Genomic DNA, 72,089 nt, shown 5'->3' with positions numbered 1-72,089 from the left:
TGTGTATGATTTTTTTTCTCATATCTACACAGCATAGAAGGCAAAAACAAAAAATGAAGACTATCCTTTTATTTTGGTTTCCCATTGAATTGTGTATACATGTAACATAAACAGAAGATAAAACCCTTCTTCCCCTAATTCTGCCCATCCCTGGTTCTCATGAATCCTTGCACTGTAAAGACAAATGAATCCATTACTGTCCAGCATGGCAGTGAATCAGGGAGCTGTGCACATAGATTTCACAGTGCTCAGCCTGTCAGTGTCACCTGGGAGCACAGAAAACTTTAGGATCCGATCTATAAATGTCATTTGTGTTTACAATATTATAGTCATTATTTCATTGTGTAATTGAATTCTTATCTTAGGGAGAAGTACATAGCTCAGCAGTCACACTATATATGCCTATAAAATAGAGGAACGATGTAAGATTTTACAGGTAATTAAACCCTTTTTTCCTCCTTCTTACCTTGTAACTGTCAGATGTTTTGTAAACAGAAGATTAATGCTGAGCAGGACTGGCTATAATGTGACCTCGGCTATTTTCTTAAATGTAATCGTTTGTTTGTTGTGTCTTCCAGCGTTTTAGATGTTCTCAGAATAATATACAGATGAAGCGATAGGGGAGCTTGACATTTCACATGTGCGACCAAAGTCTGCCTTTTCTGTGCTTCTCTTATGAAGCCATAGACCAGCCATACAGGGTGAAAAATAATAAATAGAATAATAAACATTGATTTATACTAACTCATCAACTAAGAACAGAAAAATAAAAGGAGAAAAAGGCTATATATAGTAAAAAAAAAAGAACAAAAAAGCACTATTGGCTTCATAGTTATGCAGTAAATCTGTCCTTTGACCTCCTTTAAGAAATATACTGGCTCTGACTCAATGGTATGAAATTAAAGGCGATTGTTCAGTGATAGGTTATGACTATTATTTTTATTAATATTATTACCATTATTATTTCCCCCCTAGCACTTCAATGTTGAACGGTGCAGTTCATTAGGTTATATAGGGTGGGCATTCTGGAGTTTCTATGATTCTCAGGGCAATATGTATATGGTTTATCATAATGATAAATGGCTTACACTATTATTATTATTATAACTCTTGGCCCTACATGAAATGAATTGTATTAAATGGTGCTGTTCTAAGTCATGTGGAGTGGGCTCAGGGTTGGGATTCTAGACGCTCAAATCAATATGTATATGGTTTATCATGATATTAAATTATGATTACTAGTAGTATTAATATTTGCACCCTTGGCTCTGCAATGATGATCAGTACTGGTCATCATTAGTTCATTTAAGGTGGGCAGTGTAGAGTTCCTATGAAGCTCAGGTCAGTATGTACAGTATATGGTTTATCATAATAATAATGGCTATTTTGTTGTTATTATTATTATTAATATTATTATTATTCCCACACTTGGAAATACAATGTTACACAGTGCTGCTCACTGGGTCAATGGAGTTGTCTCAGTGTAGAGTTTCTTGAAGCTAAAATCAATATGTATATGGTTTATAATATTAAATTATGATTACTAATATTTCTACCCTTGGCTCCACAATGATAATCAGTGCTGCTCATTAGTAGGTCACTTAAGATGGGCAGTGTAGCGTTTCTAAGAAGCTCAGGTCAATATGTACAATATGGTTTATCATAATAATATTATTAATAATAATAATCAGTATTTTGTATTATTTTTATTATTATTTTCATCCTTGGAAATACAATGTTAAACAGTGCTGCTCACTAGGTCAGGTGGAGTGGTCTCAAAATGCAGCTTCTAAAAGCTGTATATGGTTTATAATAATAATAATAATAATAATAAAAAAATTGGTATTATTTCTTCCCTTGGCTCTACAATGATGATCAGTTCTGCTCATTATTAGGTTATTAGTGGAGTTTCTTTGTAGCTCAGAACAATATGTACATTATATGGTTAATCATAATAATAAATGGCAATTATTATTAATACTATAATTCTGTATTTTATTATTCGCACCCTTGGCACTATAGTGGTGAGGGTTGCTGCTCATTAGGTCATGTAGGCTGAATTCACCATATGTACAATATATTATATTACAATATTTTCTATGGTTTAATAAAATAATAAATGGCTTCTATTATTGCCATGTATGTATTTCATACACTGCAGATCATCTCCAGTCCATGCCCTATATTATAGGACGTTATTCATGCATGTCAGACATTGTAGGACTGGCTAAGGTTGGCATACATGTAATAGCAGGTAGTATATTTCTGACTATGGTCACCCCATGTATTGGGGACACGTCTGCTGAGAGCTACAGGCAGATCTCCTGAGTCCCACTGACAGTGTAAAAAGTGTCTAGCGTGGGTTCAGCACGCACACACCAATGAAGTGGTCAGCAGCGACTGGCAGAGCTATTCTCTATCAGTCAGAGTGGAAGTCCTCAGCTATGACAATATTTGTGTATACTGGAGGCCATTTTAGTTCAGTACATACAGGGCTGATAGCTAGAAAGAGCAACAATCTCTGTATGCAAATATTAAATTAACACTTTCAGCAGAGCCTGAAAAGTGCTCTGTCTAAACCTATCTACCTTTCTTTCTTTCTTTCTTTCTTTCTTTCTTTCTTTCTTTCTTTCTTTCTTTCTTTCTTTCTTTCTTTCTTTCTTTCTTTCTTTCTCCCTTGTTGTATTCTATTAAACATACTCCTATATATAAAATATCTATCTATCTATCTATCTATCTATCTATCTATCTATCTAATTTATCTATCTATCTATTTGTCTGTCCTTCAACATGTATTTATTTTACCCCCTCTTTCTCTCTTACTTCATACATATGAATGGATTATATATATATATCTGTATATATATATATATATATATATATATATATATATATATATATATATATATATATATATATATATATATAGTGTGTGTGTGTGCATGTTGTCGATGAACCATCCATAAAATATATATACAAAATGACATGACAACTTCCAAGAATTAGATTATTGTTTTGCATTTTATTTTGGGAATGGCTGCTTATTGCTTTTTCTCTTTTTTTATCACTGCACTTACCTTGAATTGTATCAGCTACACAGCTATAAATGATACCAAAAACCTTAAAATAGAAATATTGTATATATATATATGTAAATACATTTGGAACTCTTAATACATCTTCTGTTTTTCTATGTATTGGAGTTTTGGGTGATCTCCATCGTCTGCTCTGCACCTGAAGGGTTAAGTTCCATGCTGGGTGTGTGCTGCCCTGACCTATTTGTTTGAGATATATATACATATATATATATATATATATATATATATATATATATATATATATATATATATATATATATATATATATATATATAAAACAGCTAGTTCAAATTTTGGAATGCAGCCATGTAGTACTGTTTTATTTTAATCCTCCTTTTTTGTATTACTTTGTCATTTAAAATATAGAAATCCGTTCACTTGTAAATATACAGTATGCACAACATCGTATTATATTATTACTATATTCTGTTACGTTAGTAATCTTTCATCAAATACAGATACAGATGTATTTATCTGCAGCAATCCGGAGCGTGTATCTGGTGATGTAAATTCCCGGTACCAATAATTTTTTTTTTCTCCCTTTATTCTGCTTGGAAGCAATACCGTGTGTGATCTTTAGGATTTGATATTGATGTGTGGTAGAGGAGAGCCCCCAGACCTTGCCATTTGTGGACTTCTCATTGTACAGTGACTAGCCATCCCACCATGCAGATTGTATTCTATTCCTGTGATCATCACATTGACAGTGTGCTGGCTGTGATCTAGCAGGGAGCACCGATGGGCCAGGCAGGCATTTCACATCCATTGGGGATGACAATGGGGAATACTATTATGTCAGCACAGAGCCATGAATCAGCTTCTATGGCTGCTGCTTTGACATGTAGCAGCTTCTCAGCTGATAATAACCAGCGATGTCCAATGAAGGAGCCGATTCATCTGCTGCACTCAGTTCTGAGCTCTGCCGCCGCTCTTTGCACGCAGGTTCCTCCCTGGACTTGGCCTGAGCTGACAATGCTATTATGGAGAGTTTAATATGATAAATAGGAACATTTAGCAATTCCCCTCATTGTTCTGCAGAGCTTATGGTAGGGCACTCTCATGACTCCTACTTCCCAAAATAGAGGAACTTCCCATGTACTCCCACATCTTTCACTGTCTTCTGCTTTCATTTCTTTGTGCACGTTTTACTCTGTTTTGGGAACTTCAATAAGCTCTTATCAGCCAGGGAACAGAGAAATCGAATAGTATCAAAAAGAGAACACAATTTTACATTTTTACTAAGAAGGTAAATCTGTGGTTAATTTAAGAATTTCAAAAGTAGAAAAACAGGAAATCTTCTTATGTAATATTCATGTATATAATAAGAATAAAGTAATCAATAATAATAATAATGATATTAATAATAATAATTTAGACAGACAATTTGCTTCCATTTAAAATTGACAAAAGCAATCTAATATATAGTAACTTTAATGGATAATGATGACATAATACATAATCTATCTATCTATCTATCTATCTATCTATCTATCTATCTATAAAATAAAATAACAATAATACTATAATAATAATAATAATTCTTCAGATAATTAATTGAATTGTTTGCATTTTCAAGCAAAAAAACAAAAACAAAACAACAGCAATAAGAATCCAAACAACTGAACTACTTGTACATTAAAGCAAACAAATAAAACAAATACAGTAATATGTAATCATCATGAACAGCATTAATAATGCTAATAATGTTGATCATGGCAAAATTAATAATTCAGACTACTGCATTGCTTGCATTTATAAATAACAAATGTAGCAATACAGTAAAATTTAAGCACCATGAATTATATAATATGAATAACAATAACAATAATAAAGTAAAACACAGAAATACAACAAAATGTAATTACCCTGAATAGTGATTATAATAGTAATATCATAACAACACAAATGACACTAATAATAATAATAATAATTCTAACAATAACAATTATTATTATTATTATGCTACAGGAGTTGATTATTTAAAGCAGTAGAGGCTGTTCACCTAGCAAAACAAATGTTCACTTTGCAAAGTGAATATCAATGAATAAGATGGAGCTTAATTCACTTTTAATAATACCCAATCAGGATTGATTTCATTTGGATGCATTTATTCTAGCTTATGATTTGGTTTTCGAAGCAAACACAGCTTCACCTCTTCACTTCACTTTGAAAAGTGAACATATATTTTCTAAGCCATGAACCCATTTAGTAAATCAGCCCCACTGTTTGCTTTTAAGTCTAACATAAGTACAGCACATTTGTAGAGCAGTGACTTCAGACATGTCACATGACTTGTGGTTAAAGTGTCCTGTGCTGAGGATTATGGCTGTCAGTGAAGGTAAAACACTTCTGGATAGAGGGATTACATTAAAAAGGAAACTGACATTTTCTAGTAATGTACACTCTACTGTGAATTTAAAAAAATATCACAAAGTTGAATGTTTTGCACTGGCAATCTGACTATGAATACAGTTCATAGGTATATGAATATGTATATTTAATAAATGCCTTCCATCTAAATTATTTTTTTTATAGTTTCTAGTGGCAAACATTTTAGGCTTCTAACTATAATAAATATATAATTTATGGGCATAGTTATCACAGGAAACTTTAGGCTTAATAATGTTATCTGGGTTTGCTAGAGCTTGCTGATGATTGCTGTTCATGACCCCCTCATAGTTATGAAGGCGGGCAGTTCCCAGTAATACTAAAATTTGAGTGTATTGGGAAACGTAAATAAAACATTTAGTGCTGTTAAATATTTATAATGCCTGTTTTGCAGACGCTAAATAAACCCAGTCATAATACAGAGTTTTGAATGAACAATTTTCAATAGGCACCTTCATTGCACCAAATAATCAGTAATATTTACTATTTAAAAATCTTTAATATTTAATAATATCTGTTCAATATTAAGTTTTATTATTATTTATTGACAGCCTGCATTATGTGTAGTCCTAACATTCTTATGGAATAATCTAACAGATGCATCCAGGCTATACTACTGGAATAGAAGGATCTCCTCCTGTGGCTATTGTATTCTGCCAGCTGCAGCTTGTGGCTGTCACATCTGATTGGATGCAGCTATTGTTCAGCCAACAAGGCCAACAATGCAACCCACATACTGAAAATCATACAGTGTGTACACAGCTTTAGTTTTTGTATCTGCAACTGGGACTACTGATAATATGCAAATCATATAAGCACCTAGGACCAGTTTACACTGGAACATGTGCGTTTCCTGCGGTCTGGTTTTTGCAGCCATTCAAATGAATGCACTAGAACATGGAAAAAGTAGTGCAAGCTCTGCTTTTTCAGAATATACTGCACCAAACAGCATGGTATGGCAGTATTTGGTGCCTGCAAGCATGCTATGAGATGCATTTGGGGGGGCCATTCCGAATTCATTGGAACCTGGATGCTCTCGCAAGGTCAGTGTGCTCACCTGAGGTGTGGGAAATTTGCATGGAACATGTATTTACAGTACTTTGGTGTGAAAAGACCCTTAAACCAAACACCTGGAATTTAAAGTTGTTTATACTAATTTGTCCAAATGAAATGTGCTGTATGTGCCTGTCTGGGTTTCCTCCAGGTACTCCAGTTTCCTCCCATGCTCTAAAGACATGCTGGTAGGTTAATCGGCTCCTGTTTAAATTGGCCCTAGTATGTGTATGTATGATAATAAGGTAGGGACCTTAGATTGTATGCTCCTTGAGGGTTAGTGTAAGGGATTTCTGGCAAGAGGAATCGCGATCTGGAATGCGCATGCGCGAAAGAGATCCTGCAGAAGAATTGCCGATTGTGCGCATGCGCTCAGGAATGCAGGATCGCGCACATGCACGCACATGTGCACGCGCACGGCGAACATTGGCGCCAGACGGGCTATTTAAGGAGGGCCTCTGCTCAAGTTCAGTGCTGACTGGTCTACAGCTCCCCCCTGTGTCCTGCTTGCTTCTATACGTTTCCTTTGTTGCTGACCCGGCTTGTTCCTGACCCGACTCCGATTACTCTCCTGCTCCTGGTTCCTGACTTCGGCTCTGCTCCTGACTTTGGCTTTTCCCTCTGATTCTGTACTGCGCTGCCCGACTGTTGATGACCCTGGCTTTCCTATGACCCTGCTCCTGTCCTGTGTCCTGGCTACCTACCTTGCTCTGCTGCACATCAGGCACTACACAGAACCGGCTCTGTCTGCTATTACGGTGCTCAAATCAGAGGATACTCTGCCTACCAAAGTCACCACCTGCAAGAGCCGCAAGCAAAAACCACTGACACTCTTGTCCCCCTGGTCCCTAGACTCCCTCTGTTCCAACTTCAGCGGGGTCAGGGCTAGTGACACAAGTGAGGCACAGTCTCCCATCATTGAGTTGGCACACCATTTTCAGCTATAACAGCTTCAACTGGCTGTCCACAAGGTTTAGGAGTGTGGCTATGAGAATGTTTGACCATTCTTCCAGAAGCACATTTGTGAGGTCAGGCACTAATGTTGGACGAGAAGGCCTGGCTTGCAGTCTCCACTCTAATTCATCCCGAAGATGTTCTCTCAGGTTGAGGTGCAGGCCAGTCAAGTTTCTCCACCTCAAACTCGCTCTTCCATGTCTTTATGGACCTTGCTTTGTGCACTGGTGCGCAGTCATGTTGGAACAGGAAGGAGTCATCCCCAAACTGTTCCCACAAAGTTGGAAGCATGAAATTGTTCAAAATGTCTTGGTATGCTGATGCCTTAAAAGTTCCCTTCACTGGAACTAAAGGGCCAAGCCCAACCCCTAAAAGACAACCCCACACCCTAACCCCCCCTCCACCAAACTTTACACTTGGTACAATGCAGTCAGGCAAGTATTGTTCTCCTGGCAACTGACAAACCCAGACATGTCCATCAGATTGCCAGACAGAGAAACGTGATTGGTTACTCCAGAGAATGCATCTCCACTGCTCTAGAGTCCAGTGGTGCCGTGCTTTACGCCACTGCATCCAACATTTTGCATTACAGTTGGTGATGTAAGCCTTGGATGCAGCTACTCAGCCATGGAAACCCATTTCATGAAGCTCTCTATGCACTGTTGTACTAATCTGAAGGTCAAACAAAGTTTTGAGGTCTTTAGCTATTAATTTTGCCGACAGTTGGCGACTTCTGCGTACTGTGCACTTCAGCATGTGCTGACCGCTCTGTCATTTTACATTGCCTACCAGTTTTTGGCTGAGTTGCTGTTGGTCCCAGTTGCTTCTACTTTGTTATAATACCATTAACAGTTGGCCGTGGAATATTTAGTAGCAAGGAAATTTCTCTTATTGCACAGGTGGCAACATATCACAGTAACATGCTTGAATTCACTGAGCTCCTGAGAGCGACCCATTGCTTGACTGTATACACCTGTGGTCATGGAGGTGATTGGAAAACCTGAACCCAATGATTTAGAGGGGTGTCCCAATACTTTTGGAAATATAGTGTGTATATATATATGTAAAGCACTGTGTAAATTAACAGTGCTATATAAGTACCTGTAATAAAAAAATAAATAATATCTATGCCTGCCTCCACTATTGACAATTACTAATTGCTAGGGTAGCACAGATTCATTTTAAAGCTTATCTCAACCTAATGCAATATATTGCAACTTACTAGATATGTGCGATTTGTTTTGTTTTGATTCTTTTTTTGGACAAAAATGTCATTTTTGTATATTCAGAAATGTTTTAATGAAATTAACAGATGCATTGGTTTAATTCATTTATATCAGATGACATCACATGATGCAATAGTTTTTCGGGCCTATGGGGAAATGAATTCAATTTTTGAATTTGTTCAATAATTCGAATTCAGAAAATGAATGGAATCGGATTTTGTTCTATTTGTTCATTCAGATGCACATGATGCCAGTCGATATTGTCCGATCAGCTCATGCCATTTCTCTTAGTGTCTGAAAATACTGAATCCTTCTGATTTGAATCCACCAAATTCGCTAATATATCAACTACATAACAATCTTCCAGAAAAACTGATACATTTTTCGAATCCATCTGGACCAACAAATATATGAAATGCCAAAGGTACGAAACAAATTCTGAAAATGAATGGATTCAATATAACGAATATGGCAAAATGAAATTCTTCTATGAACAAATGCATCTGAAATGAAATGAAACAAACATTTCCAGTCTGCACATGTCTGCAACTTACCAGTTTGTACATGTAGTGGCTCCATTAGTTTTCTTTTTGCAGGCTTTTTTCCCAGTATTTCCATCTGGAAATCCTGCAGACAACACACTCCCTGTCCCTGGGTGGCTGTGTTTACTTCTCTGTTGTATCTATAAACTGAGCCCTGGTTGTCACACAGGGGGCCCTCCCTCTTAGATTGTAAGCTCCAAGAAGCAGGGTCCTCCTAACCTTCTTGTATTGAACTGTTTCGTTGATGTATTGCCTTCCTTTAAATTGTAAAATGCTGAGCAAACTCTTGACGCTATATAAATCCTGTATTATAATAAGAATAATAACAGAGGGTTATTTACTAAAACTGGGGAATGCAAAATCTGATGCAGCTGTGCATAGAAACCAATCAGCTTCCAGATTTTATCAAAGCTTAATTGAACAAGTTAGAAGTTGACTGGCTACCATGCACAGCTGCACCAGTTTTAGGAAATCTCCCCCTACAGGCTGTACTAACAATGTGTCTGTCTTTGTTCATCTAAATTACATGGTGGCTGGTGAGCTTAGTAGTTCACATAAGAGAGATAACATTTTTGTTGCCTTCAAGTCAGCTCACAAGAAGGGACAAGGACACTATATTTTTGGTAAGAACAACAGGTATTTTCTGTATTTGCTGAAAAATTCTTAGGCTGAAAAGTTATTTAAAAATGATGTAGCCACCACATCAAAGGACTGATAGTCTGCAATTTGTTACATTTTTTGTTGGTGGGTTTAGTTATGCTTTAAAGCTGAGCTCCAGTAATTTTTTGCATTGCATACTTACATTGGCACAATGTAGGTTTGCATTAGTCATACCCAATGGACCACTGGAGTAGCTAGAAATCACTGTAGTACTCAACACTGCTACAGTGATACTTGTGATTTCTTTCAATGAATACAAAATATTCTCTGATTGGATGAGGTGGAGATTGTGGATTTAGGGCTCATGCATGTGGATGTATTTACAGACATATGGGTGTACAGTATAAAAAAGTCTGTATTTGAGCTGCCTGGGAGGGCCATGTTAATCTGCATGTTTGAACACCGGTACTCACATTTACAGGTGCAATTATAACATTGATACTAGTGCAAACGTGCTTATTACATTTAAAAACAAAATATAAATGAGATTTTATACTTAAACTTTGCATTTTTTGTTTGAACATCCATTCAGATTTTTCAGTTATGGTTTATTCCTTTACTAGAGCTGTTGGAGTACGTGATTCACTCCTGCTTTTGCTCACAACAGCCTCACAACATAAATACCTAGATACTGCTTAGCAGTTGTCCCTGATACATGTTCCTTAGCACCCTTTAGTGCTTGATGTACAAGCGTTGTGCCCTATAGCTGAATACAGACGTTCAATAAAGAATTGTCAAAGGTTTGCATCAATTTGGGCCATATAGGGGTTGATTTACTAAAGGCAAATAGACTGTGCACTTTGCAAGTGAAGTTGCACTCATTTTCCACAGAGCTTAGTAAATGCAGTAAAGGTTCAGTTTGTAAAGAATACACAATCAGGAAAAAAACAGCATTTTTGCCTCCACATGATTGGATGATGGAAATCAGCAGAGTTTTACCACATTTACCAAACTCTGGGGAAAATGAACTCAACTGCACTTGCAAAGTGTACAGTCTATATGCCTATAGTAAATCATTCCCATAATATCAAAATGAGTGTATGTTGGCATTGTAGCCTCTATCCTTGCCAATGTCTAAGTTGGCCTGACACCTGGTAGGGCAGCATCAGGGCACTGCAATATTTGATCCTTCTCGATTTTCAATGTTTTTTTTTTGTAAACTGAGATATACGAGTAGCCAGGTAGCCAGAGTTAAGCATATGAAGTCTATAAAGTAATATATATATATATAATATATTATTCATACAAAAATACATGAAAAAATAGAAACAGATTTCAAAACTTTATACAATGAGAGGTAGGTGCAGTTTAACCCCTTCATGCCTAAGGGTAAAACAAATCTTAATGCCTAAGCACAATTTTGCAACGTTGACATGTGTTAGCAAAATCATCCATATCATCACAACTACTTTGAACATCCAGGTGGATTATACCTTGTTTTTTTCAGGACAAATTGGTCTTTTATTTGGTGGTAAAGATAATGGATATCTCCTGATTTTTTTTTATTACCAAAGGAAAAGTGGCCCAAAATAGTAAAAAAAAAACCCTTTTCTAAATGTAGCTGTATATTTCTTGCTACAACCATAACCTACCACCAAAGGACAACCCAAAATATTTTCTTCTGCTCCTGACGATCGCAAAAATACCAAATGTGTGTATGTTAGCAGTTGTTTGTACTCGTAGTACAGTCCAGAAGCCATAGTGCGCAATTTGCGCTTTTTTTTTTAAATTCTGCCGTTAACTGAAACTGATACTAATTTAAAAATTAAAAACAAAAACTGACCCTGACCTTTGACCCTAACCTTTGAACCTGACACTGACCAAAACACTAGCCCTGGCACAAACCTAGATCAAACCTTGATCTTAGTATTTTTGTTTATTTTTTTATTATTTTTATTTATTCATTTATCTATTTTATTTGTTTTTGTTTAGTTTTTTTTCTCTCTCTGAAAGGACAGAGAGAGATACATTGTATCTCTCTCTTTCATTCAGAGAGAAAAAACAAGGGGGATGGGCTTCACAGCAACTGATCACTGTGAGAGCCAATCAGAGGCTATCACAGCAATCAAGTGACCCGGAATTGGGAGTTCCGGGTCCCGATTGTTAGAACGGGACCTGGGGCCCTCAGCAACACCCCGGTCTTTGATCATGGAGCGCTCCCAGCAGAAAGACAGGTACTCAAATTAGCAGCCCCATGGAAAAAATCCCAATTCTGTGAGGCCACTAAGTTGCGTGCGGTCGGTGTCAAGGGGTTAACAACGGATCATGTATTGCAATGCACAGTATGGTTACATAGAACCTGTTTATATTCAGACTTTGCTGGAAGTAGGTGCATAGCAGTGTGCAGAGTGTTTACTGGGAATATTAAGTGTTCACATGCGGTCACACTGCACTAGCAGCTGAAATGTTAAATAAATATATGTTCTATTTGTAATTCAGCACATACAATGTATCATTAATGCTAAATTCACACTAGAGAGCAGTGCGGGAAACCCAAGATCCGTTCACATTTCCCTCACCGCATTCAAAATGCACTGCAGTTGCAATCTGCGGCTTGTGTCAGTGATAAATTAATGACACCCCAAATGCAGGTCACACACCCAGTATGTTAGCCTGCTCTGGATTACATGGTGATCTGGTTGCAGTGTGTTTCCAAAAGTAATGAATGCACTACATTTGGTGTGATGCAGTGCAATATGAGCCCATTCAAAATAAATGGGCTCAAATCACACTGCATTGAACTGCATGTGAATCAAACAAGAACGTACAGCATGCTCCTGAGCGATTCATAATGTGAAATGGGGCCAAGGCTTCTTTCACATGAGTGGGTGGAGGGATGGTAAAAATAGTTGGTTGGTTTTACCTCCCCATGACCACCAACCTAAGGCCTACCATATAGTTGAAGGGGCTGTTCACATGCTGCCAATGCAAAACTTTGCACCAGGGCTGTGGCAAATTTAAAGTGTTACTAAACCCAAAACAGTAAAATCAGTCTGTATATGCAGTAAAGCATGCTTGTTATACTCAATGTGGAACCTAAGGGGTTAATCCTCTGCATTGTGTAAAAAGGCTTTTTGATCCTGTCTTCTCTGATCCTCCCCTTCTTCCAGTGCCCCCCTCTGATCTCTTGATAAGACATTCCATGTGGAGACACTCTGCACATGCTCAGTTTGGTGTGTATTGCTAGATATGTTTTTTTTTTCTTGGGAGAGTGCATGTGATCAGCACAGGGCCAATCAGCACTGTCCAGACAGAGGTCAGGGGTTCTGCCTCGTTCTAGAACAGAATGAAAACTCCTCCTACAAGCTTTAACCAGTGCTAACCTGGATACTGACAGAAGTCACAAGATTGCTCTAACTGCTGATGAGAAGAGGTATTTAGCAGTTTATATTTACTAAAATAATTGCATTTCCATGTTCTGTGTACTGTGGAAGACCAGATATAGTGAATGCAAGGTTCTGGGTTTAGTAACACTTTAACACTCCCCTCTCCCACAGGCTGCTGCTGTCTGGTGTACCCTTGTGCATCAGAGGGAAAAAGCTTATAAAAGAAAACTAATGCAGCCACCACATCTAATGGTAAGCTGCAATATATTACAGTTTTTGGTTCTGTTTAATACTGTTTAACTCCTCTTTAAATTATTTTAATGTAAAGGTAAATTGAATGATCTATTAAAGAATACAGTATATATTTTTAATATTATTTTAAGTCTGCCTATAGTTCAGCTTTTGGCCAGTGATGTCACAAGCATTCTCACCCCTTTGTATGCGTACATGCAGCTGTTGGGCAGGGAATGCCTTGGTACTGGCAGGTTCCTTCCAAGTGCAGACTGGCACAGACGGAAAAAAAAAATCCAAAGAGGTTCAAAGCCATCCTTACTCTAATAAAAGTAAAAAATATTTATTGTTTGAACTGAGCCTCTAAAAATATGAAACTGAATGTTATTTTTAAATAGATAATGTGACCCCATGTGTTAGGAAGTTGCCAGAATTGAAAGAGTACTTCCAGGCATCAAGAAAAGCTAAGGAGTGAACTGGAAATTCTAAAAAGGAATGACTGAATCTGTGCTGAAGTCAGAAAGCCTATCAAATTAGGTTAAAGTGGAACTTTACCTATAACAACTTGATTAACACCTTCCCGCTCGGCCTATAGCAAATTTACCTTTTTCGAGGCTCTGAGGAAGAGGTGCAGCCTCAAAATATGTCAGAATTTGGAGGTAGGGCTCTGAGGAAGAGGTGTAGCCTCGAAACGCATTAGTCATTTGGAGGTAGGGCTCTGAAGAAGAGGTGTAGCCTTGAAATGCGTTAGTCATTTGGAGGTAGGGCTCTGAGGAAGAGGTGTAGCCTCGTAATGCGTCAGTAATTTGGAGGTAGGGCTCTGAGGAAGAGGTGTAGCCTTGAAACGCGTCAGTCATTTGGAGATAGGGCTCAGAGGAAGAGGTGTAGCCTCAAAACGCGTCAGTAATTTGGAGGTAGGGCTCAGAGGAAGAGGTGTAGCCTCAAAACGCGTCAGTAAATTGGAGGTAGGGCTCTGAGCAAGAGGTGTAGTCTCGAAACGCATCAGTCATTTGGAGATAGGGCTCTGAGGAAGAGGTGTAGCCTCGAAACCCATCAGTCATTTGGAGGTAGGGCTCTGAGGAAGAGGTGTAGCCTTGAAATGCGTTGGTCATTTGGAGGTAGGGCTCTGTGGAAGAGGTGTAGCCTCGAAACGTGTCAGCCATTTTGAGGTCTATAATCCCCTTTTAGGCACCATCCATGGAGATTGGACCATGCTGTTCTTCGTATGATGTGCCTTTGATTTTTATCCTTTTGTGAGTATATCACTTTTTATACAATAAAGCAATTTTTTTAGGTAATGCACTAGGCCAGTGCGCCCTCTGTTTGTTTTTTTGTATGCAGTTCATTTGGATTTCCCTGGTCCATTGAGGGCAGCAAGGCGTGCATCCTATAGGTATCCTATGTGTGGTTACAGTCACTGTGGAGTCCATTGTCCAGTGTAGGAGTCGACGCATTTGCTCATTTTTCTTCTATAGCAGATTGACGGCCTTCTGATTGGGCGTCAGAAGGAGGAGAAGGAGGCGCGATCTGTTACTGGCTGTGTCGACGGGACACAGACAATGACATATCACTACACCGGCCTGTTGCCAGTGTCATGTGAGTGTTGTGACCAGTTACAGCAGATCACATGACAATTGTACTATATACAATGGATGGCTTCCTGTCATGCCATCCATTGTATACAATTGTATTGTTAGCTGTGATTGGTCAAAGCAGTCACATGACACAGCCCATCTATCTCATGTGATGAGCTTTGCCCAATCACAGCTAATCACAACAAACGACTGAATGAATCAGTTTCATTCAGTAACATTGATTGCAAATATCAATGAAATACATTGGTATTAGCAATCATAATGTGTAAAAAAAAAGAAAAAATCCTGATCACTTGCCCAGAGTAGTTCAGTGTTACTATGGTAACATTGTATTGCTTTGGTGACAGTGTGCTTAAAAAAAAAAGTAAAAAAAGAAAAAAATAATGTAATAAAAAATTAAAAATAATAATAGAAAAATTTGAAAAAAAAATTGATTTATTATTATTATTTTTTTTTACATACTGTCACCAGTTAGTGTCCCTGATCACTGCCACACCAGTTATATAATAACACTGTACTGAACTGGTGACGATATGTAAAAAAAAAAAAGTTTTGATTTTTTTTTAAATTTCTACATTTTCCAAAAAATTGTAACAAAAAATGACAACCTCCAAAAAACTTACCATGCCTCTTACCAAATACATTGGACTGTCTGTTTACCAAAAATGGGTCATTTTGGGGGTATTTGTACTATCCTGGCAATTTTGTGCCTCAAGAAATGAGATGAGCCATCAGTACATCACAGGGGCGGACTGACCATTTAGAAACTCGGGCACTGCCCGAGGACCCAGGGTAAGTAGGGGGCCCCATGAGATGCCCCTGGTACCTTATTCATAGGCTTTTTTAAGTTTGGACAAGGACACAGGGGCCCCATGATCCCCTATTGCCCGGGGGCCCCATGAGTTGTCAGTCCACCCCTGGTACATCAGGATTGATAGATTGTCAGATATACATACCATGGTTTGTGGACTCTATAACTTTCCTACAGACTAAATAATATACACTAATTTGGGGTATTTTCATCAAAAAATTTAGGAGAAAACATTTTGACCTAAATTTATGGAGAAATGTTATTTATTTGCAAATTTTAGAACAGAAACGAAGAAAGACATGTTTTTTTTCAAAAATTTTTTTTGTTTATTTAGCAAAAAAATAAAAAAACTCAGTAGTGATTAAATACCACCAAAAGAAAGCTCTATTTGTGTGAAAAAATGCTAAAATTTTGTTATGGGTACAGTGTTGCACGACTGCACAATTGCCATCCAAAGTGCGACAACACTGAAAGCTGAAAATTGGCCTGGGCAGGAAAGGGGTAAAAGTGCTCGGTATTGAAGTGGTTAAAATAATGTTCTTTAGCAAGGAACATACATTCTTATTAATTATACAGCCAAAATTAGTGTGTGCTGTAAGTTGCCTCCAGCATTGCTCCTGTTTCTTCTTACTGGAGGCTGCTATTTTGCTTAAGGGTAGAACCCCTGAGCAGCAGTAAATCTTTATGCTGTCAGCAGATCGGCCTCTGCATTTTTGGCCAAGTGTCAAAAAAAAGAGAGCAATTAAGCATGTGCAGAGCAGGGTGAGTCAGTGTAGCTCGGGGTAAAGTTTCAGCACCACAAGCGGTAACCCTGAGCTACACTCGGCAATACCTTGCAGCGTTGCTCTGGGATCTCTTCTTCACTTACCTTGTCCTTCGCACCCGTGATGTCCCCCCTGCAGTGTCCCCGGCAATGTCCTCCGGCGGATGCCGGCCTCTGTCTTCCGGGTTTCGTTCCCTGCAATGTTAGGACGTACGGGGACGGAACTGGCGGGAAATTTGAAAGTTGCAAAAGTGACATTCACTAAATACACTAAAATCACATAGTAAAACATTACTGTATCAACCATTTCACATACATTTTGTCCCTACTGCTTTGTCCTGTGCCCTGCCTGCATTTTGACTGTTCTTTCTGCCTGGAAACTGAGAAACGTCCACTGCATCCAAAAAGCGTCCCTTTAGGTCCAAAGCGGTTTTAGACCAGCTAGAGAACAGCGATAGTAAATTAGAACTATTAGTAGATATAAATTTACGGTATCCCCTCAAATAACTAAATACAACAAAAAAACCTTTAATAGCATAAGTATACCCTTTCCCCCAAAAGTGTAAAAACTGTGAATATAAATATGCTAATTCTACCAATATAATATATCCCCAAAATTACAAAAATATAAAGTGAAAGTGTCAAAAACCGGGTGGTTATAAGGTGTATTATTTGTCATGTTTTGTAAGGGTATGCACTCCTTGCACTATAGAAGTGGACACAGTGTTACACGTGTTGTTTTAGATTTACAAGAATTTTTTCACTTTGATTGATTCACTGGCACGTTTTTGACACTTTCACTTTTTCACTATTTGTGATCACGCATGGTTTTTGCGTTTATCACACTCGTTTAATTAATATAGAAATTAATTAATTTAATTAATTAATTATAGGGTTATCAAAAATAATGCACTATGTGATTTTCTTTTCTTTTTGAGGTTTTCTTTTTGGCCACAGGAGCCATTGGGAAGGCATAATATGAAGATTGCGGTTTGGATTTGACACAGAGTGACTTTATACGTTTTTGGGGAGGAATTTATTACAATTTTGGACATTATTTGTGTGATTTATTATATTTTTGTAATTTAAATTACTTGTGAGCCACTACATATATATATATATATATATATATATATATATATATATATATATATATATAAATATAAACAAATACCAAAATTGTGCCGTGCTCCTAATTAGTATTAAAGTGAAAAAATCCAAAATATATACGTGATTACACAAAAAATTATTTCATATCTCACAAAAAATGATTATATTATCCAATAAAGCAATATAAAATCTCTGTTAGTGTTATTAATAATGATAAACACATATTGTGATGATGTGATCAAAAAACAAATACTATAAAGTGAACAAAATAAATCAGTCTCTGGTGATAAAAGTGACAAATCCAAAGTGAGAAATTGCAATTCCCGGTGACTTCTTATTATATTCCTATTATGCGCCCACCTCATTTAAAGCCTATTGAAAGGCTTAACCCGCTTTTGTTCACCAAAATGGAACTTTGAACCATATATTGCACCATAGCAGTAGTGGTGAGTATCTCCCAATTGCTCCTCCAACGTAGTTCTCTTCTCCTACCACTATCCCTACAGGGATCTCTCACTCTTTCAATTGATCTTAATCTCCTCCTGGAGATATTCCTCAGTATAAGAGAAACACAGACATAGTGCCTTATCCTTTAAACATGAAAAACCTTTAATATGTGCCCATTTGCGCTCACATTTAATATATATTACAAGCGCTTTTGTAAAATCAACAGCAAGTGTAAAACAGCGTGTTCGCCACTCACGATGTGTACTTGCCGTCCTCGGGTGCCGGATGACGTCGGAGGCCATATTTGATCCCAATATGTGTTTATCATTAATAACAGAGATTTTAGATTGCTTTATTATATTTTTGTATTTTTAGGGATATATTATATTGGTAGAATTAGCATATTTATATTCACAGTAAATTAGAACCACTTGCAGAATTGAGTGATAATGATTCGTGGGGAAATTCTTCATCAGACACTGAAAACAATTTTGCGACTTTGCTCAGTGATGTGCAAACTTGGTGCTATATTTCAAATTTCAGTGTTTTTAGTTTGATTATATTATTGAATTAAATTGATTATTATTTTATTATTAATTTTTAATGATTATTTATTAAATAATAATTTATGATTTCGTGTTTCAAATTTTAACATACCCGGGATGTTTACTAGACTCTTGTTCGGACAGATTTCAGTGAGTTATTCCTAAAAATTACAGGCCTACTATAAAAAAAATACATATTTCCATGCAAAAAAATGTACCGCTTTGAGCACAGAAATATGGACATAATCAGACCCCTAGGGAGGTTAAACAGTATAGGTACTTTTTGGTGTGGTTTTTTTTTGACACTTTACAGTCAATTGAGTCCAAATAGCAACATAATACTTGGAGAGTTAGCAAAAATAGCATGTGCCCAATGTTAAAAGTGCTATGTTCAATTTAATCTAAAAATTCAAGTGACAATAAGTATACCAAAAAATGTAGAAAAACCACAAGAAACAAAAAAAATCACAGTGTTTGGCATATTTATTTTTTAAATGAATGCTTTGACAACAGAAAAAAAAAACAGAAAACAAGATAAAAGTGTACAACATTGTTCATGAGCTTTTAAATTGTATTTTATTTTTTCTTTTTGTGTGTACTTTTTTCATTTTTTCTTTGTATGTTTTCTTTGTGTTGAATATTTTACTGATAGATGTTGAAAATAATAACCCAAAAAAACACAATAAAAAATAAAAAAACACCAGAGGGCCAATGAAGCCCTTAAAATCTCTTAAAAAAACACCCAAACCACCTTTTATTCACTTTCTCCCTCCCCCTTGACCTCTCTCCATTTAGATGTTCCATAAACGTTTATTGATATATCTGCAAGCTTGGATGAAGTTTCAGCAAATTTTATACTTTTCTATTTATCAGCAATTTGAATGATATACATAGAAACAATGATTTAAAAAACAAACACACAAAGAATATCACACTGAGACAACAATCTTTACATCGCGTTGATTTGTTTTGTATGTATTTATTTATCTAAATAATGCTTTGTAAGACTTAAGCTGACCCCCCTCTGCCAATCCCTCCACTGGCTTCCGATTGCGCAAGGGATCAAATTCAAAATCCTAACACTGACGTACAAAGCTGTCCACCATACTGCCCCGAACTACATCACTGACCTAATATCCAAGTACCGCAAAGCACGCACACTCCGCTCCTCACAAGACCTCCTTCTCTCTAGTTCCCTGGTCTCCTCCTCCCATGCCCACCTCCAGGACTTCTCCAGGGTGTCACCTATCCTCTGGAACTCCCTGCCCCAACCCATCAGATTATCACCTACTCTCCTATAGGCGCACCCTGAAAACCCATCTCTTCAGGGAAGCCTACCCCACCCCCTGCTAACTTGCCGACCTCCTCCACTCTTCCTACCTCCCCATCCCCCACAGCTATCTCCTCCTGTGCCACCATCCCCTCCCTCCTAGATTGTATGCTCGAAAGAGCAGGGCCCTCAATCCCCTCATGTTTTGCATTGTATTGGTATTGTTCTGTCACATGTTCTGTCCCCCTTTGTAATGTACAGCGCTGAGCGAACTATTGGCACTTTATAAATACTGTATAATAATAATATTAATAATAATACAATGGATTTACTTTGTTCAGCGTGCAGGCATAACAAAAGAAATATAACCCATTCCTCCATCCACCCAAAGGGCATGGAGAGAAGACACCCCCCCCCCAAGCCAAGCTATTGTATTCTGATAGCCACTAGTGCCAGTTCCCAGAATACCTGAACATTGCCTGCATTGACTGTAAGCACTGTTCAATTGCGTACAGTCAATGCAGGCATTGCTTACAGTCAATGCAGACAATTTTTGTCCTGGCTTCTTCAATAAATAACTGACATGGCCATTTAATGTGGATTCACACAAGAGCGGTGTGCATTGAAGCTCTGTTTTCACAGCTAATTGACAATGTAGTTGTTTGGCAGTTCAGATCAGGTTTACATCATGATCAGGAGAGAAAACCGTCCTGAAATCTGGTCACAAACTCATGAAATGTGTGATTCAAAAGTGGTTCCCATAAAAGTCAATGAGCCTGTAATCTGCACCTGAACTGGACTGCACTACTCAGAAATCGTACAGGACTCTTTTTCAATCCACACTGAATCCACACTGCCAGTGCTCCAGACATATGTGAACAGGCACCATAGGAAGCAATATTATTTCACATTTCACGAGGATTTGATGCAGTTCAAAACGCCTCCAATCCGCATATATGTGAACAGGTTCTTATTGTTAGAATTTTGACAGATTCCTCTGAACTGGCCAAAACTGTAACAGCGTAATAGACCGCTGTTATCTCCTCTTTACCGAGAGAAATACTGGGCTGCCAATTATGACTTACTTCTAAAAAATTATATTTGCTTGGCCAACTCTAATTTCAGCACTTTCTGAGTCACTAACATGCAGCCAATAAAGTCAGTTAAAAGTCAGAATTGCTAATCCCATACTTATTCTTGGTTAGTGATTCAGAAAAAGAGATTCAAAACTGGGCCATGTTTTGTTCTCAGTAGCCAGCAAGAAGTCTACAAACCCAAAACATTTTTTTTATCATTGCAGGTATCTATGCAGTGCTTTACATACTGTACCTAAAGACGTTTACAATATAAGGTCTTTATTTCACATGAATAGATATAGATGCACACACATGCCAGGGCCAATTGGAAAAGGAACCAATTAACCTACAATTTGGTATGTGGGAGGAAACCAGAATCCCCATAGGAAACATGCAAACTCCATGCACATAGTGACCAAGCTTCAAACCAGGCACTCCAGTGCAGACGTACTAACCACTAAGCCATTGTGCTGCCCCAACAAAGTTCTGAACCCTAATAAAGTCTATGGGAGCTGAATCTTGGTATACATTTCTGGCCATGAATGAGTGCAAGGGTGCATTAATAAGTCTTATTATTCATTCTGTGAAAGAGTTAAAACTAACTATATTTCTCTATACCTTCCTTCTCTTTTGGTATTTTCTAAATATTGACCACTGAATAAGGTCTTTAACATTGATCCCCTTCTGAAGAGTTACCGCTGTTAACCTACTATAGTGGAGTCCGATATCCAGATTCCCCCAGTCAGAACTCTGAATTTGGGTACCTACGTAACCCGCCTTGGAACCTAGGATCTGGCCTCACGGGCACCTACTACCTGATTTGATAACTCTTGATTGCTGTATCTCTGTCATTTTACTACTGCTTTACAGTTGGGCCTTACCTACATGTATGTGTATTACGCATTACCCCATCTGTGAAAGACCATTGGTTTGTCTGTTATTTGAAATGTGAACAATAAAAGAATTGCAAAAAACTAACTATAATTAAAATAACAATAAAACGATTGATGGCCAATAATTTTTCCCTGTTGTCCAACAATGTTTTCTTGCAGTACTCAGAGCTGCTGTAATGTTAATAACAAACCAAGGATTCTGGATGACAGCACCGAACAAATACAGACATGGTTAAGAATTACATCACTGGGGATCCTCAATGCTGTATTTACATTCCAGCAACACTGATAATTCTGTCTTTTAGTGGTGGTAGTGCAACATCACTGGGCTGTGGGCTGCAGGGAAACATTGATGGGGATCAGATCATCATGATTGATGATGGATCTACATTGCTGGATTTTTTTCTATGTCTAAGGTGTCAACAAGTTTATATACTTGTAACTCTTTATGGGAATGAATAATTATGGGTAATAATGTAAACCTCCACATCCCTTTGGGGACAGGATGTGGGGAAGAGACTCTTGCCCCTCAACATTGGAACAAAGTACCTTGCAATGGTGGTAAGGCTTGAACGTCCCCTTGCACCGTACCCCCCCCCCCCAATGTTGAAAGACATATGGCTTGGTGTGGTTTGCGGGCCCAGATGCTCATTGACCTCCCTTTCCTGGGCACCCAGGCTGCAAACCTGGATAGGGGTCTGTTTTTTTTCCTCATTGGTTATGTGTGCCATCTACTGTGTACTGCAACTAGTATTTTCCAGAGATATTAGCAATGGCACCCTGCTAAGCTTTTTTCATTGTACTTCATGTATAAATCTGCCAGAGCAGACTGTTTTTTTATTCATATATTTGTTTTTGGTATGTTCCACTGCCCCCCATCCCCTCAATTGCCTCTTATACCTGCTACTAACTCAATGTTGTTTCTGCCCACTAACGGCTTAAAGTGTTACTAAACCCAGGACCCTGCATTCACTATATCTGGTGTCCCACAGAACATGGAAATGCAATTATTTTAGTAAATATAAACTGATAAATACCTTCTCATCAGCAATATATAGCAGTCTTGTGACTTCTACCAGTGTCCAGCCAAGCACTGGTTAAAGCTTGTAGGAGGATTTTTCATTTTGCTCTAGGAGGATGCAGAACCCCTGACCTCTGTCTAGATAGTGCTTATTGGCCCTATGCTGATCACATGCTGCCTGTCAAGAAAAAAAAAACCTCTCTAGCAATATACACAAACTGATCATGTGCAGAGTGACTCCACATGATATGTCTTATCAAGAGATAAGAGGGGGACACTGGAAGAAGGGGGGATCAGAGAAGACAGGATCAAACAGCCTTATTATACAATGCAGAGGATCAACCCCTCTGTTTCCACAGTGAGTATAACAAGCATGCTTACTGCATATACAGACTGATTTTACTCTTGTGGGTTTAGTAACAGTTTAAAGGAGAGTTTAAAGAAAGGCCTTAATGAAATTTGTCTTTTCGCCACACTAGAAACTAATTATTCTTGGTAAGCTGAAACTGCCTATGGATCTTGTCAAGTCAGCAAGTTGCCATACTGGTTTATAAGGTATGTCTTTTGCAAGAAGTAAGTTAATTGGATCCAGGCAAGTGCCAAAAAATAATTCTGTATGATTAGTTCTTCTTACCACTCCTGTTTCTTCATTTATATAGGGAGCCATTAAGCCATTTATCTAACAACACACCCATAGAAGCATATTATTATTATATAGTATTTATATAGCGCCAACAGTTTGCTCAGTGCTGTACATTACAATGGGAGACAGTACACGAAACAGTACAGTAACAATACAGTGCAATACACGAGGGTTCAAGGGCCCTGCTCCTTGGAGCTTACAATCTAGGAGGGAGGGGATAGTGGTACAGGAGGAAATAGTTGTGGGGGATGGAGAAGTAGGAAGAGTGGAGGAGATCGGCAGTTAGGTGAGGGCGGGGTAGGTTTCCTTGAAGAGATGGGTTTTCAGGGTGCGCCTAAAAGTGAGGAGGGTAGGTGACAGTATGATGGATTGGGGTAGTGAGTTCCAGAAGATGGGGGAAGCCCTGGAGAAGTCCTGGAGAAGGGCATGGGAGGAGGAGACCAGGGAACTAGAGAGTAGGAGGTCTTGTGAGGAGCGGAGAGTACGTTTTGGGTGGTATATGGATATCAGGTCGGTGATGTAGTTTGGGGCAGTGTTATGAACAGCTTTGTACGTCAATGTTAGTAATTTGAATTTTATGCGTTGGGCAATTGGAAGCCAGTGGAGGGATTGGCAGAGGGGGGTGGCGGTTACGGAGCGGTTAGTAAGGTGGATGAGTCTGGCCGCAGAATTCAGGATAGACTAAAGCAGGGATAGCCTGTGATGAGGTAAGCCGGTGAGGAGGGAGTTACAGTAGTCAAGTCGTGATATAATAAGGGAGTGTATGAGTTGCTTAGTAGTTTCTGGGGTTAGGAACGGACGTATTTTGGAGATGTCGCGGAGGTGGAGTCTGCATGAATTTGTCAGTGATTAGACCTGGGGCTGGAAAGACAGATTGGAGTTTAGAATGACGCCTAGTACTCTGGCTTGAGGGGTGGGGCTGATGGTGGCGTTGTTGGTCGTGATGGAGAAGTCGGGAGGGGGGGGCACAGGCTGGGGGGAAAACTAGGAGCTCGGTTTTGGAAAGGTTTAATTTGAAGAAGTGGAGTGACATCCAATCTGATATGACGTTCAGTAGGCTAGTGATTCGGGCGGAGACTGAACAGGTGAGGCAAGGGGTAGAGAGATAGATTTGCGTGTCATCGGCGTAGAGTTGGTAGTTGAAGCCGTGGGAATGTATCAGTTGGCCAAGGGAGGAGGTGCAGATGGAGAAGAGAAGGGGCCCGAGGACAGAGCCTTGAGGTACCCCAACAGAGAGGGAGAGTGAGGGGGAGGTGGCAGCGTTATAGGTAACGCTGAAGGAGCGCTGTGATAGATAGGAAGAGAGCCAGGAGAGAGCGGAGTCTCTGAGGCCAAGAGAGTATAGTTTTTTGAGGAGGAGGGGGTGGTCAACCGTTTCGAAAGCCGCGGAGAGGTCGAGGAGTAGGAGCACTGAATAGTGGCCATTAGCTTTGGCGGTTAGCAGGTCGTTGGTGAGTTTGAGTAGGGCGGTTTTGGTGGAGTGTAGGGGACGGAAGCCAAACTGTAGGGGATCAAGGAGGTTGTTGTCCATAGACCATTTTCCCTAAATGCTAGATGCTTAGCTTCCACCACTTTAATTTTTTTCTATCAATCAAATTCCATCTACTGTTAATCCACTGTTAGAAGATTAAAGGAAGAGGCATGCTGCCTCTTGGGAAACTTCCCATATAACTAAAAACCTGCATGGTAATGTAGTCATCAATTTTATTTATTTTTTGGGGGGTGGTTAAAACATAATTTCCCTATTTCTAATTTACTAAAGTAGTTTGTGAAGTATATTACTACTCACTGATTAAGGTACAGTATGATTGTATAGATGATGGCATAATGGCCATTTGAGGTATGGTTCCAAGTGTCTGTTCTCTAAAACAAGGGGAAATAGTAGTCTACTGAATATGTAAACATAAGGCAACAAATTGAATAGCTTATTAGACAGAAAGGATCCTGAGACACAAATGATGTTGGAGATTAATAACCGTAAAACCTTGTATTCAGATTACTGCCGTTTGAATGATTAGCCAGATGGGAAAGCTTATTTGAAGGGAAGAATGCACTGAGTAATATTTATAAATTGGATTGGATGGATTACGCCTATTTTTTAGTCAAGAAAATTGTCTAAACTCATGTTTACATTAAAGCCATATCTAACAAACAAAATTGCCAAATACAGCTGACGTCTTTAATAAAGGTTAACTCATTTTGCATATTTTCGATGCATTCAAATCTTATTAAAGACCATTTAATGGACACCAGAAAAGGGTAAAAATAAAATTCCAAATTAGAAGAAAAAGTAAATAGTAGGAAGAAATAAGGAACAGATTGTTGTAATGTTAAAAGAGATGTACTGTATATTACCAAACTGAACAAAAATGTAATACATTGCAGCTTTCCAGGCCCTAGATATAGTGACTGTATCAGTTTCCTTTTTTAGACTACATACATAAAATACCAATTGATCCTGCCAGAAATACAGTAACCTTGTGGCATCCTGTGCACTGAACTGATAGCTCAAGCAATATTATCAACCTTCCTGGTTATCTTCTGTGAACTACAAAACATGTCCCCCTATGCCAAGAATATGAGGAGAGGGCAGGAACACCAGGGGAAAATACTGTAGAGGAAAAAGAGCCTGGGAGAAGAAATCTAATGCAGCCATAACATCCATAAACTGGTAATCTGCAGTATACACAGTGCATATAAAAGTCTACACACCCCTGTTAAAATGTCAGGTTACTGTTATGTAAAACAATTAGACAAAATAAATAATTTCAGAACATTTTCCACCTTTAATGTTACTTATAAACTGTGCAACTCAGTTGTACAACAAACTGAAATCTTTCAAGTGGAGGGAAGTGAAAATAAAGAAACTAAAATAATATGGTTGCAAAAGTGTGCTCACCCTTAAACTAATACTTTGTTGAAGCACCTTTTGATTTTATTACATCATTCAGTCTTTTTAGGTATGAGTCTATCAGCATGGCACATCTTGACTTGGCAATATTTGCCCACTCTTCCTTGCAAAAACACTCCAAATCTGTCAGATTGCAAGGGCATCTCCTGTGCACAGCCCTCTTCAGATCATCCCACAGATTTTCAATCAGATTCAGGTCTGGGCTCTGGCTGGGACATTCCAAAACTTTCATCTTATTCCGATGAAGCCATTCCTTTTGTTGATTTGGATGTATGCTTTGGGTCGTTGTCATGCTGATAGATGAAGTTCCTCTTCATGTTCAGCTTTCTATCAGAAGCCTGAAGGTTTTATGCCAATATTGACTGGTATTTGGAACTGTTCATAATTCCCTCTACCTTGACTAAGGCCCCAGTTCCTGCTGAAGAAAAACAGCCCCAAAGCATGATGCTGCCACCACCATGCTTCACTGTGGGTATGGTGTTCTTTTGGTGATGTGGAGTGTTGTTTTATATATTTGGAGTTATGGCCCAAAAGTTCAACCTTGGTTGTTTTTCTTCGTAAGAAAAGGTTCCGTCTTGCCACTCTACCCCATAGCCCAGACATATGAAGAATATGGAAGATTTTTCTCACAAGTATCACACAGCCAGTACTTGCCAGATATTCCTGCAGCTCGTTTATTGTTGCTGTAGGCCTCTTGGCAGCCTCCCAGACCATTTTTCTTTTCGTCTTTTCATCAATTTTGGAGGGATATCCAGTTCTCGGTAAAATCACTGTTGCGCCATATTTTCTCCACTTGATGATGACTGTCTTCACTGTGTTCCATGGTATATCTAATGATGTAGAAATTCTTTTGTACCCTTCTCCTGACTGATACCTTTTAACAATGAGATCTCTCTGATGCTTTGGAAGCTCTCTGCGGACCATGGCTTTTGCTGTAGGATGCAACTATGAAAATGTCAGGAAAGACCTACTAGAACAACTGAACTTTATTCGGGGTTAATCAGAGGCACTTTAAATGAGGCAGGTGTGTACTAACTCCTATTTAACATGATTTTGAATGTGATTGCTTAATTCTGAACACAGCTACATCCCCATTTATAAGAGTGTACTTATGCAACCACATTATTTTAGTTTTTTATGTTTACTTCCCCCCCCTCCCAAAAGATTTCAGTTTGGTTTTCAATTGAGTTGTACAGTTTATAGGTCACATTAAAGGTGGAAAAAGTTCTGAAATTATTTATCTTTGCCTCATTTTTTTGCATCACAGAAACCTGACATTTTAACGGGTGTGTAGACTTTTATATCCACTTTACCATTTCGTTTGTAAGATTCAATAAAAAGGCTGCACCACCAAGCCCCAAAACGTGCTCCTCAGGTCCTCTATGCTCCAGATTCCAGTCTTTAAAGAGCTCTTCCAGCTCAGCAAATGTAGCAAACAAGAAAAAAAAAAATAACACAGATCATACTGCTATGTTTAATCAGTGTAGCTAACTTCCAAAACGCAGTCCATGGCCTGGAGCCACACCCCTCTGATGATCTTTATGGAGTGTGGTTTTGTTTTTCACATTTTTGCTCATGAAGGCAGCACAGTGGCTAAGTGGTTAGAACTTGTGCCTAGCAGCACTACGGTCGTCGGTTCAAATCCCAACCACAGCACTATCTGCACGGAGTTTGCATGTTCTCCCTGTGCCTGCGTGGGTTTCCTTGACGTACTCTGCTTTCCCCCCACACTCTAAAGACATGCTGTTAGGTAAATTGGCCATGTATGTGTATCTATGAATGTGAGCTAGGGACCTTAGGCTGTAAGCTCCTTGAAGGTAGAGACTGATGTGAATGTACAATATATATGTAAATTGATGGTGTTATATAAGTGTAACTCTACCCCCTGTAGGAGCTGCTTGTATCTTGCCGAGGCTTTCCCCTAGATCTTCTCCCACAGCCAAGCACAAAGTATTTCCTATAGCCAGGTAACACAACTTCCATTTGTCACTCCAATGATCAGTCTAGGGGTTGTAGTTTTTTTATTTTGTTTTAGAACCGGGATAGGAAAAGGATATAGTGGTATACTCCGATCTATGTAGCAGACTGTGCAAAGAATGGAGCAAAGTCATTGTGTAGAAATGCAGAACTAAGGTGTCCGTTTGTGAACCAGCGGTAATAGATCGCTGCTCAGTTCTCCGGCATTCTTGGAGAACACAGTTCTCCTGTGAATGCAGTTTATGAAGCAGTTCTCCGAACGAAGGGAGAACGGTCTCCAAATGCTGGAAAACGGTCTACAAACTCTGAAAAACGGCTCATTTTACTATAATCTCTCGAGATTATAGTAAAAGATCAGTTTACTAAACAGAGGTAAACTATCTCTGCTTAGTTTTCGGTCCCTCTGATTCTCCAGCTCTGGGCTGGAGAATCTGGAGGGAGAACACAGATCTCCAGAGAAGGGCTGACATGATCTCCTGAGTGTTATAAACTGTGAATGACCAGAGAATAGCTGAGATCCGTTGAATCGCAGCTATTCTCTGTGTCATAAAAGGACACCATAGTGGACAGTTTTCTTCTGGACACCAACCAGTGTCCACTCTACCTTACTATGTAGGTCCTGAGGGGGTTAAACAGGACAAGTCCCAGCATCCCTGTCGAACAGTCTGTACTCACAAGGCCCTTGCTGCAGGTCATCTTCCTCCATGATACCAGACAGGATCTGTAGACATCCCCCTCAGTCAGCTCTTGGAAGCACCCTGGGTTTCAGCTTTCTGGCCCACCTGAGACCTCCTGGTAGCATGAGCCACCTCCCTGGATGAAACTCCTTTCTCAGAGGAAGAGGAAGAAGAACCCAGATGTGCTCACTGAATATAAACACTAGTAACCAACACCCTCTGGGGCACCACTACTTGTAATTGTCTGGAACTGCATCAATATTCATACTGCTGATATGCATGGGTCACTCCTGTTCACCCAGAACCTTCCAAGGTCTCCTGGATACAGAGCAGCAGCAACACTGTGAGCCACACAGGATATTCCCACTAAGCAATTGTAACAGAAAGCTGCTATGTTTTACCTATCAGTTTCCTGTTAAGGAGGAGACCACACTATGGATATAGTCTAAACTATATCCATCCCAGCATACTACCTAGGAGGGTGTTACATAAGTATCTGTATTAATGAGTTTAGATACAATTTACTCCATTGTTTATTTTAAATAATTTTCAGTTAGCAAGGGTCCCATTTCTGTTAGCTCCAGAAATTCCAGCTTGCCAACATAAGTTACTTTTATAATAATTTTTTTTCTCATATCTTTTTCATCTTACTCTTTTGAACCAGGTACTTTCATCTGAGCCTCCCATTGTTTTAATTTAGGTCTCTGCCAAGGTTCACACCTTGGCTAGGGTTGGCTTCACTTTGTCTTAAAATTTATCATACCGCTGGTTTTCCGTAGGGGTTGCCTTTTCATAGTCTAATACTCCAGTTTTTAGGTGCAGGAGACTTACCTTCTCTTTCTTTCACCTACAGCTGGGTTATCAGCAAGCACAGTGTTCATTGCACAGAAGGCCACATTTTGAGGTGAGGACCATGACCTCAGTTATGTACTCTAACGGAAACCTGAACTGAGAGGAATATGTGAGCTGCTATTGTCAGCCCTGTTCTGAAAATGGTATTTGCCTAGCTGTATCTGGCTTTAATACTTTGAGGCACTGTCCTGGAGCAAGAAAGAAGAAGCTGAAGTGAGAACAAAGTCAGAACTTCTTAAGTTTGCTCCACATCAATGACTCAGATGGTATAGAAGCCTCTGGATTAGTATTAGGGTTCAGTCTACATATTAAAGTAAAGGATTCTTTTAATGAGTGAAATTTCTGGCACAGTAGAAATGTTCATGAGCATTAATGATGAGAGGCATGTTCAAGTCGAACGTAAGTTGGAACACATGAACGCTACAGGCATTCGACGGGCTGTATGCCCGCTGTGTCCACAATGCACTGCGCTCTGAAAGTGCATTGTGATTGGCTAAAGCATTGCATCTGATCACAGGTCAGGTGGAATGCTTTGGCTAATCACAGGGTATGATGACATCACAAGGGGCAGGGGTGATCCAGCCCCCTTGTGATGTCATCACCCTATTTAGGAACTGTCATCGCCGCGCAGCTGTCAGACAGCGGGAACCAGCATCACGGGCAGAGTGGAATTGTCAAAGACTGTCTCGTGTCTTATTTTACACAACACTTATTTTTCATGAATGGGTGGCAGTACCATGTACCGCATACTCATTCACATGGGGGGGGGCGGGATCTAGAGAAACCCTTGTTAAAGGGGGCTTCCAGATTGTGATAAGACCCCCCACACACAGACCCCCACAACCACCAGCCAGGGTTGTGGGGAAGTGGCCCTTGTCCTCATCGACATGGGGACAAGGTGCTTTGGGGGGGAGCCCCCCGGCCCCAAAGCACCTCCCGATGTTGAGGGCATGTGGCCTGGTATGGTTCAAGAGGGGGGGTACATGCACATCCCCCCTGTTTCCTGACCTGCTGGGCTGTATGCACAGATAACGGTCTGGAATGGATTTTGGGGAGCCGCACATCATTTTTTTTTAATTTTGGCGTGGGAGGTTCCCCCTTTAAAATCCATACCAGACTCAAAGGTCTTGGTGTGGATGGGAGGGGGGGAACCCCACACCATATTTTGAAAATTTTTTTAATTGTCAGGCAATGCTGACAATCCTTTTGACATTCAGCTGTCAGCACGGAACCCCACTGACAACTGAAACATTAAAGAATGTTTCATTACTAAAATACTGCATGACTTAATATAACTCATGCAGTATTTTAGTAACTGAGGGGTATTCTACCACATACTCAGATGCGGTAAGATACTGCTCAGTAAATTGTCCCTGTTCAAAGCTCGTGGTCGAACTTTTGTTTGAACCGAACAGGGGCGGGTTCAGTCCATCACTAATGAGCATCAATATTCCCCACCAGAGTCAAATGACAACACTTGTTCCTCTTATATTTATTGCTGTACTAAATCTAGAATGGGAAACTTAAAGCAAAGCTCCACTCAAAAGGGGAAGTTCTGCTTTAAGCCTTTGTCCTCCCGCTCCCCATTAAGGCTTGGCACCTTTGGGGAGTGGGGGGGGGGAGCGGGTGCCCGAATTTGATGGGTACCCGCTCCCACTTCCGTTGCAATCGCCTAGGTGATTGGAAGCGGAAGTTGTCCTCCCCCCTCCCTCCCTGTAGTCTTCTGGGACACGTGACAGGTCCTAGAAGACTACGGGGCTATTCACAAAGCACAGCGCTTCTCGCACATGCACAGTGGGCACCTGGCTGTGAAGCCGCAAGCTGTCACAGCCGGGTGCCCACACTGAAGATGCCGGCGCCAGGGAGAAAAGACGGCTGGTGAAATCAGCGGTGGTGAAGACACCACTGGACCGAGGGACAGGTAAGTGGCTATATTTTAAAAGTCAGCAGCTACAGTTTTTGTAGCTGCTGACTTTTATTAATTTTTTTTTTAGGTGGAACTCCACTTTAACCACATATCCTGACATAAAACTATGCTGAGTAGGCCAAATCACAAATATAGTTTTGGAAATTTTTTTTGTTATAAAAACAAAAAATATAATCACAAAACTCTCTAGTCAAGAAAATAATGTGTTATTATTGAAAATAACTACCTATCGAACAAAGCTATTAGATTAACGAAGTTCTGATCTTTAACCTTATGTTGCTTTGTGTTTTGTGTTTATTTATTCCATTGATTATGGGCATTTCATTTACTGTTTAGCCAACCCTGTCATATTTACTGTCTGCTCATAAGAGCTATGTAATCCAGAAACGTCCAGTCAAGAGAGAGAACCTCTTGTTTGTTTAATTACTTCCTGAATGACTCGTTTTGTCTTATTGGCTAATCTACTTTTAAATAGGCAAACTTTTCAAAGAAAGCATAATTGTTTGGTTATACTTACTTCCCGGGCTATATATCATGCCTATCAAAATTAAATGTTTCCAACATACCTCCATGAGGCTTCTGAGCTTCACATCACTCCACTAATAGGTTTAACATTTAGCAGTAACCTTTTAGATCTGTAGGAAAAAATGTAAAATAATACTGGGCTAATAACAACATTTTGTCAAAGCGTTCATTAAACAAAGTATGTCGTATGAGTGTGTAATTACATATCAACCTGAAAGATTATTTAATTTTTTTCCCCCCCTTCACACTGAGCGCAGAAAGGCTCATATATCAGTTTGTCAGTGGAAGTATATATGGTTTGCACATTCCGTAGAGCATAGCTCATAGTGGTAGCTAGGTATGTGAAAGTGTAAAATAGACCTCAGATTTACTTGATGATAGGACGTGTGGAGATAAGGCTCTTAGTTGGGTCACTTTGTATAAAAAATAATTAAAGGAGGTTTCCACGCTAAGTGAAAATTACACTTCTACTTCTGATGCTGGCAAAGCAACACACACTGAGAAACAGAAAATTGTCAACTGTTAAAGTTTCTGGATCAGGACAAAAACAATTGAGTACTGACGTGATACTTTTTTTATTTGCACTAACATACAATTTTGAGGACAAGCTTTCGGGGTATGTTCCCTTCTTCAAGGTTCAGACAGTACTTCAGTAGTACTGACTAGTAGTAAAAATTGTATGTTAGTGCAAATAAAAAAGTAACACGTCAGTACTCAATTGTTTCTGTCGCAAGTGCACTAATACGGCTACAATCACCTCAAGCAAAATGGAGGATAAGGACAACAGAGGCAAGTGCAATATATTTGCCTCTCCCTGTGCTATTTAGCTTTGTAAACTGAAGGTTATTTCTTTAATGGAAATGTATATATTCAGTAGAGAAGATGGGACTTTCAGGATGCATGAACATGAATACCAAACATATTAAAAAGTTATGTAATTTTTATTTCATATTTTTATAAAAAACACAACAAAAAAGGAAATAATACAGAAACATAAAAACACTTCCAGTACTAAAAGTAAAACGGAAATTCAAACCTGGTTATATAATTGCAGTTACTCCCTACATGTTTCGCCCTCACGGGCTTCTTCAGGGAAGTCAACTGCCGAGGCAGTCTAAAGGTATATCAAAGGAAAATTATACAATTACCAAACAACTTTAATATATCCAATACAAAGTATTTAATCAAATATATATATATATATGGGACTCAGTGGCTCATCCTGGATGTGAAAGCTCACGGAGCTAGGAGGAAATAACCTAACAAAGATGGGAATGTATAGCTGTGTACACTACATAATTTATTTCTATATTATGGTCAGATCTAAAAAATTCATTTTAAAGGGCAGATATTTACTCAGGTAAATATGAAATATTGCATATTATATTTTTATTTTCATTTGCTGCTAGTAGGTGGCTCTATAAGATCCATCTTTCTTATGTTTCTTCTATTCTTAGTCATCCTGATAAAAAATCCTGTTTACAGATCTCAATAGCTTACTGCAGAGTTCCATACGTTTTTGTGTTTATTAAAAGTCAGCAGCTAGAAAAACTGTTGCTGCTGACTTTTAATAAGCACACACTCACCTGTGTCAGGGTCTAGCGATGTGCTCACCCTCTCCGCCCCTTCTCTCCTTCTTCTCTCCCCGGAGCTGGCATCTCAACTGTGGGCACCAGGCTGTGACAGCTTGCAGTTTCACAGCTGGGTGCCCACTGCGCATGCACGGGTTGCGCTGCACATCCTGATTGGTCCGGCAGTCCTCTGGGACCTGTGAAGGTTCCCAGGAGATTGAGGGAGGAAGGAGGGGAGTCGAACTTCCATCTGACTTCGCCGTGGTGAACTGACCCAGAAGTGGGAGCGGGTACCTGTCAAAACCAGGTAACTGCTTACCCCCAAAAGGTGCCAAATATGGCAGTGGAGGGGGGGAGGAGGCAAACAAGTGGAGCTTCCACTTTTGGGTGGAACTCCGCTTTAGGCTGAAAGTTACACACACAACCGAATGAATTCGAGAGTGACAAATTAACAAACACTTTAATTATTTAAGTATATGTGCTTATTTGTAATTTATGTTGCCCATCTGGAACTGCTGGGTGCATTTAACTGACAGGTTTCAATGTTAAGTAGCACAAGAAAATAAGCAATCATGAGCTGCTGCAAGCACCTAAATGTGTTCCCACATCAATAATGCTCCCCAAGAATAGTGCTGCGCTGCCCCCTAGTAACAAAGAACCCCACTAATAATAAATAAACAGCCTCCTGAGCATCAAACCCAATGTGTAATAGAATAAATCTGTGAAACAAATAAAGTCAATAATAAATAAAAAAAAAAAAACAACTGGCTGAGCCACTAAATCCAAATGATAAGTGAAACATATATCAAAAATAAACCAAAATAAAGTAGCAATAAACACCTGGCCAGCCTGTAATAAACACCCAGCTGAGCTGAAGAATAAAGTGTAAAAACAACAAAAACAGTAAAATAAGTGAAACGAATATCAGAAATAAAACACGATCACAATAGTAGTAAACACCTGACCAAGCTGTAATAAACACCAGGCTGAAGTGCGAAAATCAACAAAAACAGTATTATTTGGATGGGAGCTTGAGACCTATTTTCTGGTGTTTGCAGGAGCCACCATCTTTGTTCACCCTTTTTTTCCCTTTTGTTGTTTTTTTACACGTTATTCTTCACCTCAGCCAGGTGTTTATTGCTGCTTTATTTTGGTTTATTTTTGATATACAGTATGTTTCACTTATCATTTGGATTTAGTGGCTCAGCCAGTTTTTTTTTATTTATTATTGACTTTATTTGTTTCACAGATTTATTCTGTTACACATTGGGTTTGATGCTCAGGAGGGTATTTATTTATTATTAGTGTATTTTTTTGGGTCATTAGGGGGCAGCACAGCACTATTCTTGGGGAGCATACCCCATACTAGCATCCTGATCACCGCCATCCCCATACCAGCATTCTGATCTACGCTATACCCCATACCAGCATCCTGATCACCCATATGCCATACCAGTGTCCTGATCACCGCCATACCCCATAAAAGCGTTCTGATGACTGCCATACCCTATACCAGCATCCTGATCACCACCATACCCCATACCAATATCCTGATCACCCCCATGCCCCATACCAGCATTCTGACTGCTGCCATACCAGCATCCTGATCACTGCCATACCTCATGCTAACATCCTGATTAATGTTATACTGCATACCAGCATCCTGATCATTGCCATACGCCGTACCAGCATCCGGTATTTTAGGGTCTCAAATGATCAATTTTCAAATATATATACCATTTGTTTGTAGACTGTATAGCTTTCACACAGGCTAAATAATATACACTGTTTTGGGTTATTTTTCCCTCAAAAATGTAGCAGAATACATTTTGGCCTAAATTTATGAAGAAAAATTATTTATTTGCAAATTTTTATAACAAAAACTAAGCAAAAGATGTTTTGGGTTTTTTTTACACATTTTCGGTATTTTTTCATTTATATTTTAAAAAATAAAAAACCCAGTGGTGATCAAATGCCACCACAAGGAAGCGCTATCTGTCTCAAATGGCTCATAGAATGCGCACCCCAAAACCTGGCGATCAGTGTGTCACCTGGACACAGTGGATCACATTGTTGCTGTGTCCGGGCGATCACATGGTGTTTTACAATGTGACTGCTGTGACCAATCACAGCACTCTCATAGTAAACAAACAAAAGTGAAAGTAAATGTCCTGATCACTGCCATACCCCAAACCAATACCATGATCACTGCTATATGCCATACCAGCACCCTGATCACCGCCATATGCCATACCAGCATCCTGACCACCTACATACACCATACCGTCAGTCTGATTACTGCCATACACCATACCAGTGCCCTAATGACAGCTATACCCCATACCAGCATCCTGATCACCACCTTCCCCACCACCTTCCCCATACCAGCATCCTGATCACCCCATATGTCATACCAGTGTCCTGATCACCTCCATGCCCCATACAAGCATTCTGATCACTGCCATACCCCATACCAGCGTTTTGATCACCGCCACACCTTATACCAGCATCCTGGTCATGGCCATACTCCATACCAGCATCCTGATCACCCCCATGCCCCATACCAGCATCCTGACTACTGCTATACCAGCATCCTGATCACTGCCATACCTCATGCTAACATCCTGATTAATGTTATACTCCATACCAGCATCCTGATCATTGCCATACGCCGTACCAGCATCCGGTATTTTAGGGTCTCAAATGATCAATTTTCAAATATATATACCATTTGTTTGTAGACTGTATAGCTTTCACACAGACTAAATAATATACACTGTTTTGGGTTATTTTTCCCTCAAAAATGTAAAAGAATACATTTTGGCCTAAATTTATAAAGAAAACTTATTTATTTTCAAAATTTTATAACAAAAGCTAAGCAAAAAATGTTTTTTGTGTATTTTTTCATTTATATAGCAAAAAATAAAAAACAGAGTGTGCACCCTGGAGCCTGGCGATCGATGTGTCAGCCGGACACAGTGGATCACATATACCATGTGACTGCTGTGACCAATCACAGCAATCACATAGTAAACAATGGAAAGTAAAAGTAAATGTACTGATCACAGCCATACCAGTGTCCTGATCACCACCATATCCAAAACCAACACCCTGATCACTGCCATATGCCATATCAGCACCCTGATCACCGCCATACCAGCACCCTGATCACCTCCATACACCATACCAGCACCCTGATCACCACCATACATCATACCAGTGACCTAATGACAGCCATACCAAATACCAGCATCCTGATCACTGCCATCCCCATACAGGCATCCTGATCTATGCCATGCCCCATACAAGCATCCTGATCACCCCATATGCCTTATCAGCATCCTGATCACCGCCATACCCCATACAAGCATCCTAATAACCACTATACCTCCATACCCCATACCAGCGTTCTGATTACTGCCATACCCTATACCAGCATCCTAATCACCCCCATGCCATACCAGCATTCTGATCATCACCATACCTCATGCTAACGTCCTGATCACCACCATACCCCATACCAGCGTCCTGCATTTTAGAGTCTCAACTGATCGATTTTCAAATATATATCCCATAATTTGTAGACTCTATAGCTTTCACACAGGCTAAATAATATACACTGTTTTGGGTTATTTTTCCCATCCGAAATGTAGCAGAATACATTTTGGCCTAAATTTATGAAGAAAAATTATTTATTTGCAAATTTTTATAACAAAAACTAAGCAAAAGATGTTTTGGGTTTTTTTTACACATTTTCGGTATTTTTTCATTTATATTTTAAAAAATAAAAAACCCAGTGGTGATCAAATGCCACCACAAGGAAGCGCTATCTGTCTCAAATGGCTCATAGAATGCGCACCCCAAAACCTGGCGATCAGTGTGTCACCTGGACACAGTGGATCACATTGTTGCTGTGTCCGGGCGATCACATGGTGTTTTACAATGTGACTGCTGTGACCAATCACAGCACTCTCATAGTAAACAAACAAAAGTGAAAGTAAATGTCCTGATCACTGCCATACCCCAAACCAATACCATGATCACTGCTATATGCCATACCAGCACCCTGATCACCGCCATATGCCATACCAGCATCCTGACCACCTACATACACCATACCGTCAGTCTGATTACTGCCATACACCATACCAGTGCCCTAATGACAGCTATACCCCATACCAGCATCCTGATCACCACCTTCCCCACCACCTTCCCCATACCAGCATCCTGATCACCCCATATGTCATACCAGTGTCCTGATCACCTCCATGCCCCATACAAGCATTCTGATCACTGCCATACCCCATACCAGCGTTTTGATCACCGCCACACCTTATACCAGCATCCTGGTCATGGCCATACTCCATACCAGCATCCTGATCACCCCCATGCCCCATACCAGCATCCTGACTACTGCTATACCAGCATCCTGATCACTGCCATACCTCATGCTAACATCCTTATCACCGCCATACCACATAACAGCATCCTGCTCACTGCCATATACTATACCAGCATCCACCATTTTAGGGTCTCAACTGATCAATTTTCAAACATATATCCATAGTTTGTAGACTATAGCTTTCACACAGACTAAATTATATACACTGTTTTAGCTTATTTTTCCCCAAAAAATGTAATAAAAAACATTTTGGCTTATTTTTCTGAAGAAAAATTATTTATATGTAAAATTTTATAACAAAATCTAAGCAAAAAATGTTTTTTTCTTTTTTGCAAATTTTTTGTTTTTTTTCCATTTACATAGCAAAAGAAAAACAAAAGACCCAGCGAGGAACAAATGCCACAAAAAAAGCTCTGTCTGTCTCAAAAAAGGATAACATTTCATATGGGTACAGTGCTGCATGACTGAGTAAATGTCACTCAAAGTGTGACAGTGCTGAAAGCTGAAAATTGGTCTGGACTTGAAAGGCGTGAAAGTGTCTGGACTTGAAGTGGTTAATATACAGACACATACCAGCCCAGGTATCCAGCATTGCCATCAACTGGTCTGCTTCTTTACTGTCTCTGGGTCCCCAGCGCCTCCATCTTGCTTGTGGGAATCCGGCTGTGACTTCATGGTTTTTCACAACTGGCTTCCCACTGCGCATGCTGCACATTCTCAATGGTTCTGCAGTCTCTTGGGACACTTGACATATCCCAGGAAAATGTGGGTGGGGAGGGGGGGGGTGAACGAGGCAAGCAGAGCAGAAGTGGGAGCGGGTACTTGTCAGAAATAAGTGCCCGCGTTCAGAAAAGAAACTGTTCATAATACTGGAGATGGGGGATGAGCAGAACTTCCCTTTTCAGGAGAAGTTCCACTTTAATGTGCCACTTCTACTTACCTAGTTGACCATCTAATCCCAGGCCAGAATTTTTACAGTTACTGGATGTGCTTCCCATGTGCTTTTCAGAAACTGATAGTAGGATACACTACTGTAAGATAGTAATCCTTACAAGATTTTACATACTACTAATAATAACAATTATATGATGTATATAACTAACTGTGAATGACAAATTTCTGCCCTATAATACAAACTGACTGCAGTTGTCGAAGATTTTACCCACTTCATGACCAGGCCATTATTTAACACTGCAGTACTGGTAATTGCGCAGCCATGTAACACTTTACCCAAATGAAATTTATATAAATTTTTCACACAAATAGAGATTTATTTTTTGTGATATAAACTAGAAAAGACTGAAGATTTTGAAAAAAAAATATTTTTTTTACGTTCTGCTATAAAATATATCTAATAAAAAAATGTCAAAAATTTTAACAATCAAATTTCTTCATAAATTTGGGCAAAATGTATTCTGCTACATGTCTCTGGTAAAAAATATAATACAATTATTATTATTATTATACAGGATTTATATAGCGCCAACAATTTGCTCAGCGCTTTACAATATAACGGGAGACAATACAGCAACAATACAGTTCAATACAAGAGGGATAGGAGGGCCCTGCTCCTTAGAGCTTACAATCTACAATAAGTGTATATTGATTGGTTTGCATGAAAGTCATGGCTTCTGCAAACTATGGTTTTGGATTTTTTTTTTTAATACTACTAATGGCGTTGATCAGCAACTTATAATGGGACTTTGATAGTGCGGAAGGCAATTTAACTGATGCTGGGGGGAACTGACTAACTGCCACTGACATCACCAGTGAAGGTAGTACAGTGATCAATAATAATACTATACACTGTCTCTGTACTAATGACACTGGGAAGTTGTAGGTTAACATTCAGGGCAATCAAGGGGTTAAATGTGTGCCTAACAATGTGTAATGTGTGCTGCTTTTACTAACAGATCTCTTTGTTTCTTATTCCTGCTTTGCAGGAATAAGAAACAGAATGATCATTTCCTCTATACAGAGTCCTGTGTTGATTCTCAACACAGGGCTTTTGACTGTGATTGGACACAGCTGATTAGCAGGTCCCAACCATTAATCATTGGCCTGAACTTTCTGACAGACTCCCACTGTATACAAACATGCATATGTATGCCCTAAACCTGGAAGCAGGCAGTGACGTACCAGTATGTCCCTTTGTCCGCCTGTTTGCATTACATTGAGGGCAGGCGGTCCTTGTGGTTAAAGAAGATTTTTCAAACTTTTTCATCTGAAGAACAAAAATTTCTTGGCCTAGTAATATTGGGACTGGTATCAGAATTTTTTTAACTTTGATATTAGTACTATTATTCACATATTTTTTTTTTCCCACTACATTTGCAGCCTGGGTATTTTCTGAACTTCTTTAATAGAGCACAGGTTGGATGGTAAAATCCCTGATAAAATATGACTCAGGAGGGAAGCAACCGGAGTTCATATAGTGTTTTCTGATAGAAGCGGACATTAATATGTAAAAAGAAGTATGTGTTACACATATTTATGGGGCAGCTTTATCTGGAGTAGAAACTTGTTTAATGACTGTGGCATTCAGTGCACAATGATAAATATTCATTTTCTCATTTTATGAGGATGAAAGGATAGGATAATTGTGTGGATGATTTTTGGTCAAGCAGGTTAAATTTTAGAGGCCTCAAATTAATCTTCTAAGTATACAATATAGTGCTAAAAGACTTACAAACCACCATTCAGCTTGCGCCACATTAGCATATTATTTTATCGAAATGAAAAATACACTTCTCATTAGCTCCAAAGTATGGTAAATATAAGTGCTTGGAAAAATGTTAATTATATGTTATACCTTTACAAAGTCTGGATGAAATCAGGAGAGAGATTATGCTGTAACTCACTTTACATGTTACATTTATTTATTCATAGTGTCATGACTCTGCAATGAATGGAAGTCATTTTCAGTCATGCTAACATTGATGCCTATTAATTTCTTAGAAACGTTAGGATGTACTGTTTGACCAGTATCCCTCCATGTAGTGGCAGAATGACTTCCTCACCACATCCTACATTCAGTGGCCATCTACACCTGCTGGTGTTTGCAGCACCTAGTTTCCTGAACAGTGCAGACCACTAGCATACCTTTTAGGTTTAAAGTCCAAATGTAAGTGTTGCAAGATGAGTAAGCATCTTTGTTCTAATCCATAAAATTATACACAGGGAAACTTCTTTGATATGATTTTGCTTATCCTCGTAGTGCTCTCAGAGAAGCTCTATCTCCATTCATGGATATGGGAGCAATACTTGTAGCAAAATTGAATTGTGAAGCTCGACAATAAGCATACACAGATGTTTCTTGCATCTCACAACTATATAGCCACAAGCAAATTCTGTTGACACATCAATGGCAGCCACTGCCCTGAAAGCCCAACCAATGTCCAGTGCCTGCCACAGTTGCAATCCATATTAGAAAACTCTACTCTAAAACCATGAGGTCCTTCACTCACAACCATATGCCACAACTTCAAAAGGGGAATACCAGCTTGTCCCTATTCAGAGGGACCAAAGTCTCATCAATTACTGCCAATGATTATGTGTTGGAGAAACTCATAAAACTAGAGAAAACTGAACTTTCAAATTTATAGCAGTACAGACTTCAACATTCCATATCTGAGAGCCACAGAAATGCTTTGAGGCTCCCTAATAACATAGGCAATGACAGCACTGTAGGTGTAGATTGATAACAGAATTAATCAACTCTTGATGTAATGTAATCTGGGTTCAGCCAAATAACAAAAGGTCTTTCTGTCAACTTAACTTCCAAATAATTGCAGCCAAAGAAATTGGCAGTGTGGGGTGATGGTGACTATGATATTGATTATGGTGGGGTTTGGACTTTTTGATAAGCCGTGCATTGTGCTGTATTTGCAGAAGTGCATTTATTGGGGGCACAAGCGGGTTTGTCACCAAAATTTCCTGTAGTGTTCTTAAAGCGGAGCTCCAGTCAAAATGTAAAAAAATAGAAGTCAGCAGCTACAAAATCTGTAGCTTCTGACTTTTAAAAAACAGACACTAACCTGTCCCTGGATTCAGCGGTGTCCTCACCGCAACCGGTTTCACCGGCCATCCTCTCTCCCTGGCACCGATGCGCTAACATCTTAAATGTGGGCACCCGGGTGTGACAGCTTGCAGCTTCACAGCCGGGTGCCACTGCACATGTTCATGTAGCACTGCACCTTGTAAATGGTCCCATAGTCTTGTGGAACCTGTCATATGTTCCAGAAGACTACGAGGATGGAGGACAACATCTGCTCCCAATCGCCTAGGCAATCGCAAGGGAAGTGGGAGGGTGTACCTGTCAGAATTGGGTACCCCCTCCCCAAAGGTGCCTATCCTTAATAGGGGACAAGTCCTTAAAGTGGAACTTCCCCTTTTGTGTGAAACTCCATTAAATACTGAAACATCACAAAATGAACACACAAAGAAATTGTACAGTATAGTCTAATAGTGAAACAAAATGTGCAATTGTTGGTAAAACTTAAAATCACAGGCAAAAATTAGTATGGTAGTGCAAGGCAGAATAAACACAGTACAGTGCTGTGAAAAAAGTATTTACCTCCTTCCTGATTTTTTTTTTGCATATTTGTCACACTTAAATGATTCAGATCATCACACAAATTTTAATATTACACAAAGATCACTGGAGTTAATACAAAATGCACTTTTTAAATGATGATTTCAAGGATATTAAAAGAAAAAAGTTGTCCAAACCTGTCTGGCCCTATGTGATGATGTAATTGCCCCCTAAACCGAATAACTGGTTGTGCCATCCTTGATGGCAACAACTGCAATTAAGATTTGCGATAACAGACAATTGTTCTTTCACATCGCTGTGAGGAATTTTGGACCACTCTTCTTTGCAAAATTGTTTTAATTCAGCCACATTGGTGGGTTTTTGAGCATGAATGACCTGTTTAAGGTCATACCACACCATCTCAATCGGATTTAAGTCCAAGCTTTTACTAGGCCACTCCAAAACCTTAATTTATTTATTTATTTTGAGTCATTCAGAGGTGGATCTCTTGGTGTGTTTCGAAATCATTGTCCTGCTGCATTACCCAAGTACGGTTGAGCTTGAGGGCACAAAATGATGGCCAGACATTCTCCTTCAGGATTTTCTGGTAGAGTGCAGAAATTATAGTTCCATCAATTATGGCAAGTTGTCCAGGTCCTGAAGCTGCAAAACAGCCCCAGACCATCACACTACCACCACCTTGCTTGACTGTTGGTATGATGTTCTTTTTATGAAATGCTGTATTAGTTTTACACAAGATGTAACAGGACACTGACCTTCCAAAAAGTTCAACTTTTGTCTCATCAGTCCACAGAATATTTGCCCAAAAATCTTGGGGATAATCAAGATGTTTTTTGGCAAATTTTAGATGAGCCTTTGTGTCAAGAGAACCAGGAGCGCAGGGAGATAGCACACGGAGACAGATTGCATGGAAACCGACGTGCGGGGCGTTTATTGGGGAGGTTTTTGTGGTACAGACAATAGATCCGTTAGTCCACAGATCCACACCAGACACAGCGACACAGTAAAGTTCTCTGGAAGGCAATATGGAACAACAGGGGGCTGGTAGTCCATAGGGTTCAGTAGGACAGGGGAGTGGCAGTTTCGTGAGAGTTTGGGTTCCTGGGGAGAATTGGCTTAGTCTTTTGGGCAGCACAGGGTTACTCCACTTACTAGATGCGGGGAGCCGGAGGGTTACAGTCCACACAGGCAACACAGGGCCAATCCACACAGGCAGCTCCAGGCAGGGAAGGGTTAAGTCCGCTCACGGGCAACAAAGAGTTAAGTCCACCAGGCTTACGGGGAACAAAGGATTAGGTCCACCAGGGGAGAGATCCAGGCAGGCTCACAGGGAACAAAGGGTTAGGTCCTCCAGGGGAGAGATCCAGCCAGCAGGCTCACGGAGAACAAAGAGCTAAGTCCTTGAAAGGAGAGATCCAGCCAGCAGGCACACGGGGAACAAAGGATAAGTCCAGGCAGGCTCACAGGGACCACAGGGTTAAGTCCTCCAGGGGAGAGATCCAGCCAGCAGGCTCATTGGGGCAGCAGAAGGTTCCTCCACAGTGAGGAGATCCAGGCAGCGCAGAGTTAACCCCACACAGGGGAGGTATCCAGTAGCAGACTGGCAAGCAGGGGAGCCAGTGAGAGGAGAGGAGAGCAGGGGGATGGAAGTCCTGAAGAGGCTGGCACAGACCTCACACATGGCAGGCAGGAGAACACACGGGGCCGGCGCCCTGCTCTGTCTTAAGTACAGAGCCGGGCGCATTGCCGTTGCCATGGTAACCCGAGACTTTGTGTCAGCTTACCATGGCAACAGGCCCCATCCCCTGCATCTCAGGACAGGGAACACACAGGGAACACAGGGCACAGGGAAAGAGGCCTTTGTCCCTGTCGGGCATGGAGTGTGGGAAGACGTGCAAGAGGGGTCAGGGAGGGGGATGACAGGAGGGAGCCTGCCTGAAGATTCCCACAGCAGGGGGGCCGACTTTCTGGCACCCAGCCAGGGAAGCAGGATGCTCCCTTGGCAGGGGGCCAGATTGCCAGCGACAGAGGGGTGAGGGGCCGCTGGGGGCTGCCTGTCTCAGGACAAGGAGGAATAGAAGTCCCAGCATGGACGGGACAGAAGAGTGAGGGGTGGGGGGTAGCAGGCAGCAAACCTGGAGGATGGGGAGGGGGGAAGTACCAGCTCCGTGACACTTTGTATTCATTTTAGTCAGCAGTGGCTTTCGTCTTGGAACTCTCTCATGGATGCCATTTTTGCCCAGCCTCTTTCCTATTGTTCAATCATAAACACTGACCTTAAGTGAGGCAAGTGAGGCCTGCATTTTCTCCATTTGTGGATAATGGTTCTCACCGTGTTTCGCTGGAGTCCCAAAGCCTTAGAAAAGGCTTTGTAACCCTTTCCAGACTGATACGTGTCAATTACTTTGTTTTCCATCTGTTCTTGAATTTTGTGATCTTTTAGCTTGCTCCATTTTGTCAGACAGCTTCTAGTTAAGTGATGTCTTGATTCAACAGGTCTGGCAGTAATCAGGCCTGGGTGTAGCAAATAAAATTTAACTGAGCTTTCCAAAATATGTGGTTAATCGCAGTTCATTCATGATTTACCAGGGGAAGGGGGCAAGTACTTTTTTTTACATAGGCAGGTTTATACAGCTTTTTTCCTTTAATAAATAAAATAATCATTTAAAAACTGCATTTTGTATTTACTCGGGTTATCTTTGTGTAATAGTAACATTTGTTTGATGATCTGAGTGATTTTAAGTGTGAGAAATATGGAGCAAAAAAAAAAATTTAAAACATCTGAAAGGGGCAAATACTTTTTCACAGCAATGTACATATAAAGTTATCCTTTTGCTTAAAAGGATTTCAGGATACTAGTAAATCGTACACAATTCCAAGGAAGTAGTAGAAATATACAGTATGTAACTGTCTCCATGTAGTCTACCACTAAAGATGTGTTAGTCTGACCACTCAATGAAATGTTTAATGTAGAGTTGTTTACAAAATTGTAAGTAAGGCTTTGTAAGTAGCCCAGGGTCTATGGACAAGCAAGAATAATGCCATATCTAATTGACAGCACTCCAATATATAAGTTGCCAATTTCCTTTTTTTTAATTAGTCTCAGATGGTAACTGATACATTTTTTTATGGTTTCAGCTCAGTATTGTACTTATATCAGAACAAACAGGTGTTTTTCAATTATTTACAAAAATGTTTGAAAATAGATCACAAATGCAATCACTGCATTTTGGTAAGCTCCAATATATTACATTTATGCTCTTTGGATTAGATATATAGTACTTTACCCTTTTTCTTATTAGATAAGAAAGGGAAAGAGGTAAATCTGGGACAATAGTGGTAGGTGATACAGTAGCAAATGAATAATCAGGTTGACCAAGAACAAGCAAAGAGGAAGAAATACAAGACAGGGTGGAGCATATATGCTGTGTCACTATTCTTTGGTCTAGGGTGCAAAGTTACCTGTCTGCAAATGTCTCCTCTGAACTGATAATGCTGACCCATTAGCTTGAGTATATCAAGGGTCTCTGTCTGGGGACAAGAATGCACATCAGGAAGGTCAGAATTTGTCTGTGTACTTCATCTGGGCCACATGAAAGTGAAATAATAATTTACATTTTCTATCACTTAAAACAAAATGATATAAAGTGGTGTTAGACAAACTTCCAGTTTGTGGCATGATGTCACAGCTCGTCCCAACACTTTGCATCATCAGATCACGTGACTTCATCAGGGAATAGGAGACTGGAACTCACAGGACACCTTATATATAGAATACCTCAAACTTCTCCATGGAATCTGATACAATCGGTACTCCAATTATATTGGTTAACATGGAGACGTTTGGCATATTCTGCATATAAGGCATCCTCTGAGTACTGGTCCCTTATCCTCTGATGAATTGATGTGATCTGATGAAGCAGGAGCCAGGCTCGGGAGGCTTGGGAGGAGTTGGTAATGACATACCACAAACCAGAAGTGTTCGGGTAGAGGCTTTTCCTATTACATTGCCTGAAAAAACTGCTGTGCACCTCTTAAGTGCACTTTTTAAGTTAAGTATACTATATTTTAAATAAAAAATATTGCACTACATGCGGAGAGTACTATATATATTTACTTCTTCTTTTTGAGTCCCATATGAATTTTGGCCAAAAGATTGTGGAGGATGGAGATGGATTGAGGAACATCTGGTAGCTGGAGTGAGGAGAATAGTTTTGGCTTAGGTGTTGGTGAAGGGATATGCACCAGTGGTGGAATACATGTTTAACTGTCTGTCGGAATTTGAAAGATCTTTGTGTGTCATGATTATGAAGAATTTTTGGCACAGTTTATTGTGAACATTGACATTTTGAGTTATATATAAAGTGAACAAACAGACACTTTGAACTTTTATTTTTATTCCACTGAAATATTGTTTATATTATAGCATACTTATTATTTAGGAATATGTACTGTGTGGCACTTTTTAAATTTATCTTATTTACTATTTTCACTTGTAGGAACACTGTAAGTGTGAGCAGCAGTATTAATACTATAATATATTAAGTTTTTTTTTGCTATTATTTGTAATCATATTTATGATACTGTTATACATATTATTGGATTTTTTTGGTGAATTAAAGGTATTTATAACATTTATTATTCATGAATAAGCACTGCGCAGCACTAATTTAATGTTATCTTATTTACTGTTGTCATGGAAATTTTATATTGTTGGTCGAACTTTAAATGTGTCATATATGAGTGTTATTCATATGTCTCTCGTGTGGCTTAATTAAAGCTCTGAAGGCTGCAATTGGGCCATGCGCATGTACAATGTATGTATTACAGTACTCAGCTTGGTAATGGATGAGATGGCAGATCTGCGCTTATAGACCGGCGTGTATACCACCACGGCATTCGATGCGAATGTCGCTGGCAGTAGACCGTGGGCCTGTATCCACATATCAGCAGCATAGTACCACATGGGCTTCATAACGCAAGGTGCCAAGTGGTGTGAACTCCACGTGTAGGCTTATGCATATCTTACAACCCATTACCAACTTGAAACTGTATCTTGGATGGATGTGTTTTAATAAAGATCGTATCGGGCCCATCCAGGTACAGACTGGTGTTTAGCTTAGGGAATACTTGTACAAAGGATTTGCATGCCAATGGGAGCTAGTAGGACAGGAAATATGACCTCAGATGGCTCATGGGGGGGAAGGGGAGGAAGTCTGCTGACCTCAGATGGCTCATGGGGGGGAAGGGGAGGAAGTCTGCTGACCTCAGATGGCTCATGGGGGGGAAGGGGAGGAAGTCTGCTGACCTCAGAAGGCTCATGGGGGAGGACCAGTGATAGATAATAGGAAAGGCTATGCTCCAATCGGAATGTACATCCTGTGTATAGGCACTCCCCATTGCATTGTTCGGTGGGAGGGGATTGACTTTATTCATGTGGGGGGCATGTGTGTATTTTTAATAAAACCAGGGGCTGAGTCTGAAACCAGCCCTTATGTGAATTCAACCATCATCCTGAGAGTGTCGTTTGATCATTCTAGGGTAACGGAGCTCCATCATCCCCACATTTCAACAGAAGCTAAAAGTAGTTGGATGGGCAGGAATCGTGTAGTTTAGCTACAGTCGTGGTAAGCGAGATTCACACAGCTTTATGGGGAATTTCTGCGCATCCAACTGCGAGTACTCACGGTAAGGAGAAATTCGTTAAAGCGAATTTCCAAGACAGTTTGGCGAGCCTGGTGGATACTAACGTGTATTCTTGCATAGCTAACCAAGCACGAGGGGGGAATGGGCCATCATGAACTAGCAAAAAGTATGCCGGCACATTTCAGGTCTCTCTGCCATTAAGAGGATCGCTTTTTGCACGTTCGTGTGGCTGATTTCGCTCTCGGTTAGCTAACAAGAATTACCGCTTAGCAAGGACCTAGTTTTTTGTCCTAAACTCTTGATTTGTGGGTGAAAGACAAGGGTTTGTCTCTGCGGAGAGCAGCAGAGGGGTGGGTTTGGTTGGCTGGATTTGGTCAAGTTTAAAAATCTTCCAACCAAAAATTAAACGGGTATATGTTTTAGTGGGTAAAAGTTGTTGCATAGTGTTAGGTAAGTATTTGTGGGTTGTAGGTACTGTGGTGATTGCTCTACCCCCCTCCACGTGAGGTCATTATTACAGTGCTGAAAGGTTTAGGTTAATTGTTAACTGTTGTAAGATCTTTGTGTGTATGTAGTCTGTGCAATGTTTTGTGGTACTACTGCTCCCAGCAAGCATGCAGCAGGGGGTCCTTTCTGTTACATGTGCATGTTAGTGTGACATGTTGGTGTTTTATATCTGTTCTGTGATTGTGCCAAATTGTGTTGTATGTGTACTTCATATTGTTGTGTAATTGTCCGGTGTATGTTCTGTCCAAAAGTCTGTTTTATGTAAGAGGTTAGAGGCAATTTTGAGGCTAGAGTCTGCCGTGTGCTCCTCTGTGGGGGGCCATTCTAGTGTTACCATGTGCTTCCCTGTGGGGGGTCATTTTTCTTGACTAACCACATGTACTCCTTTTGTTTGGTGGCCATTTTGTTAATGACCATGTGCTTTCCCTGTTGGTGGCCATTTTGTTGAGTACCACATGTGCAGTAATCTCTATGCAATGTGCATGAAGTTTCCTATATGCATTTGACCCATATTGTGTTTTTAATCCAAATTTTTTACAGTTTCATTTGTTTGCTTTTAGCTTTAAATTTGCGTATTGCCGGCCAATTTAAAGTGTGTTAAGCGAGTTTTTCCCTCACGTGTTCCACATTTAGTGAGCGCAGTGAAGTCTGGGTTTTTGCACATAGATTTCTTGTATAGTGATTATGTTTTTCTTGTGTTTTTCTTGTTAAAAGTAGTTCCTTATTGTAAAGCGGGTTTGTTTTAAAGCTGCTGCGTTGCGTGTTTCGCGTCCAGCAGACTTTTTGTGTAAACGGTTTTAGGTGGTTGCAGTGAAGATCGCGTGTGTAGCGCAGATCGTTTAGCGGCGCTGATAGGATTGATTTTCGCGTCAGCAACGGGTTATTCTTGGCGCAGTTTTTTGGTTCACCTCTGTGTAATTGTTTTACTGTGACACGTCCCGTGTTTTTCATAAGGATCCACTTTGTCCTTTTTAACAGTTTTTCAGGTTGAAAAAGGGTTTTTCTGTGTGTATTAGGAAAGTTTTTTTCTTTACACAAATTTCCTAAAGGTCAGTTAGCAGGTTCCCGGCCAACCAGTGACCCCTAAGTAACATCCAAGAACCCCTCTTTTTGTTTTGACTTGTGTTAGCTACTGTGTGCAGGGAGAGAAAAGCCACTTTCATCATTGTGCGGTGTGGCCTGCCAAACACAGTGGGTGATGAGAACCACATAAATTGCGCTGTGCGAGTGGGCGGTCCAGGGAAGTATAACACTTAGCCTGGTTACCACAAACACTTCGGGTGGTCAGGATCACATAAATTGCGCTGTGGGAGTGGGAGGTGTGCTCTCAGTCTGACCGCCACTTGATGCGCTTCGGGTGATCGATAAGTATCACATAAATTACGCTGTGCTGGGAAAGTGGTGGAATCAGGCCTCTCGGTAGGATCCCACCGAGTGCTCCAGGGGGTAAACAGGTACCCGGACGCGGGATATATACCAGTGACTAGTCACGATGGGCAGTAGTCAGTCCATGAAGAGAGAGGGGGAACCAGCCCTCTTCAGGGTAAGGACAGCTGCACAACTGATGAAGGTGAGTTTGGGGGGGAAGTCTACAGAACCCCTCAAAAGGTGGAATAAATGGTCGAAGGGTACCAGATGGGAAATTCCCCGGGAAGGTACATTTGACGCATGGAGGTGGGAAAAATTCATCTCTGAATTTGGACCACGAATGCAGGCGTCAGAACTAGAGATCGCACAGCTATGGCTTCACAGGTCAATCCGATTAGGGAGGCAGGGCATACATAAACTGGTGTCTGTCCGGAAGAACCAGGTGATGTATACCTGGCCTCCAGAGGGAATAAAACAGGAGGATCCAGTGTCAGAGGTGGAGGAAGCTCTTTCAGGGCTGACTCTACTAAGGCAGGCAGGATCAGGGTCTGCTGGGGTTCCCCAACAACCAACAGTGGCTGAGAGAAGTATAACTGCACCTGTCTCTTCTGTTAGTGACGTCACTCTTGATGTACCTTCTGTGTCTTCTGTATCTATGCCTCAGCCTCTACCTCTACCTCTCCCTTCTCCCTGCTTCACCCCAGCTCCTTCTGTTTCCAACTATGAAGCCTACTCAACAACCGATTTGCAGACTATCTGTGAATCAAGGGGAATAGACACCCGGTTAAGAAACAGGGCGGATTGCATCAAAGCGCTACGAACCACTGATCAGACCCCTGCCCCCCAGCTATACCCTGATCTGAGGGACCTCAAACCTGAAGGTGCAGTAAGCGAGGTGGTTAATCTAAGCCCACCGATGAAGCTGGGTCAGCCCTTGCACTCTTCCCGGACCGAGGCCTATCCAGTCAGGGTGCAGCAATTTGAAGGTCCTCCCAATGCACAGGGGGAACGGACTTTAGGGGAACGGGTAGTTTGGCATGTCCCCTTCACCCCGGCAGAGATCCGCACTATTCTGGCTGAGCTCCCGGACTATCGAGTCAATCCGAGAGGATTTGCTCGAATGTTTGGACAAAACCAGTTCAGCTATGGTATGAGTGGGTCAGATTGTGCACAGATCCTGCGGGCGAAGGTGGGCATGGAAGTGGCCAGTACAGTAATTGCAGGGTGCTCTATAACCACGCATGAGGAGATGACTTCAGGGGGCAAAGAGTTCTGTACACAGCTAAAGGCAAAGCTTCCAGAAATGTATGGTGCTACCTCTACTACGGACATGATGAAGCTCACCCAGGGTCCTAATGAGGAAAGCGCCTGCTTCTGGCGCCGTCTCAAGCAGACGGCACTGGATGCGGATCTGGAAGTTGGACCTGATGCTCCAACTGAAGGGGTAACGGTGACCGCGACGCACATTCTGTTGCAGGCCAAATTTTTGGAAGGCATCGATACTAAAATTCGGGAAAGGCTGGTTCTGGCCCGACCCGAATATAATGAGATGTCTATCCCTGCTATCCTTTCCACTCTTGCGGCAATAGAGAGGGAAATGGATAGAAGAAAACAGGACAAGGCCAAAGTTCTTATGTCCCAGACCCCACACGAAAAACCAAGGGATCTGGGTCACAGGAAGGATAGGCCCCCACCCAGGTGCTTCCAGTGCCACCAAACGGGGCACATGAGGAGGAGCTGTCCCCAATTACCTAAAGGTCGGTGGCAGTTCATTCCTGATGAATCCTCCGCCCCTATGACCACCATGGTAAGTAACTCCTATGAATTCTCATAGGAAGTTGACAAATCGGTGTCGGCCCAGATCCATCTTTTTCTAGAGGAATTAAAATATCCCCTCCCTTGCCTCACCGACACCAGTGCAGCAAGAATGGTCTTGCGAAAACAGGACATCCAAGGCAAGGTACCCCTCTCAGGGGAAAGCCCTCCTAACCCCTACTAACCTCACTATCAAACGATGCACTATTCTTAACCCAGCTTCTCTTCTTCCTGTGTTGGAAGATGAGAAGGGGGGGGAGGACAGCAATGACAGTGCTGAATTTTGCAACACGACTAACAATACTAACACCTCTTCTGCTAACATGTCTTCTTTGTCCACTACTAACCTCTCTTCCAAAGGACACAACTGCATTTCTTTGGTGGAACTGGAGTCAGCGACGACACACCCTATATCACCCCGAGAGTAGCGGTAAGGTTGAACGTCTTAACGGAATCCTTAAAAACAGGATCTCCAACATCATGGCTGATACCCAAAAACCTTGGCCTGAGTGTCTCCCCATTGCCCCCTATTCCATCCGGAATGCCCCTCGGCAACCACATGGGCTGTCACCCTACGAGGTGTTGTTTGGGGGACCTCCCAAAACAGGGTTGTACTTTCCTCAACAGTTGTCGTCTTTGCATTCACAGCTTACAGGTTATGTGCAATCTCTGCAACGAGAGCTGCAGAAGATACACCATCGGGTTCGCGAATCGCTCCCCGATCCAAATGCAATAACAGGTGTTCTTTCTATTGAGCCAGGTGATTGGGTCGTCCTAAAGAAACATCAAAGAACCGGACTCGAGCCACGGTTCACCGGACCATACCAAGTCCAGCTGACGACACCTACCTCACTCAAGCTCGAGGGAGGAGACAACTGGGTGCACGCAAGCCACTGCAAGAAGCTTTTCAGCTACACCAGAGAATGAGGGGTGTCATTTTCCTTTTTTTTTTTGTTTGTATGTCTTACATGTGTGTGAACGGAGGAAAAGACGGCAGATACCCCAACCTTTTATTTAAAATGCACCTGCGTTTAGCCAGAACCGCCAACAAAACCAACTGTTGGGTATGCTCTAAGCCCCCACCCAGTCATCACATGTCCGCAATGGCCGCTGTTCATGCCCTATATGACATCCGCATCGGCATGAAAAAGCAAGGGACCCCTGGTCAGCCCCCACGTAGACATTTGTCGGTAGAACTTAATGACACATTTTTAGCAGGTAACATCAGTTTTAGCACCAATATTAGCTCTAGCTCCTGTAGGACCCTTGTCAGTCCATTATGGGTAACTGGACAGCTAGGCAGCCCTCAGGTGTGCTTTAACATCAGCTTTGGCACAGGTAACAAGTTTGTTGGGACTACCACCTGTGAGGGAGGTATAACTGTCAATCTGACTAACCAGACTTCCCTTCTGAGTAACCACACTGACCGACCAGACCACGTGTGTTGGAAGGACGGATGTGATGTGCAGACTGAGGGAGCAATCCCCCAGTCTGTGCAACTGTTGCTCAATGCCAGAGGCCGAACGAGGAACTCCTCCTGCTCTGCTCTGACAGGTCCATACTATTTTCTGTGTGGTTCGGCAGCCTATAGAACATTTCCCCAGAACGCGAAAGGTTTGTGTGCCCTCATAAAGCTAGTCCCCGCATCCTATGTAGTGATGGATCATGAAGAGTTGATGGTCCACAAGAAGGTAAGGATGGCAGGGAGAGTTCGCAGAGAGCTGTTCTCTGAGGGCGACCAGGCATGGGCTTGGTTCCCCTCATGGACAGGATGGGGAATAGAACTTATGAAGCGCCTGAACAATTTTTCTGTCATCGTGGATAGTATGTTTAACGAGACCGTAGAGACTGGCAGAGAAATTGCCCAAGAACAACGGCAGATGGGAATTTTAGTGCTTCAGGAGAAGATGGCCCTTGATTATCTTTTAGCCGCCAAAGGGGGGTTCTGTGAGTTCATCGGAGAGGATTGTTGTACTTGGATAGAAGACACCGATGACAAGGTCCAGGCCCATATGGACAAAGTTAGTGAACTACAGGGAAAAGCTAGAGCTATTGCTAGTGAGGGTTGGAATCCGTTCAAGGGTTTGGGAGGATTGGGAGATTTCCTGTTCTCCATCGGATCTTGGTTGAAGGAAGTGGGAGTGTATGTCCTGATGCTTCTCTTTTTCATCTGCCTTTTATATGCCACGGTGAGATGTTCCTGTTGCCTCATCGACCGTGTAAGCCAAGCTCGGGCAGACGACCACATCTCCATGCCCGCTCCTGGGATTCCACTCCAACCACTGATCGGAGGAAGACCTCACCAACCAACCACCTTCTCTACAGATTACGTCCTGGCTTCCCTCTAATTTATCTCTCTGAAGACCACATTCTCCAAGACCTTCAAGCAAGCTTCAAGCCTCATCATGGTTTGTGTCTGCGATTTGGAAAACTGTCTGGGTCGAGACCAGCCTTGTGTGGCCCCGTCTGCAGGGGCAATTTGAGAATCTATTGCTGGATCTCCCCAGACCACCGTGGGATCACAAGCCTTATTCATACCACAATTCTGTTTGTGGTTTTTGCAAGAACCTTCCTGTAGTGAAGGTTCCAAGGCTCTTGAGGATCATTGCTTCAATCAAGCCTGTTTGCGTCGAGTCTGCGTCGGGTCTTGTTGTTTCAGGTACCCCGTGGAGCTTTATTCTCAGGGACAACTACAGGAACTCTTTGAGGTTTGAGACTACACCCATCAAGCTGAAGAAGATCAAGAAGGGACACGAGGAGAATATGATAAAACAGGAAGGAATGTCATGGAAATTTTATATTGTTGGTCGAACTTTAAATGTGTCATATATGAGTGTTATTCATATGTCTCTCGTGTGGCTTAATTAAAGCTCTGAAGGCTGCAATTGGGCCATGCGCATGTACAATGTATGTATTACAGTACTCAGCTTGGTAATGGATGAGATGGCAGATCTGCGCTTATAGCCCGGCGTGTATACCACCACGGCATTCGATGCGAATGTCGCTGGCAGTAGACCGTGGGCCTGTATCCACATATCAGCAGCATAGTACCACATGGGCTTCATAACGCAAGGCGCCAAGTGGTGTGAACTCCACGTGTAGGCTTATGCATATCTTACAACCCATTACCAACTTGAAACTGTATCTTGGATGGATGTGTTTTAATAAAGATCGTATCGGGCCCATCCAGGTACAGACTGGTGTTTAGCTTAGGGAATACTTGTACAAAGGATTTGCATGCCAATGGGAGCTAGTAGGACAGGAAATATGACCTCAGATGGCTCATGGGGGGGAAGGGGAGGAAGTCTGCTGACCTCAGATGGCTCATGGGGGGGAAGGGGAGGAAGTCTGCTGACCTCAGATGGCTCATGGGGGGGAAGGGGAGGAAGTCTGCTGACCTCAGAAGGCTCATGGGGGAGGACCAGTGATAGATAATAGGAAAGGCTATGCTCCAATCGGAATGTACATCCTGTGTATAGGCACTCCCCATTGCATTGTTCGGTGGGAGGGGATTGACTTTATTCATGTGGGGGGCATGTGTGTATTTTTAATAAAACCAGGGGCTGAGTCTGAAACCAGCCCTTATGTGAATTCAACCATCATCCTGAGAGTGTCGTTTGATCATTCTAGGGTAACGGAGCTCCATCATCCCCACATTTCAACAGAAGCTAAAAGTAGTTGGATGGGCAGGAATCGTGTAGTTTAGCTACAGTCGTGGTAAGCGAGATTCACACAGCTTTATGGGGAATTTCTGCGCATCCAACTGCGAGTACTCACGGTAAGGAGAAATTCGTTAAAGCGAATTTCCAAGACACTGTTTGCACTTGTGGGAACACAGGAAGTGCGAGCAGCGGTACTAACACTATTAAATATTATCTGATATCACATTACTGACACTATTGTACTTAATATTGGATTTTTTTTTTGTGAATTGGTGATTTATTGAATATTTTATATTTATACTCTTCCAGTTTGTGATTGAGCTTAGGTTATTTGATTTATATTTTGTTTACAGAGCCTAATAGCTGAAACAGAAATTTGCATGCAGGAGTGAATGAATCAGCGCAGTGGCTCATCACATATCAGATGCCGAAGTCAAAAGTTTCAATCAGACAAAGCAAGCCTGTACTGTTGCTTTACTGTAGCTAGCCTCAAATGCTTTAATATGTATTAAAAGAGATGTGTGGGATTTAGTTTTTTCCCAAAATTATACTTACCTAGGTGGTTGCAGCATCGGTCCGATTCTGCATCTAAGTGTGAGAATTCAGTGATCACATGACCGCCGATCACTGCATTCTCACCGCTGCCCTGAGCAGAGAGCAGTGATTGTCAATCACCACTGTCTGCTCTGCCAGCCTTCCCCATGCTCACTTAAGTGCTGGGCTGTGGAGGGAAAGGGAGTGTCTGGCTCAGGTTCTCAGTACATCACTGAGAGGCTGAACCAGATGCCACTCCAGACTCTGGGGTGGATCTCAACTTTAGAGCCAAGATCTTTCCCCCAGCCTGTACCAGCTGAGTGACGTCAGCCGACAGCAGGCTTCAGCCCGAGGTGAGCTGAAAACGGGTCACAAGAGTGCAGAACAAACTGCACTCCTGTGATCCATAGGAGAAGTAAAGCCAAAAGAGCTTTGGCTGTACTTCTCCTTTAAATATTTATTTTCTAAGCAAAGATTTTTATAAATGTTGTATATAGTAAACTCACATATAAATGATTATATGCATATATACAACATAGTAAGAAAAAAAGATATGAAACAACTGTTCAAGATAATTTTAAAAGATTGTTGCTGTTACAAAATAATTTGACATAATACAGTAGCCATGCCTTTAGCTGCTACCAGGGATCATGGAAGAGTATTATAATGGAAGGGGGCTATGGGAGGATGCCATACTGGGGGACCTTAGGAATTAGGCCCAACAAAGTGTATGTGAAATGTTGCATAGTCTTTTCCCCCAATGCAGGTAAATAACAAGCAACATCTTTATGAGGAGGAGCAGAAGGCATATGATAAAAAGGAAAATGTGTTATATTTGCTTAAAAACAGATTTCACTTTTTTTGGTAGTCAAGTTGTTTGCTGTGAGACACTTTATTACTTTAGACACCTCGAAATCCTATTTTACTTTACTTTACCACTACTTTCTAACACTCCTATGGTGTCTACATTCAGTTAGCAAACATTTTAGGTCAAGCAGGATTAAAGACTTCTTTCCTGATGCATATAAAATCAATAATTTTCATAACTGTAGGAATATAAAATTGTGTCCCAGTTTAGCAAACAAGAACCTTTTCTTCTACTCTGACATAAAATGTTATATGAAAACACCTCTCAAGAAAGACTGGAATCTGCTGCTTTGTAAATCCTTTATCGCATGCCTTTTATTAGAACTTAAGAAGACATATGGGGGTTGATGTACTAAAACTGAAGTGTGCAAAATTTGGTGCAGGTCTGCATAGAAACCAATCAGCTTCCAGGTTTTTTTGTCAAAGCTTAATTGAATAAGCTAAAGTTAGAAGCTGATTGGCTACCATACACAGCTGGACCAGATTTTGCACTCTTCAGTTTTTAGTAAATCAACCCCATGTTGCTTATGTATAGTAGTTCAGTGGCAATGACCTCTGATAGCAGTTATTTGGTACATATGGATAACCCATGTGAGTGGGTCACAATATGATAGGACTGAAAATACCTGGATTCTTTTCTAAATGTCTACAGGGAGAAACATCACCTGTGACAATACATTTGGTCTAATAAAAGCTGCATAAATGAGGTGGTTGATTTACAAAATGCATAAGAGTAGATAAAGTTCACTTAGAAAAGGAAATGTTTAATTTGGTTAGTGAATATAGTGATGCTATAATCCCTTTGGATACTCAATCATGTGCAGGAAAAAAAGAGGATTTTGTGTTGTACATGTCTGGGTAACATGAACACAGTAAACACATCTTCAGAATATGTACTAAACTATGTGACCATTACTTTTATTGTTGTTATAAATAAAGAGAGATGTATTACAATACAATTCAAAACAAAAGTGTTAGGAGGACCCTGCTCGTAAGAGTTTACAATCTAAAAGTGAAAGGCAAGTTGTTTCAGAAAGTAAAAATTTCAGGAATTGCTTAAAGCAAATGTGTCAAACACAAAGCCTGCAGGCTGAATTTGTCCCACCAGGCCATTACATGTGGCCTTTGCACCTCTTCTGCAGCTACGGCACCCCTCTAATCTCCGCCCCCACCTTGTTTCAGCAGTTGGCAACAGAGAGGAAGACAGAATTCCTCAGGCAGATCCTGTACTTCCCCGTGCAGCCACGGAGAGGCTCATCTCTGCCCTACTCATCTCAGCAGTCAGCAGCAGAGAGAAGGACTTAACTCCTCCAACAAATCCTGCGTAGCTGCAGCACCCCTTCATATCCAACTCCCCTGGTCAGACTCCAGCAGCTGACTCCAGCCCTCCTCTGGTCTTCCTCCAGACCCTGCACATTCGGCTTCCCAGCTCTGCCCCCAGCTTCTGCCTGGCAGCAGCACAAGGTGGGGGGTGCACTTTTATGCAAGGGAAGGTGGGGAAGCTTGACTTCTGATGGTGGGAGGGCTTTTGACATCTGATGATCTGCTTATAATAATATAACACAATTCTATGCCAATTGAAAAGGAGGCTCACTTTACTGGAGACTACACGGACAGAACACCCTTTATACTTGCATCATCTGCTACAGAAGTATGAGTGATCTCCATACCAGTCTGCCCCTGCCCTTCACAGCTTAAGTATTAGGTTATTACTAAGACCAGTAATAATCAAATGCAGAGGCAATTATTTAATATAATAAAGAGTAGACACATTTATATAGTCTTACAGATACAACCAACCTTTTGAGGGCAACCTCAATGCTGATGCAGCCTGCAATGAAAATTGAGTTTGACACCCCAGTCCTAAAGGTAGCCAGAGTACAAGACAACCATGCAGGTAGGGATACAGAGTTCCAGGGGATGGGAGAGGCTAAGGAGAAATCCTGAATGTGAGCATGGGAAGAGTGGATAAGAATGGTAGAAAGCAAGAAGAACAAAGAGGACTGTTTGGTTAGTTTTTTGAGACCAGGGCAGTGATGTAGCTGAGAGAAGAGCGATGGATGACTTTGTATGTTGTTATTGGTATTTTTAATTTTGTTTGTTGGACAATCAGAAGTCAGTGGAGGGAGTAGCAGAAAGGGGTGGCAGACACTGAGTGGCTGGTAAAGTAAATGAGTCTGGCATCAGCATTCAGGATCGACTGAAGGGGGGATAGCTTGTGTAGTCCAATGAGAAGGGAGATGCAATAATCAAGGCACGAGATAACAAGTGAGTGAATTAGTACCTTGGTACTTAACAGGGGTGTATTTTGAAAGAGGTGAAGGCTGCAAGATTTCAACAGCTATTAGGTGTTGGGCTGAAAGGGGATGTCAGGGTCCAAGAATATACACCTATTAACCTGACATGATGGGAGGGACATTATGGCTGGGCTGACTGAGCTATTTTAGACCACTATGAGTAAGGGAGACTTCTGGTGATGGGTGACACTGGTGTCATACTTTTTGGTTACAAAATAAGAGAAAGAGTCCACTCACTGAACTTAAAGGAGACTTGTTATATATTTATTTATGTGTACAGTATATTTGTTCACTCTGAATATTATTTTTGAATTATATTTTTGTGATCACTATGTATATAATTTTTGATATATAACAGAGCAACACTTATTATTTTATGGTTCTGTGTTGGAGACTATATCCTCTTTTGCGTTTGCAGCTTATTTTCTGTATACACAATTTTGCATGGTTACCATTTTATATATATTGTGGGGTTAGATCAGGTGGGGGATCACCTTCCCTGGGAAAAAGGTAGACTGCACTGCAGGCTTTCTTAAAACCACCTGTTGGTGGTCATCAGTGGAGCACAAACTCCGGTCCGGAACCACCTCTGCCATTGTGGCCCCGAAAACCCGGAGTGGACTCCACCTTACACCTCACAGTATGACCTCATGCGAGGTGACACATATCGTCCATCCATCACTTTGCCGTTCATACTGTCACAATATATATATATATATATAATTCATATTATTTTTAATAGACGTGCAGAACGAAAAAATTAGTTTTGTTTCGGATGGATTTGTTAAGTTAACAATTTAGTTTTGTTGCATTTGTTAAACTTGGATGATTCGTTTTCATAATTTGGTTTGTGCGGTTTGGTTTCGTTTATTCGTTTTCAAATGGATTAAAATTTTTGGAAGTAAATTCGGTTCAAATATCTGAAATTTAGTAAGGTAATACTTGTTCAAATGCTGTTCACATACAGTATTTGTTATTTTATCAGATAAAAAGAGGTTTTTACAGCATGAAAGCCTCCATTATGGGCCCTACAGAATATCATCATTATCACATATACAATTGTGGAACTATAGGAATATCATCATGTGCTGGACCCCAAAGACCGTGTTGCTATTCATAAAGTACAGTACCACTAAATTCTTCTGCAGGAAATTTTGGCGGCAACTTTTTGCAATGTATAAAAATGTAATTACTAGTCTATCACTAACATGAAACTCACGGGATTAAAGATACTGTGTTTTTGTATACCTTAAGACACGCATACATAACAATTATGTTGAGTAAAGTCAATAAAAGCATGTTATGCCTTCACTTGTGTACACCATCCACTGCCACCAGAATAGGGTTGGGGGGGGATCGGCTTGGGTATTGCCAGCGGCAATAATCACTGGGTGTTCTCCCAGCAGGGACAGCTCCATCCTGACTATGTTGATGGGGGAATCGAGCGATTTTATTTTCTGCAACTCATGGTTGCAGAAAAGAAAATCATATCATCTATGGCTGGCTTAAGCCTTTCATAAAAGGATTGAAAGTAACATAAACAAATTGGAGGGTCCTAGGTTATAAGGAATATATGTTGATCTGGACACAAATGATGCTAAAATTATTTATTCACCAGAAAAAAATTGATTTGAATTTTTTACACTTAAATCGTCTTTGTGTTAATAATAAGGTTTATTCAGAATATGTGAAGTGTTCTAAATTATAAAAGCAATATATGACTTCAACATTTAAATGTCTCTATGTATTGTACTGTGCAAATGTTTTAGGCAGATGTGAAGAAATAATGTAAAGTACGAATGGTTTTAAAAATATATAGTTTATTTTTATCGATTTAAAAAATGCAAAGTGAGCAAACAGAAGAAAAATCTAAATCAAAGCAATATTTGAATATCCGTTTGCTTCAAAACAACATCAATTCTTTTAGGTACAATAATACACACGGGGTAGATTTACTAAAACTGGTGCACTCAGTATCTGGTGCCATTGTGCATAGTAGCCAATCAGCTTCTAATTTCAGCTTGTGCTATTAAACTTTGGCAATAAAACCTGGAAGCTGATTGGTTTCTATGCAAAGTTGCACCAGATTTTAGACTCTCCAGTTTTAGTAAATAAGCCCCACAGCCTTTGAAGGTAATCAGCATTAGTCAGCAATATGTTTAAATTTCAAATTAGTTTTGTTTTCAAATTCGTATCCGATTCGAATTTGGATAATTCTTTATTTTGGATGAAAATGTAAATTCGTTACTATTGTAATTTGGAAATTCAAATACATCCGAATCTCAGAATAACAAAAATGTTACCCGAATTTCAATTCGGAATGAAACAAAATGCACATGTCTAATTTTTAACCACTGGTGCTGATGACAAAAGGAGGAAGTCTTCTTCATCACATCGCAACAGCTTCTCTACCTGTTTCTCCACCTCTGAGGTGGAGAAGCAGAAAGTGAGATATTTTACACAGACGGCCAGTGAGGTGCTCAGATTGCACCTTCTTAACTTCTTCCCCAGCGCGCTATAGCCAAAATATGGCTACAGCATGGTCAGCTAGTTCTGGGAGGACGTCCATGGACCAAACACCCCTTGGGTGCGTGCCGTGTCCAAGTAGGGGGCCAGTCAGAGCTGCCTTTTACATGTGACCAGCTGTTTCCAATCACAGCTGATCACATGTAAACAGGAAATGTTGGCTATCGTGAGGAGAGGAGAGTCGGTAAGCGACATTTCTTAGGGGGACATCTACACTGATCATCAGGGCACTGATCAACAGTGCCCTGATGACCAGTGTAGCTCCATCAGTGCCCCATCAGATGATCAGTGTAGCCCCATCAGTGTAGCACCAATAGTGCCCATCTGTGCTGGCTTTCATTGCCCATCTGTGCTGGTTTTCAGTGCCCATCAGTGCTAATCTGTACTGGCTATCAGTGCCCATCTGTGCTTGCTTTCAGTGCTAGCTATCTGTGCTGACTATCAGTGCCTTTTCAGCTATGCCTGTCAGTGGCTATCAGTGATGACCGTCAGTGCCCATCAGTGCCACCTATCAGTGCCACCTAGTGCCACCTATCAATGCCCATCAGTGCTGCCTATCAGTGCCACCTACACTGTTCAACAGGTAAAAAGTTTTGGGCAAAAAATTAGCTAATCTTACATAATTTTGGGGTGCTGAAAACGAAAATGACCCTAAAAAATGTTGATTGGCTCTAGTTTCCATGATATATTCACCCATCTAATGACGTAAGCCATTCAAAATTATGATGCAACTTCAGCTGCATATTGCGCAATTGATACTGGTGACCAATAGAAAATTGCATGTATACTGAGATGATGCAATATTAGCCTTTAATTGCATCACTTCACTGCATAAAAGCTGCAGTATCTGTAGCTGATTGTAGTTCGACAGCGTCTTTACATTTCGTTTTATGCTTATATAGGCTACTCAGTAATGCCTCGAACTTGTGTGAATAAAGCAGATAATTCCTGCTATATCTGCGGTGAAATAACTTTTATCTCACAAAAAAGGAGGATAACAGGAATGATTAGGGAAAGCCTACAACTTGTATTTTGGCTGCAAGATAGGAGACCAGGACAAGAGCTGGGCACCACATATATGCTGCAATTCTTGTGGGACGGCACTGGAGCAATGGTTGAATGGAAAAAAGGCATCTATGCCTTTCGCTGTGCCAATGATTTGGAGAGAGCCAACAGATCATGTTAGTAATTGTTACTTTTGTATGGTGCCTCCAATTGTAAAAGGGCTAAATAAGAAGAAAAAGTTATCTGTGCACTATCCAAATATTCCATCGGCAATACGTCCAGTTCCTCATGGAGAGGGGCTACCAATTCCTAAAGCACCAGAATCCTTCGTGGTTGAGTCAAGTGAGGAAGAACCTGAAGCGTGTAGTCACGTGCAGTTGTAAGATATAGCCCTTTCCTCGAATACAAGAGAAAAGCCAAGAGAAGCAAAACCGACACAAACTGAAGACAAAACTAGTGAGAATCCTAAGTATTAAAATGATTCAACTTAGCTTATGGCTATAATTTTTCTTGGTAATCCTATGCAATATATTATGCCATTTAGGCTTTGTTATGTAGTCAATATCACTTGCTTTATATTTGTGGAAAGACATCTATCTATATAATTATTGTGCATTATGTAGTCATTACGCCTATAGTAGAAAACTTTCCGTTTACAGAAAAACTAGAGCCAATTGACAAATTTCATTGTTATATTTGAACTCAGAATGTGAAATTCATTAAGAAATGGATCCTTTTGTTTCCAAAACTGGCAAAAAATAAAAATTTGTTGAACAGTGCTATCAGTGCTGTCTATCAGTGCTGCCTATTAGTGCCCATCAGTGCCGCAGATCAGTGCAGCCTCATAAGTGCCTACTCATCATTGCCCTTCAGTGCAGCATATCAGTGCCACCTATCAATGCCCATCAGTGCCACCTATCAGTGTTGCATGACTGTGCAATTGTTATTCAAAGTGTGACAGTGCTAAAAGCTGAAAATTGGCCTGAGCAGGAAGCGGGTGAAAGTGCCTGATAGGTAAGTGGTTAAACTGGCCATTTGTGTAACAGTAAATGAAAGCTTCGCTGTGTGCTGTGATGAGAAGCAAAGAACATCTTCACTCCTCATTTCAATGGCATAAACTGCAAATCGTTTGGGATAAGCCACAATCATCACAATCACGGCTTATTTTTCCTTCCTAAATGGACACCTACGCTACATAGGAAATCTGTGCTCATTCTAATTAATTCAAGTGGTCCTGAAGGCTCAAAGTTTTTTACCATCATGCATTCTATGCAAGCAGCAGATGAAGTCACGTGATCTAGTGACGTAACGCGTGGGGAGGATCCTGTGATGTAATAAAGTTATAATCCTATATCCACAGTTGATCCAGAGGAAGGAAAAAAAAACCCAGCAAAGCATGATTCAATTTGCTCCTGCAGAAGAAAACATTCCTTCCTGGTCCCGCCGAGAGGCAATTGAATATTCTCTGGATCAGCTTTACCTATAAATGTTAGTATCCAGTTATATTCTGTGTATCTAGGAAAGAATCCAGGCCTTTTTTAAACCAATCTACTGAGCTGGCCAGAACAAACTCTTGAGGGAGTCTATTCCACATTTTCACAGCTCGTACTGTAAAGAAACCTTTCCGTATTTGGAGATTAAATCTCTTTTCCTCCAGATGTAGAGTGCCCCCTTGTCCTCTGTGATGACATCGGAGTGAATAACTCTACACCAAGTTCACTATATGAACCACTGATGTATTTATACATGTTGATTATATCTCCCCTTAATCTCCTCTTCTCAAGAGAAAATAAATTCAGTTCCTCCAATCTTTCCTCATAGCTGAGCTCCTCCATGCCTCTTATCAGTTTGGTTGCTCTTCTCTGTACTTTCTCCAGTTCCCCAATGTTCTTTTTGTTAATTGGCACCCAAAACTGAACTGCATATTCCAGATGAGGTCTTACTAATGATTTGTACAGGGGTGATATGATATCTCTCTCTCTGGAGTCTATACCTCTTTTAATACAAGAGAGGATTTTGCTCGCTTTAGAAACCGCAGCTTGGTATTGCATGCCATTATTAAGCTTGTGATCTACCAGAACCCCCAGATCCTTCTCCACCCATGATTCCCCCCATTGTACCCCCCTAGTATGTATGATTCATGCATATTCTTAGCTCCCAAGTGCATAATCTTACATTTATCAACATTAAACTTCATTTGCCACATAGTTGCACAATCAGGGGCGGACTGACCATTTGGAAACTCGGGCTCTGGTCCGGGGTAAGTAGGGGGCCCCATGAGATGCCCCTGGTACCTTTTTCATAGGCTATTGCCCGGGGCCCCATGAGTTGTTAGTCCGCCCCTGAGCCCAATTACACAGTGCATTGAGGTAGGCTTGTAAGTTGGAGACATCCTCTAAAGACATTCCACTGCACAGCTTGGTGTCATCTGCAAAGACTGAAATGGTATTTTTAATCTCAGACCCTATATCGTTTAGAAATGTATTAAAAAGTAAGGGTGCCAACACTGAACCTTGGGGCAAACCACTAACAACCCTAGACCATGCAGCGAATGAACCATTAACCACTACTTTCTGAATTCGGTCTTTTACTGTAGAATATTTGTGGAAGCACTTTATGTCACAAAGTCTCTTGTTTAATTTGAATTAAAATGGACACAGTGGACTGTTTTTTTTTTTGTTTTTTTTTTCAATGGAGGACATTTCGGTAGAGATTGCTTTATCACATGGTATATATTTAATGGTATGATATTTATTTGGTAGTACTGCAATGCACTAGTTTGATACACAAATTCAATGTAGTCTCTATTTACAATAAATTATGTTCTCTAAAATGTTTATGTTTTTCTGATCTAAAATTTTCACAAAAAAACGTAATTGCTGTCCAATGTATTCATAACACTTTTAGTAACAAGGAAGGTCCTCAGTTATCTGCAGCCCCAGCTGACCAGCTGTTAGTGGGCTGACACCCATCTGAGCAGGAAGAATGAAAGCCATAGACTACCAATGTTACCGAGTGGATGGACTACAATATATGAAGCACATGCAATCTGAGCTTGAGATTTCCTTTTTGTGTAAACTGGATTTCTGTGAGCTGCAGAGACTAGAGAAGTTTGAATTATTTGGCAATGGTAGTTATTTAGTGTGGAAATCCCCTTTCAATTGTATTGCTTTCTGATTTCACCTTATGTAATTTTGAATACTGTAATAGGTAACAATCAGGAAAACAGCTGTTTTTAGCACATAAGGAGAAGTGTTTTGTTTTTATAAATATGTCTGTTTCTTTACACTCCACAGCTGTGTGTTTTTTATGTGAATGTTACACTAAATCTTGGATCAGCTGGGTTTTCTCATGAATTCTCGTATGGGGCTTTCCTAATGGTGTGTGTTGCAAGAGAACCACAAATTCATTATGGCTAATAATGAGGGGGAGGAGCAGGTTTTAACCAGGAATTGGGGACACACAACTCCTTCACCGATGTTAGAGGCCACAATAGGGCAGGCAACACTATATAATAGGTCTGAAACAGTTAACTAAAGCAGAATATAACTGCATCTGACCATCACAAATCAAAAAAGCTATTTAATTCATTGTTTTTATTGAATCAAACTCACCCATCCATCCATGACTCCATGCTTGATTTTGTTGAGAAATGATCTTGAAAACACCCCCCCGGCATTAATTTATTATCTTGAGTAAGGGTAGATGATTCATAAACTAGTATATATGATACATACAGTGGGGATCGAAAGTTTGGGCACCCCAGCTAAACATTTGTATTAATGTGCATAAAGAAGCCAAGGAAAGATGGAAAAATCTCCAAAAGGCATCAAATTACAGATTAGACATTCTTATAATATGTCAACAAAAGTTAGATTTTATTTCCATCATTTACACTTTCAAAATAACAGAAAACAAAAAAAGGCGTCTGCAAAAGTTTGGGCACCCTGCAGAGTTAATATTTTGTACTGCCTCCTTTGGCAAGTATCACAGCTTGTAAATGTTTTTTGTAGCCAGCCAAGGGTCTTTCAATTCTTGTTTGAGGTATCTTTGCCCATTCTTCCTTACAAAAGTCTTCCAGTTCTTTGAGATTTCTGGGCTGTCTGACACGCACTGCTCTTTTAAGGTCTATCCATAGATTTTCAATTCTGTTGAGGTCAGGAGATTGTGAAGGCCATGGCAAAACCTTCAGTTTATGCCTCTTGATGTAATCCCCCGTGGATTTCGAGGTGTGTTTAGGATCATTATCCATTTGTAGAGGCCATCCTCTCTTTAACTTCAGCTTTTTCACAGATGGCATCAAGTTACCATCCAAAATTTGCTGAAATTTTATTGAATCCATTTTTCCTTCTACTCGTGAGATGTTCCCTGTGCCACTGGCTGCAACACAACCCCAAAGCATGATTGATCCAACCCCATGCTTAACAGTTGGACAGAGGTTCTTTTCATTAAATTCTGTGCCCCTTCTTCTCCAAACGTACCTTTGCTCATTCCGGCCAAAAGGTTACATTTTAACCTCATCGGTCCACAGAACTTGTTTCCAAAATGCATCAGGCTTGTCTATATGTTCATTTGCAAAGTTCAAACGATGATTTTTGTGGTGAGGACGTAGAAGAGGTTTTCTTCTGATGACTCTTCCATGAAGAGCATATTTGTACAAGTATCTCTTTATAGTGGAATAGTGTACCACAACTCCAGTGTCTGCCAGATCTTTCTGGAGGGATCGTGCAGTCAAACGTGGGTTTTGAATTGTTTTTCTCAATCCTGCGAGCTATTCTGTCTGATATTTTTCTTGGTCTTCCAGATCTTGCTTTAACTTCCACTGTTCCTGATGACTGCCATTTCTTAATTACATTCCGAACAGAGGATATTGACATCTGAAAACGCTTTGCTATCTTCTTATAGCCTTCTCCAGCTTTGTGAGCGTCAACTATTTTCAGTTTCAGTTTCTAGACAACTGCTTAGAAGAACCCATGGTGCTGATTGTTGGGGCAAGGTCAGATGAGTCTGGGCATTTAAAACCTTTGAGATTGACATCACCTGGTCTGCCCAGACGATGATTGAGAACAATCCATGACACTGGCAGGTCTCAGCTTTGCAAAGGGGGCAGTGCATGCTATAAATTCTGCAGGGTGCCCAAACTTTTGCAGACGCCATTTTTTTGTTTTCTGTTATTTTGAAAGTGTAAATGATGGAAATAAAATCTAACTTTTGTTGACATATTATAAGAATGTCTAATCTGTAATTTGATGCCTTTTGGAGATTTTTCCATCTTTCCTTGGCTTCTTTATGCACATTAATACAAATTTTTAGCTGGGGTGCCCAAACTTTCGATCCCCACTGTATGTATGCAATACTTGTTTCTAATAGTTATCAAACATACACAGCTTGCTAGACATAAAACTACTCTTATGGGGTCTTTCCATGTACAAACACAAGAGGTTTACATGTAATGCACATAGATTCATACATAGGAAGTCAATGCTACATGAATCATCTACCCTTACGCAAGATATTAAATTAATGCTGGGGGGGTGTTTTCAAAGTCATTTCTCAACAAAATCAAGCATGGAGTCATGGATGGATGGGTGAGTTTTATTCAATAAAAACAATAAATTAAATAGCGTTTTTGATTTGTGATGGTCAGATACAGTTATATTCTGTTTTATGTTCAATAATTTTTATTAAAGGGTTTTGACATAACAGAGTAATTTAATATGGTTCATAGTAGGTATAACAATACATATTATTTTGTTGTAAAATCCCCACCAATTGGCTGGGGATTGTATATAGGTATGATGCACAGTCATGAGAGGTATGTTATGTTAGATCTGAACCGTGTTGAGGTGAGCAGGTTGCAATGTGGGGGGTGAAGGAAGGGAGTGTAAGTAGTGATGAGGAGGATGAAGGGGAAGGGGGAGGGGAGGGGGAACGTGCACCAGTCTAGAGGTAGGGTTCTAAATGTTAAACAAAAATTGACTTATCAGGATTTTACAGAGCAGTTTGGATTTTGTAACCAACGGGACCATTGAAATTTGAATGAGTGATATCTGGTGTTGTTTAGGGCTGATCTACTTTCCATATCACATTGGAAATTGAGGTCTGTTAATAGTGAATTGATAGAGGAAGTTTAAGTGGTGTTCCACAGTTTGGTAATATTAATTTTGGCAGCTGCCAAAGTGTGAATAATGACGGTACAAGAGTCTTTTTGGAAATCAACTATTCCGATGTGGAGAAGGGCTAAGGCAGGGTTTGGAGCTACTGAAGTTCCCATAAGTGTTGAGATCAATTGAAAGATCTTATTCCAATAGGATCTGAGTGATTTACACATCCATATTATGTGGAATGTGGAGCCTGGTTCACCACAGAGTCTCCAACAAGCGTGGGAATGCTGTGGGTAGTATAGCGAGAGTTTGGTGGGTGTTAAGTACCATTGGTGTAAGATTTTCATATAAGATTCCCAATGTGAACTACATTTAGACACTTTGTATGTAATTTTAAAGGTTTTTTCCCAAGTTTGCAATGTTATTGGATGCATGAGAATTTTCTCCCAATTGGTTAAAGAAGTAGTTTGAAGGGTAAGTTGTGTATTTATTGTGTGCGTGTAAAAAGTTGAAATTTTTTTTTTGGGTATTTTGGTTTGTTGAAAAAATTGTATGCAGTAGTGGGTGTTTTTAAGAGGAGCAGGATTTTTACTGCTTGTAGAGAGTGGGTTATTCTCAAGTAGGTGAAGTATTCAGTGTTGGGAAGGTTACATTTCTTGTGAAGAATCGAAAATGTATTTAGTTTATGGTCTGTGTATAGGTCTTGTATATGAGTTATACCACAATTGTCCCATTGTTGGAGGTTTAGGGAGGGTGTAGTGAGGAGTAACATATTGAGTGGGGTAGATATTAGTTTGGTGTCTAGAGAGTTAGACGATTGGATATCATACCAGGCTTGAAGGAAGGCCTTGATACACAGGTGTTTAAGTAGGGGTTTGGGTGGAGGTATTTGTGGAAGGAGAAGTATATTACGTGGGGTGAGAGGGAAGAGAGAAAGTGTTTCCATGAAGGACCATGATTTTTCTTTAGATTGATGCCACCAAAAATAAAGTTGGTCGAGAAGAGAGGCAGTTTAATACGACTTTAGATGCGGTAGACCTGCTCCTCCTTTGGATGTAGGACGTATTAAAAGATTTGTGGTGCATCTAGGTTTCTTGGAGTTCCAGATAAATTTGGAAAAGGTTGCTTGTAGTTTAGTGAAGAAAGTATTGGGAATGGAGATGGGGAGTGTGCAGAATATGTAGAGGAATTTTGGGTAGTATATACATTTTTAGGGTTGCTACTCGTCCCATTTTAGATAGTGTTGCTGTGTGGAGGTTAGTGAGTTCCTTTGGTATGTTATCAAGTAGAGATTTGTGGTTTGTGGGATATAATTGGTCTGTCGTAGCAGTGAGTTTGATTCCTAGATAAGGGATGTTGTGTTGTTCCCAAAAGAAGGGGAATTGTTTGGCGAGCATTGTTTGAGTCTGGATCGGTGTATAGAGGTTTAGGATGGAGGATTTGGTTTCATTCAGTTTATAGTAGGATACTTCCGAATAGTGTTGAATATGTGAGTGGATTATCTGTAGCGATTTGTGAGGGTTATTTATCATTAGCATAATGTCATCCACGAATAAGCTAATTTTATATTCTGTTTTCATATGGGTGATTCCTGTAAATGTGGCATCATCTCTAAGTATTGAGGCTAACGGATCAATGAGTAGAGTAAATATTATGGGGAATAGGGGACATCCCTGTCTAGTGCCGTTTGAGATGTTGAATGAGTCTGAGAGTGTGCCATCCATTAGAACTCTGGCTGATGGGTTGGAGTATAGTGAGAGAATAGCTGATAGCATTAATTTTGTTAAAAAGGAGTTAGCTTTATTGCCTAAGGAGTAGAATTTTGATTTAGTTTTTAATAGATTAAGGTCATATTTATAGAGTAGAAGGGCTCAGAGTTTAGTTCTGTCTGCGGCTAGGGACGTGGAGGCGGAGGGATTTGGATTTTTTTTGTTAATTTCTTCTTTTTGACTTATGGAAGTCATGAGTTGGTCAGTTTGTTGTGTTCACTGCTTAGTAATGCGGGAGTTTAATTGTATGAGGATACCTCTCATGTATGCTTTGTAAGCAGACCACAATGTGGTTATAGAAATATCAGATGTATCATTGCATTCAAAAAATATGTTGTACGCTTCTAGTAAATGTTTATTATCATCAGGGTTGTTTAATATCGCTGAGTTCACGCTCCAGAGACGAGGGATTGCAGAATGTTGATTGCTGTCTAAGGTTATGCTGACCAAGATATATTACCAATTTTGGAAGACGTTACGTGTTGAAGAGTCCATTTATCTGTGACGAAGAAGTCAATTCTGGAGTATGATAGATCAGAAATGGAGTAGTATGTGTAGTCCTTTTCTGTGCTATGTTGGCATCGCCAGATATCATAGAGATCATGGTCATGTAAAAAGCGTTTGAAATTATGTTTGGAGGGGCGTCTGTTGGTGGAGGAGTCCAGAAGTGGGTTACCAATAACATTAAAGTCTCCACCCATAATAAGTCTACATTGCTTCTGAGAGGAGATGGTTGATTAGAGTTTGTTATAAAATTGAAATTGGTTGTTGTTGGGATTGTATACATTAACCAATGTATAGGGGATGTTATTGATTTTGCAGATCAGGATATGATATCGACCTTGAGGGTCTATTTCAGAGACGTGAAGGAATTGAAGAGAGTCCTTTATGGCTGTAATGACTCCATTTTTTTGGGGGGGGTTTGTTGCCATGTATACAT

The sequence above is a fragment of the Staurois parvus genome, unplaced genomic scaffold (assembly GCF_062004578.1).
Source record: "Staurois parvus isolate SC_StPar_1 unplaced genomic scaffold, SC_StPar_1.0 ptg000334l, whole genome shotgun sequence".
Lineage (NCBI taxonomy): Eukaryota > Metazoa > Chordata > Amphibia > Anura > Ranidae > Staurois > Staurois parvus.
The sequence above is the reverse complement of the archived record's forward strand: the minus strand, read 5'-3'. Positions refer to the sequence as shown.